Source organism: Cucurbita pepo, chromosome 4, assembly GCF_057944985.1.
Source record: "Cucurbita pepo subsp. pepo isolate OVF chromosome 4, ASM5794498v1, whole genome shotgun sequence".
NCBI lineage: Eukaryota > Viridiplantae > Streptophyta > Magnoliopsida > Cucurbitales > Cucurbitaceae > Cucurbita > Cucurbita pepo.
This window is the reverse complement of record NC_141801.1, coordinates 4,811,865-4,872,812: the sequence shown is the minus strand read 5'-3', so window position 1 is coordinate 4,872,812 and position 60,948 is coordinate 4,811,865. Positions and strand designations below refer to the sequence as shown.

The following is a 60,948-nucleotide window of genomic DNA, read 5'->3' as shown; positions in this document are numbered from 1 at the left end:
AAGAAACCAAAGAAGTAGAGGAGATCCTAGCCGACAGGGTTAGGAAGATAGGAAGACCTGTACGGACAATTCGTGAATTCGTGAATTCCTTGTCAAATAGAAGAATCTCCCTACAGAGGAAACCAGCTGGGAACGCGCCGAAGATTTGAACTCCGCCGCCACTCACATCGCAAGGTTTGAAAGTAGTCGGTTGACAAGGACGTCAACCAATTAGGTGGGGGAGGATGTCACGGTCATGCTCGTCCAGGGCGTGTTGCCCATGGCCGCATGCCCATGACAAGCCAAACCCTTGTCATGTCTTTTCATTCTAGTGTTTTTACTTTTGTAGTTCTAGGGCGTATGACACCTCAAAAATATCATGTCTAGGCCTGCCAGACATGAAATGCCTCATAATGTACTATAGGGGGATATGACTAGTTGTCAACTTCTCCCCACCCAAGGTTATATATGCTAAGCCATTGTTATCTCTCTATTGCTTGCTTATATAACGTCTCTTTCAAAATTCTCTCTTTCTAAAATCTCTCTCTACCCTCGTTTTCTAAAACCTTCTTTTAAAATCGAGGCTAGAGGCTCGATCATACGTCGCTTGGCCGTAGGCGACGCAATAACAAATTGGCTTAGCTCACTTGTCGTTGGAAAGTGAGTGCCGCACAATCGCTAGTCCGCTGCCTTCAAAAGTGCGATTGTGTCACTGAGGACAGAGATGGCGTTTGGCTGGAGATTTGGGTGAGTTTTGGGGGTCGAGGACGTGATTCCATGACCCCCATGAAATTTCTGGCGTCGCCGAAAAACTCGCGGGTTTTCTGGTGACTAGATCTTTTTTCTTTTTTCTTTTTTCTTTTTTTTTTTATTTCTGATTCATTACATCTGAGATACATAAAGGGTTTTGCATCCTCCTGCCTTTATTTCTTTGAAGTCTAAAAAAACAAACCAATGTCCAAATCATTTGAGTTTTGCATATTATTCTTGTAAGTCTAAAAAGCAAACCAACGACTAAAGCTGTGTAAAGACAATAATTTGATTTTCTAAAACACAATTTGAATGTGATTGACGTACACTCGTCAACTTGAGAGGAATATTATGAAATTTGATTTGAAATATGAAGTTACGTAGAATTAATTAAGATTTTTTTTTTCTTGTTTTTTAGGAATTGGTTGATAGTACATCTTATCTCATTTTCAAAATTTACTTAGTAGTATATTTGGTATATTTTATCTTATTTTTCAAATTTAGTTAGTAGTATATTTTCTCTGCTTTATAGAAGTTAGTTGGTATGTTGTATCCTATTTTAAACGTAGTGAACATTAATCAAGATTAGATTTTGAATCCCACTTTTGCTTTTCTTTCTTAACGGAATCTTGACCGTGAAGAGTGGCTGGAGTTTGGTCCCGGAATGGCTGGAGTTGGGATGAATGATCGTAGCTTAATTTTGAGGAGCTTCGACAATTTTGTCTCTCTCCCTGTGTATCAGGGGAGTTGGAGGGAGTTGGTGGAGTGGTTTGGAGGTGAGACATTTAGGGCAATGGGGAGTAGGTAAGAGATTTTTGGTCTACGATCTTCCCATAAAATATTAATATTTAATTAACAAATTTATAAAGAGTGATTAAATATTTTATAGTTAAGTTTTATACATGGATGGATAAATAATTTGTAACAATTTGTTATATAAATTTTTAAAAAGTATCTAAACATAACTTTTCAATTTAATTTTAAAATTTTAGAAGGGTTTAATAAATAAATAAATAAATGTTTTGTTTCTTTGAATTTGGTGTTTTATGATATTTTAAAAAATTTATGAATTTATTATTACACACCCAATTAAAAAATTAAAAAATTAAAAAACTTAATAAAGACAAAATTTAGAAATCTAAAAATCTATTTTTTTTTTTTTAAAAAAAAATAATTAAAAAACTTAATAAAGACAATATTTGGAACGCAAGGTAGAAGCATGGAATTGGATATTTGATGTGTTTGGGGGTGGGAAAAAAATGAACCCAAAAAGGGGACACGTGCCGGGCGAAGAGGGAAGGTGTACAGAAGCCGCGGGTAAGATTAGAAAAAGAAAATAATAAAAAAAAAAGGAACGTCCACTTGGTATGAGCGGACAAATTGAGGCTTCCAGCTGGATGAAGGCGTAGGGCGACCCCTTTTAATTGAGTGGTTTATTCACCCAGCTGGGTCCCACCTTCACACGTGGCCACGTCACCTTTTCTTTCTTTTTTTTTTTTTTTCCTTTGTTAAATAAATATATTAAAGAGACAGCAAACCAACAACAATTTGTTTTGCCCCTTCAGAAAATGGAAAGAGAAAAAACAAAATTGAGATTCCTTTATTTTCTTATTTATTATTATTATTTATTTAATTATTTATTTATGTTTATATTGTATTTGGTATATATAATTATGTATATTAGGCAAATGAAAGATATTTTAACATCTGAAATACTGTTTAGAATATCAATGATTGGGGATTTGATTTCTTCTTTCACAATCTCCATAACATTGTCTCCAATATAATATTTCTTTTATTTATTTATAATATATATATATATATATATATATATATACAAATTTTCTATAAATAATAATAGTATTTGGGGATAAATATTCTGAAAGGAATTGACTTTTTATGCAATATCTTTATTTTATTTTATTTTCATATTTTGCAAATCACTCTTTTTTTTTTTTTGTATTTTTCTATTTTTAAAATAATACATAATTATAATTGGAGGAAATGAAAGTTATTATCTATACTTATAAGATGCACCTTCTTTTCAGTTGTTCAATCATATGAATTTCATAGTTAAACATGTTTTGTTTTGAGTAATTTTATGTTGGATGGCTTCTGAGAATTTTCTTAAGATGTATGTAAATGAGAATAAAGCTTAGATATCAAATTTATAATATAATTTAATATATTGTTTTGTTTTAAATCTAAGTCCATTTATTTAATTATATGGTTTGAAGTCTACATAAAAATATATCTTATCGATCTAAGATATTATACTTGTATATTTAAAATATTCTTATTACAAATATTTTTTAATAGTGCGTTTTAATGAAATTAGTAGATTTAACAACAATCCGCACAAATATTAATAAAACTAACAATATAATTTAATTTATATATTTCTAAAATTATAGTAATCTTTAAAAAATAAAAAATAAAAAGTGTGATAGATTAAAATCTAAAAAAACTAATAATTTAAAGTCGCTACATATTTCATTACTTAACTTTTTATGTGTGAATATTAATCTAAAACGACTCCTTGAAACAATGTCATAGACTTACATGTTTAAGAAAATGTCTTAAAATAATACAAAGAAAATATTAAAATAAACTCAAGTAAATAGTGTCCTATACTAATCTAAAATCTACAAAATTAAATGCAATTACCTTATGCAAGTTTGACGGTATTTACTTGTGATGTCACCATCAACTGTACACGGGTGTCTTGCCTTTATCTGAAATATAAAAGTAGCTAATGACTTGAGTATTTTAAGAAATAGTTAATGGTTCCATTATTGGAGTCATGAAATGCAAATACATGCAATTAATAATTAGGGACATATCATTTAAAATCATTGTAGAGGTGATCTCCTGTCCGAAAAAAATTAGATGTGTAGTACTTTCCTACACACAACCCACATGTGCGAGCGTGGGCCCACCAGGTTGGCTTGAACACCTCCTGGGTCTGCATGATCGAGCTAGTTGGTTGTAGTCGAACATCTGGAAGTACAACAAACCCTCGTATATCATGCAAAACATGATGATGATCATCATCATAGTGTACATGTCTATACTCGTCATAAGATGGGAAGTATTTCAATGTAAATGAACATACAATGTACATGAGGTCCCTATACTTTTCATCTTAAATTATTCATGCGACACAACCCCCACATCCTTCACATATTACCCTAGGTAACATGCATACATAAACTTTCATACATTCATCATTCATAACATTACTTAGGGGTTGGGTATAACAAAACTCTTCATTGTCATAGTGTAATATAACATTTCATACATGTACATCATCATAACATGAGATATCATCATACTATGACATGTCTCATCATACATCTCATGTCATCATATCATAATACATCATCATCATAATATATCATAGCATCATAATACATCACATCACCATAATACTTTAAATCTTCGGAGAGTATTTAAAAAAAATATTCTTAAATTTTAAAAAAAATTGATCAATACTATAGAATTAAAAAAAAAATACATTTATTGTAAATATATGAAGTATCACGTTTCAAAAATACGTAGAAACGTTCCAAAATATCATTAATATCTCATAGATTATCTGTGAATATCAATCAAAATTTTAAAAGGTAATAAGAGTTTAAGTTGAAAACTATTTTCAATTTTTGTTAAAAAGTTGGGTGTTATTGAAAATTACCTTTGCCTTTGGGGAGGAAAATAGAAATATGTAGAGAGGAAGGACTATATTGCAATACAATCAAAGCAAAGGGACTGAAATGTAAAATTATAAAAAAAAGAAAAAAAAAAAAGAAGATGGTTGAAGGGTATTATAGGCATTTAGAGAAAAATGTCATTATCAGAGAGCTTGGCCGAAAATCCCATCTCCAACCCCACCGTTCCGCGTCTCTCTTTCATTCTCTCTCTACCAGTAAAAAAACAACTGTGGGTTTCTTTCTCTCACTTCATCTTCCTCTCTCTCTCTCTCTCTCTCTCTCTCTCTCTCTCTCTCTCTCTCGAGAAATTCTAGCTGGGAATTTTTCCCCGCCATTCGATCGACCTTGCTACGACTAGATAATTTGAAGGAAATTTTGAAGATTTTGTGAAAATGGTGTTGCACAACTATCCACTGTCCGATCCCCTCTGCTCGATCTGTTTCTGACACTGAATGTACCACCGCCTGTGAGACTCTGTGGTCCTTAATTTTCCGAATTTTCATCCTCATTATGATTTTCTTTTCTTTTCTTTTCTTTTCTTTTCTTTACCTTTCAGGAACCTGTTTGAAATTGCCCTCAATTTGGGAGCGGTTTCCGGATTTTGTTTCATTCTCTGATTTTGCGTTTCCTTGGGGTTTCGTTGGAGTCTGAGAGGGACTCTGTGTTGTGCGTTTCTTCATTTTCGGTTAGTATTTTGTTTAGTGTTGTTTATCTGTAAGTTATGCTGCTGAATCTGTGTTAAGATTTAGATCGGAAAGTGGTAGTTGTTTCAGAATAATTTTTGTGGATTTGTCATCTAATGTTGCGAGGCTCATTTGTTTGATTTGAATGAGTAGGAATGAGCAGGAATTTGGGGTGTGGTCTTGGAAATGCCGAAACATAGGATGAAATGAGTCAGACAGAAGTATCAAGGATTAAACCCCCTCTCGTTCCGCTTGCTACCTTGATTGGTCGCGAGCTGAGGAACGAGAGGGTTGAGAAACCTTTTGTGAAGTATGGACAGGCTGCTTTGGCAAAGAAAGGAGAGGACTACTTTCTGATTAAGCTTGATTACCACCGTATTCCTGGAAACCCTTCTACTGTATTTTCTGTTTTTGCGGTATTATTTCCTTTCATAACTTTTTGTGCTCTTAGTTATCTAATACTTTAGTTATTGTGCTACTTGAGTTCTATGATTACTGGGGAACTGGCTTCTATTTGCAGATTTTTGATGGGCATAATGGCATATCAGCCGCTATCTTTGCAAAGGAACATTTACTGGGTAATGTTTTAAGTGCAATTCCTCAAGGGGCCAGTCGAGAAAAATGGCTACAAGCCCTTCCTCGAGCGTTAGTTGCTGGTTTTGTCAAAACTGACATAGAGTTTCAGCAAAAAGGTATGTGGCATGTCGTCTATCGGTGTTCTTCTTCTTGAATACACAATGCCATTATGTCACATGTAATCTTATCTTACTTGCAGGGGAAACTTCTGGAACTACTGTTACATTTGTTGTGATTGATGGGTGGACTGTTACAGTGGCATCCGTGGGAGATTCACGGTGCATATTAGACACCCAAGGAGGTGTGGTTTCTCTATTGACGGTTGATCATAGGCTGGAGGAAAATGAGGAAGAGAGGAAACGTGTAACTGCGAGTGGTGGTGAGGTTGGGAGGCTCAATGTTTTCGGCGGCAATGAGGTTTAATGTTATGCATCTCTGCTGACTCTAGTCATACATGATAATGTTTTTGGGCCCTTATGTGACTTCCATTTACAGGTCGGTCCTCTCCGCTGCTGGCCTGGTGGCTTATGTCTTTCTAGGTCCATTGGTGATACAGATGTAGGAGAATATATTGTCCCGATACCGCATGTTAAGCAAGTGAAGGTGACCTCTCAATCTATCAGTAGTTGTTCGACTACTTATTCAGAACGTGCCTTGACTTACTACTCTGCTATGTTTTCCTAATTGGTTATGCAGCTTTCTAATGCTGGCGGACGACTAATAATTGCTTCTGATGGTATATGGGATGCTTTATCGTCTGATATGGCTGCAAAGTCTTGTCGTGGTTTACCTGCAGAGCTTGCTGCTAAGCTAGTCGTGAAGGTGAGTTTTAATTGTAGACTTTAATGGTATGGTATGGTATGGTATGGGATCAATGTTCTAAAAGGCTTTGAAGGTTTTTTATTCCTTGAGGCAAGACTCAACATTTCGGTCTCGAACCATAGGTCTTTTTATGATGATAAAAACTAAAAGAACAAGTTGATTCTGTTTGTGTGTTTAGATTGAGGATTACTTACACCACAGTTCTTTGAAAAAACTGCCTTTAGCCTTTTGGAACATTGATAGGAGTTTCATTTCTTTTCAATCCTGTCAATATTTTCATCGACTCGTATTGTAGGAGGCTCTGCGGTCGAGGGGGTTGAAGGATGATACAACTTGCTTAGTTGTTGATATCATACCATCCGAGCAACCTATATTATTACCACCAACTCCAAGGACGAAGCAAAATGTGCTCACCACACTCTTTGGGAAGAAATATCAAAACTCTTTGGGCAAATCTGCAAATAAACTTTCTGCTGTTGGAGTGGTGGAGGAATTGTTTGAAGAAGGTTCCGCTATGCTTGCTGAAAGGTATAATTGATGCATTTCTTCTTTCTTTTGTTTATTCCCTTTTGCTCTTGAAGCATGGTATGTTGTCTGAGCTCGGACGACGGTTTCCTAGGATTATTCTATTCGCTTGGTATATATCATACTTCAATAAACCAAATAATATCATAGTGTGGAGTTTAACTTGGACTCTTGGTTCTTCCTAACTTGTTATATTGATAGAAATAGTGGTATTAAGATAGTTTCCTAGGATTGTTCTCTTCATTGTAGATTTATTATACTGTAATTAACGAAAGACCTTCGATTTTCTTTCGTTGTTGAAAAATCTATCTCTGTTCCTAACTGTTATATTAATAGAAAACTGCTGAATTCTGGTGTAATTATTGTAATTTCTATCCAAAAGTGACTTGAAACATGTTCACTTATAATGGAAATGCAGGTTAGGCAAAGATTTAGCGTCAGATCCAAACTCAGGGATCTTCAAATGTGCAGTTTGTCAAGTGGATCAACCCCCAAATGAAAACTTGTCGATGAATTCGGGGACTTTCTTTTCGCCATCGTCAAAGCCATGGGAAGGTCCGTTCCTCTGTGCAACATGTCGAAGAAAGAAAGACGCCATGGAAGGAAAAAGGGCGACAAAACCTACAATAACCGTCTAGTAATTTATCCATCCCATAACATAGTATATGTTGATAACTCCATATAATTTTTTTTTCTTTTCTTTTTTCCTCATCTGGCAGTGTGAGCATGCTTGTTTTTTGGCTTTCCCTGTGGTGATTGTTATAGATGCGTGTAAGAAAATGAGAGGGTTGAGATAAAAAGAAAGAGTTGGTAGAAGAAGAAAAGATGTTTTGGAGACACTTCTAAAAAGCTTGCCTTTCATTTGGTTTCTTGCTCAGCTGTTGGACTGACTCACTCACTCACTCACTGACTGACTGACTGAGAAGATAGAAAAAACATGAATTTCAGAGAAAATTGTAGATTGCATAGTGTGTGATTGTTCCATTGTCTTAGCATTCTATATCAACATCTGCTCTTCAGGTTTGCTTCATAATTTGCAACCATGTCATAGCCATTGCTTCAATTATAATTTTTCGAGTGCAATTGTGACGACCCTTGTAACTCAAGACTTTGCTAGTTTCTCTTTAAACCTGCCTTAATCAACAAAATGAGAGACATAATACTGAAGATTGTGTTAGCATGACTCGAACGTGATTCGAATGAGGACACCCGAGTTATAGGTTGGTAATCAGATTATTAAGTCTTACGAGTGGTTGCAGTTCAATCGTATCAAACTATTAACTGTAGAGTGTAGTTTGTAGGCAACTTTGTACAAGTAGATCTTAGACTAAATATTTAAGTATGCTTTATTTTTTAATTTTTTTAATTTTTTTAATTACAAAGTATATGAAAAAATAATTCCATTCAAGACAATAAATAATTATGAAAAATTTAGAATACAATAAATTACAAATCACAATAATAGTTTTGATAAAAAGTTAATTTTGAAATCAAATACGAAAAAGTTAGAAAATATAATAATAGTGGTTGGTTGAACTCAATTTACTCCATTTTCCAAAGGTCTCTTTTTGAATCAAAATTTTCTAGCTCTCTTGACTCTTTCACGGTTCAAAGTCCAACCGCTATACACCGTTCTTTTACGAATTTATGAACAAACTAAATCTTTTTCATAACTCAATATCAAACCATACTCAATCTTTTTCATAACTTTATCAAACCATTACAAATATTGAAATTCTGTAAACAATACAACCACAACTTTCTAAAATAATAGATGATGATGTTGTGAATAAAGGAAAACTTTCAAAGTTCCAATTTTTTTTTTAAAAAAATAATAGTTATATAATATAATAATTGTAATGACCATAGATTTTCTACTTAATCTAGAATCTAGAATCAGTGTTGTATACATATATTGAACATTTAATGCGGAAATACTTCGGTAAAAACTTTATAATAAAAACATGATTGTGATCTTGCACGTCTCTTCTAAGGACTTTAATTAAACTAATACAAATTGAAATAATAAAAATAACTTATACTAACTTAATTTTGGATGTGTACTTAATTTTCCTACACATGGTCTACACATGCGAGTATCGTCCCACTAGTCAGTTCACACACCTCCTGGACCCCTTTCTGGTGGAGTAAGCATTCTCTGGTAACTGTTGATGTTGGACACCTGTTAGGAATAGCGACCGTCTTGGCAGCATTATGGTAAACATAATGATCGTTTCCCTGCTTCGTAGCGTACACGTCCCTACTTTCGTGAAAGGAGAAGGGGTATCCCTCGAGGCATGAACAGAAAATAATGCATGGGGTTCGAACAATTTTCCATTTTCATTATCATATACTACAACCCTACTAGCGTTTTCCTTAATATCATATCATTTTTATCATGTCTTCCATGCGTGTTTCGGGGTTGTATTTCATGTCAATTCATCATTTTACATGTCAATCAAATCATTTATCATTCATGTTGCACATGTCATATTGTAACATCTAAGTCCCAACGAGGTATTAGATACCTGATATTTAACATTGAGCCCAAAGTTCTCGATTTTATTGACAATGTTAAGAATGGAATTTCAAGATAATGTAGAAGAAAAAAATAGTTGAAAAGTCCCACAAACACAAGAAAAATGTTGGAAACATTGGAAAAATGGTCAAAGTTAATACGGGAGGGGTATTTTGGTCATTTTGTCCTCCTTAATTAGGTACCTAAAAATTGAGATTAGAGAAATGTAAAGAAAAGAAAAGGAAAGAAAAAATAGAATAGAGAGAAAAATAACGAACACAACCCTGATCTCGCGACGAGGAGTCCAATTCCGGTCGAGCCTCTTTCACGAAACCTTCACAGAACCTAGAGGAGAAGCGTTGACCTTCGAATCATACAAAATCGTACCATCGCTACCCATACAGCTCAGCCCACAATCATTATGTGCAACCCGCAACACTGACAACCCGACTTGAAGTCCACACCTCAAACTTAATCACGACACGCGTGCCTCACCTCCACACTTCATGACACGTGCCTTATCCCCAGTCGCGGCTCATTTCGGCTCATCTAGCAGCGCACTCTTCAACTCGACTCCAGTGCTTCTCGATGGCTCCAGTGGCTCGAAAGCGACGTAAACGACTCGAATGGTGTATTTGGTTCCAATTCCAACATTTTTTTACCCTCGTTGAGCCTATTTTGACCTTATGATAAGGGTTTAAGGTCAGTATAAGCCCTATTTTCTCATATTAAATTAAATTAAGTTAGGAATTCGATTTTTATCAAGGCAAGTAAATGAATATTCAAAATAGGTGAAACCTCGGCATAAGTGAGAACGAATTTGAGGGACGAAAGCAAGCTAATTTGGAATTAGAAAGAATTTCAGCTAAGGTTATCCAAGTAAGTGACTTTACTATCTGTATGGTTGGAAAAGTTGTGTTATATAAATGATACGTGCTCAATGGTCCTGCACGTGTTATATGTTTGATACGTTCATTGTGTTTATGGTATGTTGAATGATATGATATGTTGTAATGATATGATATGGTTTGCCGATTTTTTATGATATAAATGGATGTCATATTATGTCTGGATGATTTATGATACAAATGGATGTCATATTATGAAATGTTTTGAGATAAAGGAGATTTATGACGTATAACCCAAGAGATGTTTTAAAGGTTATGATATAAATGAAATGAAATTAAATGAAATTGAGAAAAGAGGGGATGTCTTGCATGATTTTTTTACTATGAAAAATGTTGGGACCTTAGTATAAATGTATGTTCACGTGCATCGGGATATTTCGTCAAATGATGAGTACAGGCGCGTATATTATGAAAAGGAAGACGATCATTATGTTTAGCATAATGCTACGACAGTTGCTATTCCTTCTAGGTGTTCAAAAACAGCACCAAGGACGCTAGCCTGACTAGCATGAGGCCTAGGAGGTGTGCAAACCGTCTAGTGGGTCTATAGTCGCACGTATTGGTTGTGTGTAGAGTAGTAAATACATATTTGATGACCTAGATTGGAAAACCACCAAAAGAATATAGTTTTAAATGATAGATTCATATCCATGATTCATATTTGTTCCAACGGATGGTTCTCTCCCAAGACTTTGTTGCGATAAAAGCCTACAAGAATGTTGGTTGACTTTGATGCGATAAAAGCCTACAAAAATGTTGGTTGACTTTGTTGCGATAAAAGCCTACAAGAATGTTGGTTGACTTTGATGCGATAAAAGCCTACAAAAATGTTAGTTGACTTTGTTGCGATAAAAGCCTACAAGAATGTTGGTTACTAGGTATATATACTCACTCATATCTCCCAAGACTTTGATGCAATAAAGTTATAGATCGTGACTCCCAAGACTTTGATGCAATAAAGTTATAGATCGTGACGTTGGGGTGCTCAAAAGCTTGAAAGTCACCGAGGGAATGCCGGCCCAGGACATATGTCTGGAATATCGTACCATGTATATCCCAATCCCCTTTTTTCCCATTGTATGAACTTGTCTCACGTATAAACTTTCTGAACAAAAGTTGCTTCCCTTCATCTAACTCGTTAAGTCTTAAACTCAGAAATAAGTCCACCGAGTTTGCACCAAGAAAATTGGAATCGTTTCAACTCAAAAAGGGGGCAATTGATTTAAATAGACTCCATAAAAATGCTATTCAACACAACTTCCAACGCCTCAAGTACTTCATATCTGGCCTATAAATTGGAACCCCCCCATGCAGTGCACTTTCATTAAATTAACAAAACAAAAACAACTCTTCCAACAATAAATTTTCTGCCACGTAAAACATTAGAACACACAACTACAAATATTATTACACCCTTTTCCCTCCTGCTTCTTCCCTCTTCCTCTTCCTTGCTTTCTCAATAGGACCAAAAACTCATCTTTTTTTACTTTTTCCGAGAAACGATTTAGCATTCGATCAAACCCAAAATTGTTTTTCCTTCGGTTTGCCAGACTGCCACCACAACTAGCGCTCTGGGCCACCACGAGCAGGAACTCGAGACGACGACCACGACGACTTTGAACTTCCAAATGCAGCAGGTCTACGATCATCATTGCGCCAGCTACCTGGCTGAGATGGTCGATTGTCAGGCCTGCTGCTTCCCCATCGATCAGATTCAGGAGGTGGTGCATTAGGGCTGGAGCTCTCAGTCCGTTCACGTAGGAACCTTGGCACATATTTTCCTGCGGCCGGGGCTGCAGCCGCAGCAGCTGCAGCAGCAGGAGAAGCAGTCCTAGACTCCTGAGGTCGAGAAGCAGGAGAAACATCAGGCCTAGCAGAAGCATCGCCTGACTTGCCTCCACTAAAGAGCATTTCTTTCCGCAGTCTTTCTTTTTCTTCCAATTCGCGCTCTCTCTGCCTCTGCTTCTCAGCAATCTCATCCAATTTTGCCTTGCGTTCAGCTTCCTCCCTTTTCCTCCTTTCGGCTTCTACAAAGTTCAAAAAAGTGCAATGAGCAAAAGCAGATAAATGACGACTCCACGCTAATGCACATTATATTAAAACCTACGGATATCTTTGCAGAAGTTGTTTCAACTCATGCTCTAAGTACCCCCCCTCCCCCTCCCCCATAGAAAACCATAAAACTTTTAACAAATACCTTCACGCTTGCGTGCTTCCTCCTCTTCACGCAATATTCTGATCCTCTCCTCTTCACGCCTAACATAAAAGATTTTCTTTCTCTTAGCCTCTCTTTCTGCTTTACGAGACTGAATTATTTGCCTGATATGTTCTTCTCTCTCAGCTCTACGTTTGTTGAACTCCTCTTGGCGAAGACTGATAACTCTTTCTTGGAAAATTTTCTATACAACAAAAGTTAAAAGGTTAAGTTTGATCTCTGTGTCAAAAGTCAACAATTTTTGCAAACATTCATACGCTCAAGTTTCATTTCACAACATCAACGAAGTTTAGAATTATATTAAATAAAGAAAAAAAAGAAAAGAAATGGGCACTGTACCATCGGATAAAAAAGTAATCATGCGCTCTCGTATACTTCCAACATACCAAACATCCTAAATTTAGAGCAGAGTTCTAGGAACTTACAAATTAAACCTGAAATGATCTACACATTTTTCAATCGAAGTACACTTGAATAGTGAATTCTAAGAGTTAGAGCAGACAGATTATGAGTAATTGAAATAAAGCCATATGAAACTATTAACCTTATCAACCTAAGCATAGCTTAACTAATTAAGGCATATAGTCTCTACTCTACCAAGAAGTTTGGGTCCCTCTATGTATGAGTTACTAACATCCACACGTTAAACTAAAAAATATGAAAATAATTATAATAAATAAACTAACCTTGCTCTCCAACATTCTTGCCAATCTGTTCTTCTCCTTCAGGTCACCTTCATGGCGCTGCTTGCTTAACTCGACCTCCAGCTGAAAAGCAGAAAAGGAACTCCATTTTATAATAAATAAACTTTAAAACACCCCATTAAGTATTAACATATCATCAATGGTAGCAGGAAAAAACTGATAACAAAAACAAAATAAAAGCACAAAGAAAAAAATGAATAGGTGTAATCAATACAATAAGTTAAATATTTGTCGTAAAGCACGGCATTGTAAGAATGGTATGTTGTGGAAGCCACATGCAGGAAAATCATGGCAAAATTACCCATCAGAAACATTAAGAGTAATACTTGAAAATGTTGAATTCACTAGATCAATAAGTCACGTGCAAAAGCATCAGTTCATCTTTTCAAAGTTCACATAGGATCATGGTAAATCCCAGCTAGAAATTCTCAAGAAACAGCACCCATAGTATATTTGCAACTACCCTCTCTCTACATTAACTCCTACTCACATTATAAGAAGAATCTCCCTCTTTGATAAACTTGCAGCACTGACAGGCTTTAAAGTTACAATACATGCAATAGTACTGTTGTCCAGCCCACTTTTCTATCAAACCGAGAGTGGTCAAAGAAGCAATTTCTTTTTGTCCAACTGGACAGAAGATTCCATGAAGACAGTAGTGGGTTCTCTGCTACTTTCTCTTCCACCCTCACAATACCAACATTTATGAGGTCAAATTCAAGCTATGTCACATAAGTTCTTTGCTGCTGACAAACAAGTGATATGAGATACAAGTGCAATGTGCTGAAGATTTCCTTCACTGATTGGAAAATCATCAAGCATAAAGGACCAGAGATGACATGTATCAACCTACAATCCAGCAAAATCGTTAACACCCACCCATAACTACATGTTGAAAAGACTAGGCAAGCCTCGTAGCCACTCTCTACTCTATGTCTCCACCAACGTGCTCAAAAGAACAAATTGAGCAAAGATCAAGAGAGAAGCATTATCATAAGACTAACTTTATCCCCTTCTACTAATCACTATGGTTGGAAATGCCAAGACACATACAGAAGTTGAATAAAGTAATATAAAAACATGAGAAGCATAAAAGCTAATTGGGGACTTCAACACTTCTCGATTTAGGCTGAAGTGAAAAAAGAAGTTAAGGCCACAAAAATATAACGACCTTTTTAGATGCATAAAACTACCGTAATTTGCCTATGTATTATTTAGTCATACCATATGCATGTGTAGTTAACTATATTACCAAAATGCACTAACAAATACAATTTCACGCATTGAGAATTAATAAAGAAAAAAGGAACATGAAAACTGCAGCCAAATACAGATAATCATAGTCAAAGTTTCTTTAATATAATGGAACAATGGTTCAGAAAGAAAGACCTGCTGATCACGTTCATGAATCATCCTCTCTTCAAGCAAACGTTGCTGAAATGCAGCTTCGATTAAAGTTGCTGCCTCTTCTCTTTTTGCTCTTTCTAGATAATCCATAGTTTTGGAAAGCTTCTGCAATTTCTTTTCCATTTCCTGCCTCTCCCTTAATTGTTCAGTAAGGGCCAATTGCATTAAGGTTTGTTTAGTCAACTTTTCCTGGAGACATACTCACATGTTATTTATCGAATATACATCTATCAACAATAAGAAAACAAGTAACAAACAAAACTCACGGAATCAAGAACCGGCTTCCTGCTTCCCTTCTTTTTACCAACACGCTTTTCAGCTTCCTGAAGTAATGCCTGTGCTTCTTCAAGTTCTCGCTCTTCCATTTCCCTACGAAGCCGTTGACTTTTCCTTTGTTCATATTCTAAAGCAAGACGCTTCTGCTCAGCCTCTTCAGTTATCTTTAGTAATTTTAACCTTCTTGATTCTTCCTCACGTTCCTAAACACAGTTGATCACAATTTTTACAATTTATGAACCTCCAAAAGAACAATGAATAAGGCAATTCAAAGTATAATGAGGGTACCATTTCCAAAAGTTGTCGTTCCTGCTCTTCCTTCCTTTTCTCAATTATTGATTTCCGAGCAAGAAGCCTCTTGTGCTCTTTATCAACAATATCTGCTAAATCAGGCAATATTTCACCTGTTTTTGATGTTTTCTTTACAGGAGGGTAGATCATGGCTCTTACTTTGTTTAGGGACTCAGCAAGCACAGTCAGGTGGTCCCGAAGCCCTTCTGATTCAATACCCTACATTGATTCATAAAAATTTAAGCTATAAACATCAGTTAATTATATACTGAGAAGAATACCATTGCCTAAATCCTTAATAATTATACAGAAAAAGTTAGTCATTCCTCTAAATTCAACATAAATTAACTTTACAAAAATAAAAAAGCCGAGACAAAATCAGAAGGGCTTAATGCATAAAATTCAACAGCAGTAAAAAATCAATTGGGTCACATTATGATGCTCAAATCTCAGCGTCTTTTTTTTGTATATATCAGAGAAGGAGAAAAAAGAAAAGAATTTCGAATACCAAATTGCCAAATAAGACAATGTTCCTTGAATGATCGACTTTCATGGCGATGAAATTTTGTTTAACTGCATCAACTAATATTTTCTCCACGGCAGAAAAATCAAAAAATGGGATCATCTGCGACAGACTCTCAATTTTCATAGTCTGGTATACATGGGAGACCTGGAAAAACATAGATAAATAAAGACTTCAGTACATTCTAATTTAAATGTTATTAAACAATGTTTCTCTTTATATATAAGCAATGGCTTGGCGAAGTTTATAATATATAAAATATATAAGTACCTGCTGAAGTAGCCTCAGGGTAGCAAGTTTTTCAAGAGCTGGAACATATTGAGACAATTGCAATTCGGGTACAGATGAGGCTGATGAAAGCTTACCTCCAAGCTTAGATATTTTTGTGAACAACGGTTGCAATTTTAATGCAAGATCGAGAGGGAAGAACTCATGCTCCAAAAGATGATAAAGATCTTTAATTTCCTGAGTTGCACAGCTCAGGACTCCTTTAGACACCTAAACAAAAGCACAAATCTACTAAGAAAAGAGAACAAAAGTTATTGGCTACATACTTAAAGTTGTCAGAAATATGGAAAAGTGAGAAAGAGAAATTAAAGATCTTCTGCTTAACAATTCAAAAGAATGTGAAGCAATCGAAGTATAATAAATTTGGAGAGCAGAAGGGAAAAGACAACAAAAATGTCCAAGTCAACCGAGTCCAACATACCAGTTCAGAGAGAAGATTTTCCCTCGAAAGCTGGAAAAAAAAAACACAAACAGAAAAGAGTAAGGCAATATGCAGGTTGTGAAAAATAATAAGTTAAAACCAATTAAGCAAATGCATTACCACATCTCTACTCTCAAGTTTGGAGTCTAAACTGAACCCTATGAGATTAGCCATCCTCAAACTTCGCTCTTTCTCATGTTCCAGTTCTAAATGTGATGCACCATGCTTGGAGTCATAGGGGGGCACTGCAAGAGCTGCTAACACAACAGATGATGCTATCAGCTGTAGGTCCTTCTGGCTTAGATTTTTGTTGAAACTCTTCTGAAGGGAGAAAAGTTTAAGCCATGCATAGGCATGATAAAGATTACTATCCGATATCCAGAAGATCTCTGTTAATTTGACGTAGTAAACCACCATCAACGATGGCTTGGGTGTTTTCTTCACCATACACATCAAACCATGAATATCTTCCACAGAACGAAAAGCTTCCTGCAAATAATGGTAAGAAGGAATCATTTGAATTGCATTATTCGTAGAAGATAATCAAGATATGAATTGTAGGAATCTAGACATTACTTCCTCTATATGAGGGAGAAAAATTAAAGAACGGAAAAATTCAGACCTGCCAGAGTTCAAGCTCCGTGGCAACCTTCAGCTGTTCAAATCTTGTGTCAAGGTACAACTGCAAGCTCTCTGGAGCAGATAGGTCAGGCCGATCTCTTTGGTCTCTATACTTGTTGAGATTAGCAAGATGATTTCTGATAATTTCACATAATCTGCGAAATTCTGTTGTTCTTTTGTACAGCTTACAAAACTGGAAGGCACGATGGGCTGTCATCTACAAATGAAAAACGCCAGAAGAAATATTACAACTTGGTACAAAATCCAACCTGATTCATCCAGTCTATAAAGAGCACAGAACACATCAAGGACAATAAAAAAAATCAGATCCTTATAAAATTAATGTCCAAACTGAGTAAGGCACAAAATCTTGTTTCCTCCTCTTTGAAAAATTATAAGTAAAAAATGAAATTGTGAAAGTAATCCTATGAAAAGCCAACATGCCCATCAAGGTTCAACACTCCATTCCTCAATCTTCATAACATTAACTAATTAATTCATAGCCTTCATGTTACCGCTAAAAATTCAAATACTTATGGCAAAATAGTTCCAAAAAAACCTAAACATATCTCCCAGGTACAGATGCAAAGAAGCTTTCTTAAATCCTCCAACCATCAGAACAATTAGCAAGCGAAGTTAAAATTTGACGAGATTTTAACAATCATCCCCACACCCTTATCATTTATCAGTAGATATAAACTGAAAAAATAACTCATACACCAAATAGCTGTCAATTAAGGTATGGCCTACCGCATAAAGTGCTTCTAACTTTGAGTTATTCCTTAGTATCTCAAGAACTGTTCGATATGTCTCCCATAGAAATTTAAACCAAGGGGTAACAAGTTCGCGATCAGATCTGTCCTTTCCTTTCTCCCCACTGACATAACTAAGCATCAGATCTTCTGGTCTTTTATCAGCTTCCAAGTCATCAACATCAAGAGCTTCTTCTAATGCTTGAGCTTGACTACGAGCCTGCTCTGCCTTCTCAGTGGAAAGATGCATAAAGTGCTTGATTACTTCCTCTAAAGAAGTAACATTGACTTGCTGGCAAACAATACGGTACTGAATCAAACCATCCTTTGCAAACCTTCCTTTCCTCATGTCCACACAAAGCTCAACATACTTAAACATAATCCTCTCAAGAGGTTTCTGCCATGCTCTATATTTCTTTGAAGTTATAAGATCATGAAGAGCTTGCAAGGCATCCTGCTTCTGGCCAACATTTATCAGCTCTGGATAAATGTAAGGAGAAAAATATTAATGCTAGCGACCTTTCATTTCCCAAAAAACCAGTAAACACAGCATTCATTTCGAAATAGGGTGAATACAACGTCAGTTGTAGACTAGAAACATATACAGGAAACTCGGGGGCAAGAAGCACAATTCACAACAAAGGCAAAATGACATTTTGTATATCTAGAATTTTGTTATACACACTATAATATCAGAAAAGGAACTGAATAGATAAGACACACAAAAACAATTGAAGAACCAAATTACATGGTTATAAAATGGAAGAACCAATTACATGTTACATAATGCAAACCATAAACATGTTGTCTAAATTATAGTGTTCATACATCATAGGCCTATAACGAAACAACTTCCACAAGTTATCAAACTCAAAAGTAATAACGGTATGGCATGAAGATTACCACATTATAATTTTCAAGAGGGAACTTCCAAAATTTAATTTACTTAATCGACAGGCGTTCATACATGAATAATACATATATTGTATATGTCACTCAGAACATGTACACCGAACCAACTTTCCAACAAACAACGGATGAAAAAAATTCATTGAGCATTCAGAATTCATCAAAAGGGTCAAACATACTGCAAAAACGAAGTACACCCTAAAAGTCGTGGTATACTTTAAAAAACAATGCAATCTACAGAAAACCCAAAAGAGAATTTTATGTCCGTTCACCTTCAGCTCGTTTTAAAGCATTCTCTGGCTTGACAAAAGAAGCCATGGGTCGATCAAATATTTAGCTCACTCAAGGACAGCATGCAACGTCAAATGACCTGAGCCACACATGAAGAACCAGTGTGAATACAGAAAACAAACGACGGAAGTGAATGGGCATTACTAATACAACATCAAAGTGGATAATGAATAACAGAATGATAGAAATTCTGTTAATGTATAAGAATTTTATCTTGTGGGGGGGAGTTCTCGATGAATTCACCTCATCTATGACATTAAAATGAATTTTTCAATCCAACCTCAGGCCAAAACTATAGATTCAGAAACGCATAGTATTGACAAAAGAATTTAAAGAATACAAAAATCACTCATCAATGTAGTAAACTTAGACTGGTACGTATAATACAGGCAAGAAAGTGGTTATTATTCCGCTCACATAAGCATAATACTTCAATTAGTAACAAATTCACCCGTAAGTAGGTATATACATCAAAATCGATAACCCTCCCTCGACCCAAAAAAGAGAAGATTCCAAAACGCCTTCGAAAATTTCGAGCGAGGGCACAAATGCGTAGTAGCAAATATCCACAACAATCGGATTGAAGGTCGATCTCTGGGAAAAATCGGAAGGAAGGTAGTCGTTTCAAGGGGCGAAATCCAAGTTCTCGCTAACCTAATAACTCCCAAAACCATTCTAGAAAAAATATACCAAAAACATACACCTTGCAGATCCACAAAAACATAACCCGTTACATGAAATTATACGCCGAAGAATATCGAACATACCCGAGGAACCCTATGATTGTAATCTTCGGATTCAAAAAAATTCAAAAAAAATCAAATAAAAATCAAAAAAAAAAAATGAAGGCGTTCCAAATGGGCCTAATAACTTAACTCGATTGACGAAAAGTACAGAGGAAGATGGAGAAGGATAAATTGAAGGCGTACCGGAAGAAGAGGAGAGAATCGACGACGGAGGTGGTGAGGAAAAGAAAATTACCTGAGAGAGAGAGAGAAGTGATGCAGTGGACGTGGCTAAGGGGAAAGACTCAAATTAGGGTTTAGGAGTCAATTTGATTTTGGGCTTCAACCAAATGGGCCTAATAACGGAAAGCCCATTTAAAAACCCATACATTTTGTTAAAAAAAATAATAATAAAATAAAAAAAATTGTCTTAGTTGTTTTTTCTCGATGTTCAATGCTTCAATGACTTCTTTATTCTGTATATAATAGAATCGGTAATTAAATTAATTGATTTCTTTTAATCTGATTTCTAATTAATCAGATGATTTTAAAAATTATGAAATTTATGAGACAAGAAAATAAATTTAAAGTTTATTAGATAATTTAAGTTTTTAGAAAGTTTATTTTGAGAATTGATTGTGGTTATTATAGAAATTATGTGTTGATATTTATGGTTGTGAGAGTGTAAAAAAGAAGGGTAGATTTCGTTAGTACCCATTTTGTAGGAATTTATATATTAATTTTCACCATACAAATTACAAATAGTTTTAACAAAACCCTATTTAAAACAAAATTTGCGACAGTTTAAAAAAATTAACACCAATTACATAGTTTTAGAAAACACTTACAAATAGCTTTAATGTAACAAAGTTTACTAAGAAATACATGAATCCGAAGAACAATTTGTAAAGCAACAGAAATGTAGACACCCAGCTCAGCTCAGCTCATCCACATGAGTATTTGAGCAATTAAGATCAGAATAAAATTCCACACTGGGGTACCAGAGATGAACTGTGATAGAAATTAAACAAAATGAACACGAGATTTATCTTAAGAATTGAAATTACTCCAGATATAGATTGAACATAGATGCCAGCCTAAAGACTACATGATTTTCTATTCCATAAGTTCTTAAATTGAGAGGCAAAAAAATTCAAACATCTATCCTTTGTCTTCTCCAAAACTAACATCATAACACTTAAATAGGTTCAAAACAGGATGAAGAGCAAATCACAAGAGGAACACCTCAAAATCCAAGCTTGGTGCGACGCCAGTGCCTTCGTTTCGCATTATACCTGAAGAATACATCAAAATGGAGCGTTACATTTAAAACTGATAAGAATAGAAATGATGAAATTACGAATAAAAACTGTAGTAGAAGAGCTTAAGACCTGATGGTATTGTCGGTCCTCAAGCGGATCCAGTGAGGAATGGGCCTGTTCTGTCTCATCTTCTTGGCCAACTTCTTCTTGATTCTAAAGGTCTTGTGAGACGGCTGTGCACATTAAACGAAACTCACATCACAAAACACAACCTCCCAAATCGATTTCAATCTGGGTAACTAAACAAATTACCAGAAGAAATTAAAAATAAAAAATCACTTCCCAGTAAGAAACACTAACCATCTTCGATATTCAAGAATCAGCCAACGACTGCACCCCTACAACTAATTACCTGACCCATGAAGAACCATTATCAACACATAATCCAAACGAGCAAAATTAAAGAGCATTTAATTCAACATTTAATTCAACACATAATCTATGAACACAAAAGATTTTTCCCATTCCTTATTTTTTTTCTCGTGTATTTGCGCGTGCGTGGGACTCTCAAGTATTCACCACATCTATGATATTCAAACGAACGTTGAATAGCTAAATTTCTCATCCGCGTGCCAAAATTTAAGATAAAAACATAAATATTTGAGGAAAAAATCGATAGATATCGGAAATTATCAATCATTGCAATAAATTTAGACCGGTACTTCCACTACAAAAGATTAAGGATTCATCTACTCAAACTTTTTTCGCTTTATTCTATTCACAGAACCATTACATTTATTCCACACATAAGAATAATACACAAAAATAACAACAAATTGGTCCCTCGACTTGAAAAGTACATTCTGATTCTAAAACGCCTTAAAAAATATTCTAGCAAGCGCAGCGCACAAATGCTATATAGCATATTGGTTCCACAATAATCAGATTGGAGGTCGATTCAATCGAAATATAAACAATCAAAACCTACTATCTATAAGGAACGAAATTCCATGTTCTCACTAAACTAATAGTTACCAGGCATGGAACTCGCAGATCTACAAAAATGTATCGAAATCGCAAGCCAAACGATCTCAAACCTAACGACTAATTATCTGAGGAACCTTAAGAAAATAATTCCCGGACTTCAGCGTTGTTTCGCTGACAAAAAAAAAAAAAAAAAAAAAAAAAAAACCAAAGATTTGAAAATTTGAAAATCAACTAATGTAAATTACAAGAGATTAAAGATATACCGAGGAAGAAGAACAGATATTCGATGACGGAGGAGAAATGAAGAAAGATTACCTGCGAGAGCAAAGTGAAGAAGCGGCCGTTCTAGTCGGGAAAGACCATGGATTAGGGTTTTAGGAGAATTTGTCGAGTTTGGGCTTAGAATAAATGGGCCCAATATTAGGGTTCATTCAAAATCAAATAAAGCCCACAAGTATTTCAGCCTTTTGATATATGTATATTATATAATTATTTATTTATTTATTTATTTTCTTTTTAATGTTCGATTTAATTATCTGTGTTTTAACCTTTTTCTGAGCCATGCTAAAATAGTTATTATTTGAACACGATTATTTTTAATTACATTAAAATCTTAGATTTTTCATATAATAAATAATGTTAACTAGTAAATTAAATAAAAAAAAAATTATTATTAAAAATTAAATCATAAATTACGAGACTTTATGACATAAATGTCAATAAAAGCTTCCCTATCGAATAATTCGAAGAAAAAACAGATTAATTTCTCACCTATAGCAAATTTTAGATCCCACTAAAAAAAATTGCATAAACCTGTTGGTGTTTGTAAATGTTGATCTAGTCGTTGAATTACTTACTAAGTATTTATAATACTCATTTAAAAACAAATAGATAAAGGCAAGAACGTCATAGCATGCATGTTAGAACCATATTTGCTGACTCATGTTCGTCTTTAAAGCTAACATCCCACATTTATAACGGTGTGGAAATCTCTCTCTAGTATACGTGTTTTAAAAACATTGAGAGAAGTTAAAAAAGAAAACTCCAAAGAAGACAATATCTGCTAGCATTGTTTGAGCTGTTACAAATGGTATCAGAGTTAGACGTCATGCGATGTGCCAGCGAAGAGGTTGAGCCCTGAAGAGGGTGGACACGAAGCGGTGTGTCAGCAAGGACGCTGAGCTCCGAAGAGGAGTTGATTGGAAGGTCCCACATCGATTAGAGAAGGGAAAGAGTGCAAGTAAGGACGCTGGGTCCCGAAGGGGGGTAGATTGTGAGATCCCACATCGGTTGGGGAGGAGAACAAAGCATCTTGTGGAAACCTCTCCCTAACAGACGTGTTTTAAAGAAAAATCCCAAAGACGACAATAACTTCTAGCGGTAGACTTGGAGGACAGTTATACCAAAAGTGAGAAATAGACATCAAAATTCCATTTTTGCCCCTAAGAGTTGGATGTCCTCATCCATGCTATTGATGTTGTCATGTTCCTTAAAGAAACAGACATCAAAATGTGGTCATCTTAACGACATCACGACCGTTTTTTCTTTCACCACCCAACACACAATAATACAAATATTAGAACCATTGGCTCTTACCATTCAAACTTCAAAAAAAAAAAAAAAAAAAAAAAAAAAAAAAAAACCAGAAATCTCCACCCCTTTCCTCTTTGCTTTCTTCAACAATGAATTTAGATCTCATGCCTCAAGATTGTTTTGCACACATCCTCTCGTTCGCCTCCGCTCGGGAAGCATGTCAGCTATCAATCATCTCAGAGACAATACGTTCGATGGCTGATTCAGATGTGGTATGGGATAATTTTCTCCCATTTGATTGTGCAGAAGTTTTATCGAGATTAGATACTCCAGTGATTTATCGTACGAAAAAGGAGTTATATTTCAAGTTATGTCGTCTCCATCATATGGATGGAGGTACGAAGGTACACACAAAACAAAAACACACATGTTCGATTTATTTGTTAATATGATCGATGATAAACGTTTTATTTTGTAAATGCAGATGTTTTATTTAGATAAAGAGACAGCTAAGAAATGTTACATTTTAGGAGCAAGGGAACTTCAAATCCAATGGTCAAACAATCCTCTATATTGGTCTTGGAATAGTCAACCCTTCCTAAAGTCAAGGTCTTTTCTGTCTCTTTGACTTCTCACATTTTTCTTAATATTTAAAAAAAAAAAAAAAAAACATAAAATTAAAAATAAATTGTGAACGCAGGTTTGAAGAAGTTGCAGAATTGAGAACCATATGGTGGTTAGAAATAAAAGGCTTATTCAACGCCAAATTGCTTTCCCCCAAGACCCTTTACTCGGTCTATCTTTTGGTGAAGTTTGCAGACAGAGCTTATGGTTTAGACACTCATCCATCTCAAGCCTCGGTTCAACTCGACACGGTCCTGTCTAAAAGAAAAGTATATTTGAACAACAATGGTAGAGGGTCGAGCAAAAATTGGGTTATCGTTAATGGAGGCGATGACCGAGAGGAAGGCATCGACGATTGGGTCGAGATTGAGTTAGGAGAGTTTTATGTTAATGATTTGGAAGATGGAGTTGTGGAGATGTGTTTGAAAGAAGTTGAGAGCCAACATTTGAGGGGGTGGTCTTATTGTTGAGGGGATTCAACTTACACCTAAGATCAAACTCTTGAAAGTATAGCATGTAATCGATTACGGTAACGACCTTAGATTTTTTAGTAATCTAGAGTCGCTACCGTCTTTATAATGTAATCATTTTGTATGGAAATAAGCATTTAAAATTCATCGTAAAACATAAACTTCATCATAAAACACTGTCATGGATTTACGTTCGAGAACATCTTTAAAATAATACAACGAAATACTAAATAAAATAAATAAGCATTAAAATTAAAAAACACCATATTGTAACTTAAGTCTAAGAAAATAAGTACAATTACCCTATGTGTGTCTCATGGTCTCGAATTACGATGTCGTCGTCAGCTATGCAGAGATGTCTTGCTTTTACCTGAAATAGAAGGAGCACCTGGCTTGAGTATTTTAATAAATACTGAGTAAGTGACCTTACTATTGAGATTAAATGCAAATACATACAATCATGAGTGAGATCTGTCATGTCAGTCTATATTTCTTAGGCGGCTATCCTAAATGGGCTAATTGGATGTGTAATTATTGTTCAGTTCACACGTACGAGTATGAACCCATCAGTCAGTTCGCACACCTCCTAGGCTCCTTTTTTGTCCGGCGAGCGTTCTCTGGTAGCTGTTGATGTCGGACACCCGTTAGGAATAGCGACCATCGCAACAGCATTATGATAGACAATTGTTTGAGAATTGTTTTTATATGTCAACGGTCTTATGAATTCTCCCTATTCAACGAAGAGACAATTGTTTGACTGTGCACGACATTTTGGGCTTGGCTCCGCATGATGGTTTTGCACCCTCACTTGCGATGAGTGAGAAAAGTCGTAAGTCGCCTAAGCTCGTTTTAGCGTAGGGCGCATGAGTTGTGATTTGGTTGTTTGGGTCTAAGTTGTTGCAGATAAAAAGCTCGTAGTTTGACCTTGGGTTCGGTTGGTCGGTCCATCTATGGTGAGCATCGGTTGGCTCGTCTCTTCTGCCGGCGACGCGCTCCTGGCCTTAACTGACTGGGTCGAGCCTCCGGCGCTGTTGCTTTGAAGAAATTAGAGTGCTTAAAACAAGTCTACGCTCTGTATACAATAGTTTGGGATACATCATAGGATTTCGATCTTATTCTGTTGGCCTTTAGGATTGAAGTAATGAGAGACAGTCAAGGACATTCGTATTTCTGTTGGCCTTTAGATGAAATTCTTTTATTTATGAAAGACGAAAAACTGCGAAAGCATTTGCCAAGCATGTTTTCATTAATAAAAAACGAAAGCTTGAGGCTTGAAGACGATCAGATACCGTCCTAGTCTCAATCATAAACGATGTCGACCAAGGATCGGAGGATTTTGCTATAAGGACTCCGCCAACACCTTATGAGAAATCAAGTTTTTGGGTTTTGGGGGGAGTATGGTTGCAAGGCTAAAACTTAAAGGAATTGACAGAATGCCACCCCTAGGATTGAAGCCTGCCGCTTAATTTGACTCAACATGGGGAAACTTACCAAGTCCCGACATAGTAAGGATTGACAAACTGAGAACTCTTTCTTGATTCTATGGTGGTGGTGCATGGTCGTTCTTAATTGGTGAAGTGATTTGTCTAGTTAATTCCGTTAACAAATGAGACCTCAGCCTGCTAACTAACTATGCGGAGGAATCCCTCCGCGACCAGCTTCTGGACTATGGTCGTCAACAAGAAAATCCTAGTAAGCGTGAGTCATAAGCTCACGTTGACTATGTCCCTGCCCTTTGTACATACTGCTTGTCGCTCCTTCTAATTGAATAGTCTAGTGAAGTATTTTGATCGTTGTCACGTGGGAGGTTCGCTGCCCGCGACATCGTGAGAAGTCCACTGAACCTTGTCATTTAAAGGAAGGAGAAGTCGTAACAAGGTTTCTGTAGGTGAACCTGCAGAAGGATCATTGTCGATGCCTAAACATCAAACGACCCGTGAACGCATTTACAAACTTTTGTATTGGGTGGAGCATTCATTTCCCCTCCAATGCCTAAACCATACCTAGCGCAAGTCGCTTGTCCCTTGCCTCGGTCTCGGTGTGCGAGGGGCAAAGCATTCTTGTTGTATTATTCATAATGCTTCTTGGTAATAGATATCTCAGATCTCGCATCGACGAAGAATGTAGCGAAATGCGATACTTGGTGTGCATTGGATGATCTCGTGAACCACTGAGTCTTTGAACACAAGCATATCAATAACCGAGTCTCAGCTCTCGCATTGACGAAGAACGTCACGCATCGCTGCCCTCACATGCAACATTCACTTGGGTTCGTTGCACTCGTAATTGCACATGTTTGCCTTCCATGCGCACTGTTGTGTGGATGACTTAAAAATTGAGTCCTCGACATCTGTTGTCGTGACACTACAATGTTTGATCCAACCTCGGCACTGTGTCTCGACCGCAGCTCGCATGCCTCACTCCTTGTGACGATGGAGGATTCTTATGTTGACCTTTTGAACATTATCCCCAAAGACGATGCTCTCGATGCAATTCCTAGTCAGGCAAGACTACCTGTTGAGTTTAAGCATATCAATAAGCGGAGGAAAAGAAACTTACAAGGATTCCCATAGTAACGACGAGCGAATCGGGAAGTGTCCAGCTTGAGAATCGAACGCCCTCGGCATCTGAATTATTGTCTAAGAAGCGTCCTCAACGACGAACCAGACATAAGTCCCTTGGAAGGGGGTGTTAGAGAGGGTGAGAGCCCTATTGCACACGGCCTGTCGCACTACGAGGCGCTGTCAACGAGTCGGGTTTTTTGGGAATGCAACCTCAATTGGGCGGTAAATTCTATCCAAAGCTAAATATGGGTGAGAGACTGATAGCAAACAAGTACCGCGAGGAAAAGATAAAAAATAATATTATAAGAGAGTCAAATAGCGCACTAAATTGTCGGGAGGGAAGTAGATTGGGGGCAACGATGTGCCTCAATCATATGTGGAAAGGTGATAAGTCAGTCTGTCAATTGACATGGGGCATGGATCAATGCGGATTATGATGGCGGTCAAAGCCTAGGCCTTTGTTATGCCTGTGGAGATGTCGTTGTCCCGATTGTTGTTGGCAGCACGCGCCTTTTGGCATTCTTCGGCATCTACGTGCTCATGGCATCTATTTGTGGACTCCCCATTCGATCAGTATTGAAACACGAACCAAAGAGTCTGACATGTGCGCTAGTTAATGGGTGAGTAAACCCAAAAGGCACAAGGAAACTGACTGGTGGGATCCCTTTGTGGGTTGCACCACCAACTGACCTTGATCTTTTAGGAAGGGGTTTGAGTGTGAGCACGCCTGTCGGGCCCCAAAAGTTGGTGAACTATGCATGAGTGAAGCGAAGCTAGAGGAAACTCTGGTGGAGGCCCGCAGAGATACTGGCGTGCAAATTGTTCATCTGACTTAGGTATAGGGGTGAAAGACTAATCGAACTGTCTAGTAGCTGGTTCCCTCCGAAGTTTCACTCAGGAGAGCTGAAGCCCACGAACGAGTTCTATCAGGTAGATCCAATGATTAGAAGCATTTGGGGCACACTACCCTCGACCTACTCACAAACTTTAAACACGCGAGGGAAAGCAACATAATTATGGTGGTGGAAATTGAATGGTGCCAACAACGATCAATCACGAGAAGAGATCGCCAAGACGATGAAGCGTTAGTGTGTTGGATTCGTTTCTCTAACCCGGATGTGTGCACTTAAGCCAAAACGCCCTCATACATCAATAAAAAAATTTGAGACAGACCATTGCACAATTCAGCTATCCTCATTCGGTTGTATGCACTTGTAATTTTTGTGACATTTTCTTAAAAAATGATAAACAACGCCCAACAATAATATGATTGGTGATATGGGTGTACATAGTCCGGGTTGGGTTGGGTTGGGTTGGGTTGAGCAATTTTTTTTTTACTCAACCCAATGCAAAATTTTTCACAACCCAACCTAACCCAACCCTCTATTTTTGGGTTGAGTTGTCTGTAAATTTTTTTTTTAAAGTTTTATTTATCCACAGTCTATAACTATTTAGATACAATCTTAGATAAAATTTATTAAAAGCTCACAAAAAAAACACAAATCAATCTATAATTATTCAAAAAAAAAAAAAAAAAAAAATTCAATAAAAAACAATATACGAAAATGGTAACATATTAACATAATTCGACATATAAAACTAAAGACCGCTATAGACGACATTTCTTGAGAATTGGTTAAAGTAAGAAATATAAGGATAGATCATGAAATTAAATAAACAATAACAATGATTAGTTTAAAGATACTGTATATACCAAAAATAAAAAATCCAAAAAAATATTTTAATTGAAATATGTTTACTTGCTCAAACGAGATCTGGATAGAAATAGAGAACTCAAAACTATTAGAAAAAATAAAAATATATAATTTGTGATATAAAAATGTTGCAACAAATAGATAATAAATACATTAGAATAGTAATACCGTAGAAACATTTGAATTTTTAAAATAAATACAATATGTTTTAAAATTATAAAAGATATGAATAGTTATTTAAAATAATATAAAATCTATTAAAAAATAGTATAAAATGTATTAATAGTTATATGTTATTAAAACAAAATAAGAAATTAAAAATAATAAAATAATAATATAATATAAAAGAAATTAAACAAAATAATAAAAACGAATATATATTTTTGTGGGTTGTCGGTTGAACATGCACTCTCGGAGGAAGTGCGTTTTGCTTGGGCTCCTTTAATTGGATCCGAATTTTTCCGACCCGTATGCTCATTTTCTACTCTCGGCCCATACCAGCAACATCTGAAATTAGGGTTACAAATTCGTCGCCGCAAAGCCCTTGCCCTCCTTCGCCTCCATAAATATCCACCGACGTTCTTCATCTTCCTCAATTTTTTGTAGCTGAATTCGTCTATGGTTCAAAATTCTCCGATATCCGTCCCAGCAGTTTCTTTTCGTATGGTTTCAGTTTGTATGTTTAGGGATTAATTTTGGTTATTGAAGTTCATCTGTGAATATTCCGATGTAGAAGCTCTCCCGAAATTGATAGGAAGTGCCGTATGACACTCCAAACCGCAGCGAGAAGCCATTGATACGACTGTTGGCTCCCATCAGGCAGTGAACTCCGATGCCGATTCGTTTCTACCCTGGGGCGGTCTGGTTGTTGGATCGTTTTGCTGTCCGGGAATTCTCAGTCGTTTTCCGTGATTCTCCTGTGTGGTTGATTTGAAACGGGTCTCTGAGGATTTTGAGGTATTCTTTCTTCTTTTTGTTTATTCGGTTCGATGCCACGTCGTCGAGAGCTCAATGGCGGTGACCAACGATGCTATGATTGAACCAAAAGTAAAATTTTCACATCTTGATAGGAATCTGTTCATCTTTTTCCATAGATTTACAGAGCCGTTTTGTGTGATTACAATTTTTTTTTTAAAGAAAATTTCAATCTCATTATCTTGATAGGAATCAGTACTTTTCCCCAGATCTTGGACTTTTTTTTTATTTGATTTCGAAAGCCAATTATGATTTGTTCTTTTAGTTGGAATTACCGGCTGAATTTTCTTGATGTCAAATAGACTGCTATCTGAGGCTTCGAAAATTTTGAGTTCTTATTTCATTTCATAAGAATCCTAAAATATCGCCATCAAATTTCTCCTCTGGAGTTTCTTTATGCAAACCAATTAGCTCCAGTTGCAACAAATCTGTAAATTTATAGGAAGCCATAGCAATATATAGAAATTCAAAGATTAAATTCTACAAAATAATGCCTAAAATTATGGTTGCTTGTTCCTCCACCACAAATACGATGGCATTGTAATAATTTTACATCTTGAAATAGTCATTTCAAGAATTGTTTCACACTGATCTCCCAAATCTGGTAGAAACTTTGTTAGTATCTAAGGAGCATATGAACAGGGGTAATGATCAAGTCAACAGTAGTCGGCATTGGTGCTTCTTCAGAAGAATCTTCCCCAATAATGTTTGAAGAACGAAAGTTGGGTCTTGAAGATGATTGATATTCTCCTAATCTCGACCATAAATGATGTTGACCAGATATTGATGGATGTTGTTTTAAGGACTTCATCAGTATTGGAGAATGCGGCCTACTTCATTTGACTCGACACAAAAACGTAGAGGTCTTGATTCTATGGATTAGATCGATTAGATATAGTAAGGATTATTAAGGATTGGATATAGTAAGGATTGATAGATTGATGTTTGGGACTTGGCACTTATCCTCAAACAACATTCTCTATATAAAAATAATAGATTTAAGAAAAAAAAAACAAAGTTCCTGTAAACATGTTGCTCAGAACATGGTAATAAGGAGCAAAGCCACAAGACGAGAAGAGGTGATAAATTAGTTTCAGTAGTGAAGGAGCGAGGTATGTACGACTCAATCAAGATGAATGAGACTCAACCTATCCATTCTTTCTTTACTTTTATGTTACCTTATTGATTAACCTGACCCGGAACCGGGGTTTCATAGTAGGAGTAGGAGTAGAGTCTTTCAACAGTTCATAGTAGGAGTAGGAGTAGAGTCTTTCAACAGTTCATAGTAGGAGTAGGAGTAGAGTCTTTCAACAGTTCATAGTAGGAGTAGGAGTAGAGTCTTTCAACAGTTCGACCGGAAGGGAGAGGAGTGATTGATGCAGATAAAGATTACCACTTCTGAAACCAAGACTTTTGATGCCAGACAGTGTTAATTCATGTTTGGTTAGAATAAGATTAGAATATTAATAAGATATATTCTAAAATTAATTATTATAATATATTATCTAAATATATCTAAATATTGTATCTTAGTATTAATTTAGGTAAAAAAAGAAAAAAAAGAAAAAAAAAAAAGGAGTTAGTTCCTTATGGTCACTTGTATTATGAAAATTCTATTGATTTGAGCTTTCTCTCGATCTTTGGGAATAGTGTAAAAAATAAAAAGGTTCTGAATGGTATGATCCCTCCGTCACTCTGAAATAAAAGGGCGATCTCGTAGTTCTTGGTTTGTCAAGATACGTTGTAAGGTGCTTTGTTTTATTTTCCCATTGAGGTTGAACCTAAACCTGTGCTCGAGAGATAGTTGTTCATATATTGATAAGGGATGTATGGATTTTCGAGAGAAGAGGAATTGATGTGGTCCCCACCCGGATCTCACAGTGAATAGAAAGTATCTACATTGGTTCTCACCTGAATCGTTAGTCTATGTATTTTTGGTCTTTTTGCATGTTTAAAAATTTATATTGTGATCATGTTGTTTGCATGTTTAAAAAATTATACTATGGTCTTTTTGCATGTTTAAAAAAAATTATATTGCATGTTCATGGATTGAGTTCACTACAACAAATTGCTTCATTTATAGCATTCCGGCAGCATTTAAAAAAAAAAACTATTAAAAATGTAACAAAAAAAAAAAAAAAAAAAAACAGGCATTAGGACTTTTTGGTTCGCACACCACTAGGGACTCACGCTCTCACTCCCCTTCCACAATAGATTTGTGGGTATTGGGCAGAGAAAGAGCAAAAGTACCAAAAGCCAACCATTATTAAAAGTTATGAGAAACTTAGTAGGTTCCTTTCCTTTTCATGGATACTAGTCTTTTGTTGCTATGTTAAAGTTCTGTTAGAAACTCATTTGGCCGTATCTTGCTCCAGGTTTCCTTCACTCATTACTTCGTTTCTTTTAGAAATTTTCTTTTTTACGGTCTCTCTTAGAGTTTGCTCAATTAGGTTTATCATATAAAAATAAACAATGATCAGTCAAACGCTAAATCTCTTAGAATTTTGTTATTTGTTTTCGATGTAGAATTTGTTTCACTTATTTGACACCAACCTTTGGAACTTAGGCTCTGTTTCAACCTTCTGTGAGTTATACTTTAGTAAATCTTCTAATTTTGTGGGCATCGTTTTCCCTATGTTTGTTTCAATTTATCAACATATCATCTTTACTGATTGAAGTTCCAAAGTCATGCTTGTAGCAAATTTAAACACTTTCTTTCTCTTAATTGGTCAAATGTGTCATCTTTCTCGCTTTCATTTTCTACTACTCAAAGTGAAGCTGTCATATTATAGAAGAATAAGAGGATGAACTCCGATTATTGAATGGACTACTTCCTCCAATTAGAGGACCAAATTAAAGCTTTATTACTCCTCTCTAAACCATTTCATTTAAATACACTTCATTCTTTAGTGATATCAATTATTTATTCACACCATACAGACTTATCAATATATAAGTTATTTGATTCCACTATTATTTAGCTATTAGCAATGCTAAAGAAAAGATCATTAAACAAGTTTTTTTTTTTTTTTGGCTAGAGGCTTTATGAGAATCAGATCAATATCAATGTATAAATGATGTTTGCATCATATCAATGCGTGTTAGTTTACAATTTATTTGTTGTAAAGCTTTATCTAATGGTTGTTGAGTTGCACTGATTGTAAGTACGTTTTGGTAGGTTGTTTAGTATGAAGGACTGCAGGGAATGTAGTTTTCTAGATGTTAAGCATGTCTGATCAATACTTCAAAAAAATTAAAAAAAATTGTTCTTTTTTTCTTAGCTACTTCTATAACAAATTATTAAGGACAACATGAGGGGTATTGTTTTTCTATAAGCATAAATTACGGCACAATTTATATAAATACTCTATGGAATGTTATTTATTTTTATTTATATTATGAATGACGTTGGTTGCCAAAGATTTGGTTTAGCTATAAGCAACTTTTACTTAGAGCAACCTATTTAGTGTAAAGGGTAAGTGCAAGTGCACTATTTCTCAATGAAGTTGTTGTGATACTGTGTTGAGTTGCATGGTCGAACTTGTTTTCATTAGTTGTCTAGTTGTGTTATTATTCCTCAGTATTGGAAGATAACAGTAGCACGAGGAATGTGAAGACTCCACATCAGGTATCATGTTGACATACATCCTTTTGTTTTTTGTTTGTATTAATTTTTCTTCATAACATATTAGTTTGATAAGAACACAAATATGTGAAGGATTTTTTTTCTGGTTTCTGGTTTATTGTCGAGCTTCTCATATTAGCAGATCCACTGTTAGCAGATATTGTCTTCTTTAGGCTTTCTCTTTTGGCCTTCCCCTCAAGGTTTTAAAACGCGTCTGTTAGGGAAGGTTTCCACACCGAGTGATTTGTTCTCCTCCCCCACTAATGTGGGACATCACAGCCCATAGAACATCAATGAACATCAATGCAAATAATGGTAATGGAGAATACTTTATTTTGTATTGTTTGAATAATTTTTTTATTCTATGAAATTGTTGAATACTAATTTTGTAACGTATGAAATTTCAATTGTGAATGAAAATTATAGTATTTAATATAAAACTGGTGTGGATTTAGCTAAAAATAAATAATATTTAAATAATAAAATTATAAAATAATATTTTATAGCATAAGATTAAAGTTAGGAATACTCCATCATTGGATTTATGTTACAATAAGTAAAAGATAGCATAATATTTTAGCTATATTAAACATATTATAGCTTTAATAAAATGCTATCAAATGTTTTTATAACAATGTATATAAGCTATAGTTTTATATTCTATTATAGCATCTATTATAACTATAATAAAATGCTAAGACTTTTAATAACATGGGCTGTCACGACAACATAAGTGGGATTGAAAGTTCGATTTTCATTAATCTTTATCTAAAGATACAAGCCTACCAATGAAAGAATATTTTATCAACCAATTCTTAAAAAAAATCTTAATGGACAGCTATACAAAATATATTCTACTCATAATAGAGCATATGCAATTGACTCGAATGATCGTGAATGATTTGCCAAGATTGGTAATTTGTCCCATTTAATTTTGTTGGCAGAATATCAAAGTGTGAATATCTGCATCACTTCGTTCGTGCCAAAGTGTGAATAAATATCTGCCTGATCACTTTGTTCATGCCTCTAATTTTGGCAGAGAATATCTGCCTGATCACTTTGTTCATGCCTCTAATTTTGGCGGATCATTCATGCATAATGTCACTTAACCACTTGAGAGGTTTATACGCGAGTCATAGCTTGTTGGCTGATTCCCTTAACCACTTGAGAGGTTTATGTCACTTTGTTCATGCAAATGTCATTTAACTTTATGTGTATGGGCTACTTTAATCAAGTTCTTGTGATTTCGTTAACTTGAGAGCTTTATGAGCATGGGCTACGCTAATCAAGTTCAAGAAGTTTTAAAGGAACCACCTAATCAAGTTCTTGATTCTTTAAAACAAGTTTTAGAGTAACACCAAGAGATTTATTCGAGGGTGGATTTGGGTGATTCCCTTAACCATTTGAGAGGTTTATGTGCATGGGCTACGGTAAGCATCAAGTTATTGATTCCTTTAAAGAAGTTTTATAGGATAATCTAAATAAGGATATTTTATCACTTTGCCTAGCAGTTTTATGTCGCCTTCGTGAGGATCTTGTTACGGTCGAGTAGAAGTAGTTGGAAGGAAAAATAGGTACTAGATTCTTATAATGAGGGGCATGTGTCAAAGATCGTTGTTACTAACAATGGAGAGAGATCTTTTAACTTTAGAGCTCATCATCTAATCATTCCATCACTAAATCTCGGCGATGCACTCCTGACCTTAACTGGCCTGCCTCCGACGCTCTTACTTTGAAGAAATTAAAGTGCTCAAAGCAAGCCTAGCTCTGTATACATTAGCATGAGATAACATCATAGGATTTCGATCCTATTTTGTTGGCCTTTGAGATCGGAGTAATGATTAACAGGGACAGTTGGGGTCATTTGTATTTCATAGTCAGATGTTGTGAAAAAAAAAAAAAAAAATACAAGCATCTTGAACACGTCACCTTTGAGATTTGATAAGAAATTTGAAGATGATGTAGTCTTGATATTGGACGATCGAGAACAATTTGTCAACTACAGTTCTTGGTCGGGGAGAATGATTGAGGATATTTGTAGTCAATTCAAAATCCAATTGAGATTAGGAGTGTAATTTTGTGGTGACCAAATATGGATATCTCGCCACAAACATCTTGTTAATGAATATGATCTTGATTTTATTGGTGGGAGAAAAATATTGATGACATTTGCTATAAAGACCAAAATTAAAACTTTTGAGATGTGGGCTTAAAATGAAATATCTTGTGAAAGGTGATCCCAATTCATTTGTCGTCCTCGATCACTTTTCTTGTTTTTTCTCTCTCCTGCTCTGATACCATGTTAAGAATGGAAAACATAGGTGGGATAGAAAGTCCGACATAGGTGGGATCAAAAGTCCGATTTTCATTATATTCACATTTAAATAGGATACAAGTTATTACCAACTAAATCTTATAAATAAGAGAAAATATTCTACTAACAAACCTCTGGAAATAACATATTTTCGATTGTAAATTTTTTAACATAGATGGACGTAAGAAGACTAATGCATGCATATTACTTAGATTAATATTTGAACAAAATTTAGGGTCGTCACAATCATGTTTTAAAGATGAAAAACTATAGAGACCTCATGCATTATGTGTATACATATACATCGGGCTACTTCCCCTTTTACGATGATGAGTACGGACGCATATATTATGATGATGATCATCATCATGTCTCACATGACACTTAAGGGTCTGATGACCTCTAGATGTCGCTACGAACAGCTAGCTTGACTATGATGGGTTAGGGGGTGCGAACTGCCTAGGGATCACGCTCGCACTCTAGGTCGTGTGTAGGAAAGTACTACACATCCAATTTTGTCCAAACTAGAGGCCACCCCTATGACGGTTTTTAATCATAGGTCCCTAGATCATGATTGGTATGTATTTGCATTCCACGCCAATAGTGGGGTTACTTCTTGAATATTTCTTAAAATAATCAAGTTGTGCTACTTCTATTTTAGATAAAGGAAAGACACCCATGTACGGCTGACAACAACATCACAAGTAACATAAGATAGTTGCATTTTATTTTCTTAGACTTAGGTTATGTAATGACCCGAAATTTTCTACTTAATTTAAGATCGCTACTGTATACGTACCATAAACATTGAATGCGGAAAACTTCATTTAAATTCTATAAAACATAACCTTTATCTTAAAACACAGTCATGGACTTACGTGTTTCAAAAACATCTGTAAAACGACACAACAAAAGACTAAATAAAATAAATAAGCGTTTAAGTTAAAAACATCATATTCTAGCCTAAGTCTAAGAAAATAAATACCACTATCCTATGTATGTGCCATGGTCTCGAGTTGTGATGTCGTTGTCAGCCATACAGGAATGTCTTGCCTTAACCTGGAAAATGTAGTAGCACATGACTTGAGTATTTAAAGAAATACTCAGTAAGTGGCCCACTATTCGGGTTAAATGCAAGAACATGCGAATGCAATGACGAGACCTATCCTTTCAATCTATTTTCCTACGGTACTGTCCTAACGGATAATTTGGACGTGTACCATATACTCTACACACAGCTCATACGTGCAGGTATGGGCTCACCAATCAATTCGCACACTGCTGTGCCACCTTACTTGTCGGGCGAGCATACACTGGGACGCTCCCTAGGCCGGCCACCCGTTAGAACTAGTAACCGTCACAGCAGCGCTATGCAAAACATAACGATCGTTGTCCTGCCATTGGATGTACGTGTCCGTACCCTCGTGATGGAATAGGGGAATCCCCCTAAATGCATGAGCACATATAATGCATGAGGTCCCCAACATTTCTACTTTTATCATTAATGAATATAACCCCGCTATCATCTTTCATGCTTAACATATCATTTCTCATTTTTCAGTCTACGTATCATATATAACCTAACGGGTTACATTTCATTTCATTTATCGTGATATCATGTCATTCATAACATGCTGTATACATACAATTTAGAAAAATAACATAATGCTCCATGCTTTTAACATGCCGTTTCATAATGTGCAATTCATACAACAATTACCTCAATGATCACACAAAACAATCTAAAAATAACATATCACATTACAATATATCGTATCATAAACATGTCATATCGTAAACATTTCGTGGTCATATCGTTCCCTAACTTATCATAGCCTTAACGTTCTTATACCTATCACAGTCATATCGTTACGTGAACGTACATTACTCATACCATCACAGGAACATATCCTAAAGCTATCGTTCTATCAATCTATCACAAACCTATCCCTTTTTACCCATATCCTAACCATGTTCTTTCACCAATCTCCTCTATCCATAGCACTCCGGTATGTAACCTAACCTTAACGTTTCATGAACGTATCTTACTCTTATCGTTAGATTTCATTTTGTGCATAATTCTCGTATCCTATCTCAAACATATCCTTGAACACATCGTACCACAATTATTATCATACAATCCACATATTATAACATAATATAAATATAATATAAGCATATCGATTCACAGATAATTCACTCAGTATATATTGTTAAAATATCATAACTAGCCCAATAGGGTTAAGCCCAACTATTGTATGAGTAATTATATTTATGATTTACTATTTTAGGAATAAAGGTAAGAAATGATTTAGGGATTTTAGGAATAAAGTTAGAATCGGAAAGGGAAGAAGACGAAGGAAGACAGATCTTACTCTTCTGAAAGTTATTGAGTTCAAGATAATTAATGAGGAGAGGAGTCTTTGTTTGTTTGTTTTTCTTTTATACTTTTATTTTAAAATGTTTTCAAAATTTATATACTTTTTTTTTTTTTAAATGTTTTCAAAATTCATGTCAAATTAAAAAAAAACAAAGTTTTGTTTTTAAAATTTAGCTTCAAATTCATATATGCTTTTAAGAAATATAAAAATTTTAATAAAAATTGGTGAAGAAACCATCCTAATTTTTAAATATAGAAAATAAAAAAATAAAATAATTATTAAATTAAATTTAAATGGATATTATAGATTAATATGTCTATCTATTTTATTAAATTAAAACCTCATTATTTTATTAGTAAACTTTTAAGTTACTTCGAATATCCAAAGTTAAAGTTCGAACTTCGTTCAGACGTTTAAACTTTATAAATTGATGAAAAAGAAACCATTTTGCCTAAATAAATATTAATATATAAAATATTAAAAAAAAAAATACATTGACTAAATTATATAACTAAGAAAATTTTTGAATATATATATTTTTTTTTTGTAATTTTGATTTTGATTTTTAAAATATAACTAAAAGGAAAATGTTTGGGTAAGAATTAATGATTAAATGGAATCTTAAAAAATATGAAATGATTATTGGAGAACCTAAATTATTTGTATTTAATAAATATGTAATAGGTTTTAATTGGTGTTACACGTGGATGAATTATAAACTTACACGTTTAAGATTAATAAAATCAGTTCATGTAATTCCCATGGTTTTAAGAGTACTTTCTGCCACGTGGACTCTTTTTTCTTTTTATATATAAATATATATATAGACCTTAAGTTATGTGGGTTGTAATTGTTTAATGATTATTTGTTATATAGTTTATATTATTAAAAAGAAGACAAAAAGGGTAAATAAAGAAAGATATTATTTTATATAAAAGAAAAAAAAAAGGAAGTTTATGCGGTTGGGAAGGGTTTTGGTACGGTAGAACCGGGCCTACATTAGCATACTTGTGGAAGTGATAAAGAACGTACGATGCTGGTGGGGCCCTTACATGATCATAAAAATTAAATATTTTAAATTAGTTTTTGAGTCGTGTAATGTCTCCGGGTACAGAGGAGACGTGCTATACAAAAACTCTTGTCTCTGTCTGTTTCCCCGCCACACGACTCTCTCCCACTTTCTCTCTCTATCTTACAGTTGTTTTCTTTCTCCTCTTCTTCTCATTTTCTCTATTTTTTTCTGAATTTCCATACACTTCGCCTTTTATTTCTCTCTCTCACCGCTTCATTTTGGCCACACATTTCACTCCTCTCTCCTTTTTCTTACTACTTTCGATTACTTTCTTTCATCGTTTGTAATTGTTCTCAATCATTTTCAAGCTCTCAGGCTCTTGATTCTCTTCGAGACCCTGCGTCTTGATTGAATACAGGAGCCGGAAGCTTTTTTGATTGCTCGGAATACGCATTTCAGATTCGTGTCGTCATTCTCTCTCTTTAATTTCGCTCGAATCGACGAAGATTGGGGAGATTTGGTTTCTGAATGTTGCGTTCCTACATATCGATTTGAGCTGCGTAGGTGAGTATTCGATGCTGTGTTTTTTTTTTTTTTTTTTCTCTATTCATGTCATGCGTGAGAGTTATGGTGCGTTTTTTATTCGATTTCATATTGCTGAGACAACAGAGCAGGGGAAAATTGACTTCAATAATATGCAGTCGCAAGGAAATTTGATTTATAGTTTTTTTTTTTTTTTTTTTTCTAAATTCTTATGGTATCGAGTGCGGATTCGTTTCCAATTTTCTAGGCTTAGTATTCAATAAATGTCTCCTTAGGATTAAATTTCTTTTTGATCCAATCTAAACTGTTCTTTTAAATGCTGTTATCATGTAGGGAGTTCTTTGTTAATGAGAATGAATAGTTGTTGAGATAGAAAGTTCGGAGGCCTAGATTCTGCTATAAAGGAAGTGGAGATATTTTGAATTTGGAACCGATTTTTTTTTTTCTTCAAAAGAATTGTTCTCTGGACAAACCGATTCTTCCATCGAAGAGGCTGATAAAATGACACCCGTTTGGAGCTATGTTATGTCCAAGTGGCAAACGTTGTCCACTTCTGATCACGCCTCTGTGGTTTCCATTAACTTATTTGTAGCTCTTCTCTGTGCTTGTATTGTGATTGGTCATCTTCTTGAGGAGACCCGGTGGATGAATGAGTCGATCACTGCCCTCTTCATTGTGAGTTTGTTATTCTCATCCTATGTTTTTTTAAAACATAAAAAATTTAGACAAGAAAAAGAAAAAAAATAGAAGACTAGCTTCGATATCATACTAGGGGTTCATATGACCCAATTTTTTTGTTTACAACCCAACCCGTATATACATGTTGAATTTGTAAAGGTAAATTACTGTTTTTACCCTCTTGTTTCAGGGTATGTTTACCGGAGTCATCATTTTACTGGTCAGTGGTGGGAAAAGTTCGCATTTATTGCTCTTCAGCGAAGACATATTCTTCATTTATCTTCTGCCACCTATCATATTCAATGCTGGGTAAAGTTTCTGGAACAATTTTATATTAGTGCTTATTTCGTATGTAATGGGTGACTTGTTTTTCTGTATGCATAATTGTTGATGACTACATTGGTTCTGCATACGTAGCTGTGAGCGGGTTTACTTAGAAAGGATTCAGTTTGTAATTAAACTAGTTGCCATTTGTGCTGTGCATGGTAACCAAAAATTTTGATCTGATGTGTTTAGGCAAACATATTCCATTGAGGTTGGTTTATATTTTTGCCAATTTATTATTTTTCTGTATGTGTTTAGCCTGATAAAGTTGTAGTTGAACGTAATGAAATAACACTATCATTTGTATCTCCTTAGGCTTTTGTCTTCTAACTTCAAACATCATATGAGCATTAGCAAACTGTTTATGGGTGTTGATAGTTACTGGAACTGAAATTCTGCATTTTGTTCAAAATAATTCCTTCTGAATGCTTTTGTAGGGCCTGATTGAGTTATTATCTCGTATTCTAACTGCTTGAGAAATAACCGGATTGAGTACTTCTATGATGTGCTTGTACTATTCTAGTATCTGGTTTAATAGGTTTCTCTTTTTTTTGGACAGCTAAATTTTGTTGACCAAATGTATATACATACATACATGTGTGTGTGTAGATATTTTGTATATCAGTTGGTTATTTCATTTCAAGAAGGGGAGTTTATACTATTTATTGGCTTTAGTACTGGCGACTTTAGATCAGAGAAAATATACTGTCCTAAACAAGCTTTAGTTTGGTGTCATAAGAATTATATATATTGGCATGAACTGTAACATTTTTATTTTGTGAAGTCAATATGGAACTGCCTTTCTGCAGTAGGCAACTATAATATCGATTACTGTATATTTATAATGTATCCATGAGTGCTGTTTACACACGAGGAAAATTTTTGGAGTTTCTTCCTTTTCATCTTTGAAGAAGTCTTTTCCCCTGTAAACAACAATTTTACGTGCTTTAGATTTGTGGTAAATCACAATAAACCTCGGTGAAATTTGGCTACTTTTTCTTAACAAAATGATTACCCTTATCCTTTCCATTTTGTATTCTCTTGCTTGAATTTTTTTTTAACACAAGTGTTCTACTATTCTTCATCCGGGCAGAGGAACTAAAGAAATAGGAAAAAACAACTAGATGTATCGAGTGCAAAAATTCTACTATTCTTCCACCTGTCTTTGTTGTGATTTTAATGGTTCTTTCTAATAGTCCCCTTTGCAATAATTCTCATTTGGTGGCAATGTTATAACGGGGCAACTTTTAGTGCATAATTTCATACTACCCAGTCCTAGTGTTCTGTCTTGGCTGATCTCTTTCATCTACATCAGGTTTCAGGTGAAAAAGAAGCAGTTCTTTGTTAACTTCATTACAATTATGCTGTTTGGTGCAATTGGTACATTAGTCTCTTGTTCAATCATCTCATTAGGTATATCTTCAAACAATTTTTTTGTTATTGACAATATATTCTTCCATATGATGAATGCCTTGTTTTGGTAATGACAATTGTAAAACAATCTTTCAAATCATTCTTCTCATATTATTTATTCATTGTCGATAATTTTCTGTAGCTAGTGTTCAGTTATTTTTCGCTTGAGCTGATGCTCACTGCTACACTGAAACCCTATGATGCTCAATGGGCCCCTGAAACGCTACAAATTTCCCCTAATATTAAAGTTGAACAAAATAATCTGGAAACCTTTTTAGCATTTGTTTTTTATAAAATTTCTTATGGATATATCTTGACACTCCGTTTTAGCATTCAACCGATTTAGTGTTTTTTCTTTTTGGTCCTAATTACTTTCTGCAATCTTTTAAATCTTATGGTCAACTAAGTTCTACCTTTACTTTACTCTTTTTATTATTATTATTTTTTATTTACCACTTTGTGTAGTTATCTTGTAGCTTTTGAGTTATCATTATCTGATCTTTCATTGTTGCTTGACAATTGTGGTGCCCGCTTCAGGAGCTTTTCAGATATTTCAGAGAATGGATGTTGGAACACTGGATATTGCCGATATTTTAGGTACATCCTTATTTTTTACCTGTCTCCTTTCTTGCATCCTTGTAATTTTTCTCGTTTAAGACTTTGATGTCTTAATATTCTATTCCAGCAATTGGAGCTATATTTGCAGCTACAGATTCTGTATGCACATTGCAGGTGCGAGATATAGCAATGATAAAGTTCATTTACTTTTATAGATAGTGGGCATCTAAAGAAACAAATCTTAATACATTTGATGGTGCAGATATTAAACCAGGATGAAACACCTCTACTTTACAGTCTAGTATTTGGGGAGGGTGTAGTGAATGATGCTACATCTGTGGTGCTTTTCAATGCAATTCAGAGCTTAGACCTCAGTAAAGTTGATGCAAGAGTTGCTTTGCATTTTATCGGGAGCTTCTTTTATTTGTTTTCAACGAGCACTCTACTCGGAGTGTTTGTGAGTCCTCTCCATATTCATCAATCTCTCTCTACTGCCCTGTGTGGATGCAAGTGTTTATTGTAATATTACATTGAATCATATATATATTCCATTACAGGTTGGGCTGCTGAGTGCTTATACAATCAGAAAGTTATATTTTGGCAGGTATATCTTTGCAAACTAGAGTTTTTAAATTTTTTTATTCGTTTTGATCCTTCTCTTCATGCATTAGTATGTGATATAGACAAGTAACTTGTGGTAGTGCAATACTTATTCATCGTACTATAATATTTCCCGGTAAAGTATCGTTTTGTTATCAATAGTTACAATAATACTGACGATTAATGATATTCGGAACTTATAACAGCAATATTGACACAATTAATAATATTTGTAACTTATGACAGAAATACTGACGATTAATGATGTTCCTACGAGTTTAAATCTTTTACAACGGTTGATTTTGTATGACATCTCTTCTTACGAGGAATTTGTTGGAGTGAAGTAACCTTTTATTATTTAATTTACTGATAAAATTCAGGCACTCGACAGATCGTGAGGTTGCTCTAATGATGCTCATGGCATACCTTTCATATATGCTGGCTGAAGTAAGTATTTTGTATTGCTATATTGAACTCTAATTGCTTATAGATTCATTGCCAATGACGATTTTCGCTTTTACTTGGTGGATATTTTATGCAGTTATTAGATTTGAGTGGCATTCTCACAGTGTTCTTTTGTGGAATTGTAATGTCACACTATACATGGCATAATGTGACTGAGAGTTCAAGAGTTACCACTAAGTAGGCAATGCTGAACCTTTTGTAATTCTCTCAAATAATACATGTGGATGGAACTCTTCAGTCTCATTAACTCATGGGTTTTTTTATCTGCTATAACAGGCATGCTTTTGCTACCTTATCCTTCATTTCAGAGACGTTTATCTTCGTTTATGTTGGCATGGATGCCTTGGACATTGAGAAGTGGAGCTATGTTAGTGATAGGTATGGCATGTTAACTGAATATGTGGCATATTAAGGACTTGTTTAGAATGACTTTCAAAATCCTTAAAACTCTTTTCTTCGGTTATTGCAGTCCAGGGACATCTGTTGCTGTGAGTGCAATATTACTAGGCCTGGTTATGGTTGGAAGAGCTGCTTTTGTTTTTCCATTATCATTTTTATCCAACTTGGTTAAAAAATCGGCTTCCGAGAAAATTACCTTCAGGCAACAAGTAAGCACTTGTTTTCACTACTTTAAACACTTCTCTCAAGTATTTATTACCCTATCTTTAAATTACTTCCAACTTTGCCTTTCTAGGTTATAATTTGGTGGGCTGGTCTCATGAGAGGGGCTGTCTCTATTGCTCTTGCTTATCATCAGGTAGTGTGTGGGAAATATTGATTTTTTTTTTCTTTTTGTGTATTTTGTTCGAAATTTACATTCTTGTACCATGATGCAGAAAAGCATTACGTTTAAGGGTGAGTTTTGAAAAAATACTTTTAGCCAATGAAAAACTCTCTTTAAAATTTGGTTCTGAAGCACTTAATTAGTGTTTATATAAACGAAGAGCTCCCCTAAGCGTTTTATTGTCCATTATTAATAACTCTCTTACAATGCAGTTCACTAGAGCTGGCCACACTCAACTGCGGGGGAATGCAATTATGATAACTAGTACCGTAACTGTTGTCCTTTTTAGCACGATGGTATTATGCGACGCCTCTTCCTTTTCAATTTCTTTGATTAAATCTTGTAATTAATTTATTTTGCAAGGGCGTCTTCTTAATTTTGGTGTTTTTGATTCTTATTCTATGGCTGTGTTGATGTTTTTTTTTTTCATATATATGTATTCGATCGTTGTCAACAGGTGTTTGGGATATTGACCAAGCCTCTTATAAATTGTTTGGTACCTCACCCCAAAGACACCACCAGCTCCAGCATGCTATCGGAACCAGCGGCTCCAAAATCATTCTCGGTACCGCTACTCGGAAGTGCACAGGATTCGGAGGTGGATCTTGATAGTCCCAATATTCCTCGTCCAAGCAGTATCCGTGCACTCCTTGCGACTCCTACGCATACTGTTCATCGCTACTGGCGAAAATTTGATGATGCCTTCATGCGTCCAATGTTCGGTGGCCGGGGTTTTGTCCCCTTTGTTCCAGGATCGCCAACAGAAAGGGGTAGGCACTGAGAACAACCCCCTGTAGCACTATGCAAATGTAAGATATGTGAATCAAGATGGATAAATTACTTCACCATGTCAAGTTTTGGAGCAGCAGACAAGGGTTGGTGGCGTATTCACGTGTTTGCCAGGAATGGCATGGCGCCGAGCAGGTTGGAATGTGTCGATCCTCTCTTGCCTACTGTTTTTTGCCCTCTTGTTTTTGGTAGAAATCGTTATGGTTTGGGTTTTACTTTTGGTGGTGAGTTTTTGTTTTTTTTTTTTTGTAATGACAATAAAGTGCGAAGGGCAACATGGAAGTGGGTTAATTTTTTTTTTTTGTAATTTCATTACTTCTTAGAAGAAAAAAAAATGTGTTGTTCTCAATTATTTTTAGTGTTTATACGGTTACGTTGCAACTACTGGATTTCAATCTCGGTTATCACAAATTTCATATGATGCCTACAAAATTGGAGATATGATTAAAAGAAAACTTTAAGTAAACTATTCAATGGTAGAACTCTTTTTAAAACGGTTCAAATCATTATTTGGGATATTAAGGAAAAAAAAAAAAAAAAAAAACTTTGATAAGCGTAACATGGTCAAAATTAAAAATAAACAACTTCCAAATAAATCTTAATGGTATAATAATACAAATACTCTTAATACAAATACTCGGTTAAAATGGAAAATGCTATACTAAATGCTGCATTACTTTCACACAACTTGTGCACATGCACACTAACTCATTAGGTGTGTGTGCATCACGTTCATACTTCTTAGGTCTAACTATAGAGATGCATACATTCACATAGTCGAACACAAAAAGAAAAAAAAAATGTAAAATATAAATCATAACTGTATGCGTACAAATAAATCGTGACTAGAAAAGTAACTTAGGACTGAAATGGGGTACTACAACATATATGAAGTCAGTTTTAGTGAGAGTAGAACACGTTATATTTTAATGCATAACACTATTTGTAACTCATTGGCAACCATATAATATTTTTATGCATATTGTCACTTTGTATTCGTAGTAAACCTTGATTTCTTAAAAAGGGGCCTTTAAGGGTAAGTTCATCTTTTCCCTTAAGATTCATACCCGAAACATGTTCTAATCCCTTTGTGAAATCTTGCATAATTACGCTTAAGGTCATGAATGAATCTCAATAAAGTTCCTTACTCTTGGAGTCCTTTAGAATCTTGAAAATCTCATAATTTATACAGGAATAAGTCAAAATCATTTTAAAATTAGCTGAAAAAGTAAGCATTTTCTAAACGAAAACTTAATTTGAATTACAATAAATGTTATGGAGAAAAGAATAAGAAAGTTAGATCAAACGATAATAATGAATTTTTTTGTACTGTGAGGTCACTATTTCTGTAGAATGTCACGGTAACTTCAATAAGGAAAATTTGGGACACAACAAATCAACATATACATAACTTTGTTAAATTTCTCATCACTTAAAAGCAAATTTATCTATAAAATTTCCGTACCCTTCCTCAAGGGGGAAAAAATTAGATCAAAGCAACTATGAATACCGAAAAATCGATGCTACTCGAACTCTCGGACCTTAAAATTCATGATCTTTTCAGCTTAGAGAAGGCCCGGCTGATTGATTGTCAATGTTTTTGGATGAACAGTGGGAAGAATTTGATGTCACTCCTATCAGCAAACAGGCAGAGTACGATCACAATCTTATCAAAACTTTAGACCATGATTTTCTTGCCTTTACCTCCCACATGCTTCTTCTGCCTAGGTGGAGCATCAGTGCCAGCACCAGGGACCAGTGGACCAGACCAGACTTGGACTGGCTCCTTAGAGTAAGTGAACAGTGTCGAGCTGAATGGTATGTCGGGAGGAACACCGGATGGATCCATATGCCGTGAATATCCTAGCGTAAAGCCAAGCGCTCCGTCCTGGTGCGGTGGGGGGAACTTTTCGCTTTTGCTCTTTGCATTTGCATGTGTAATTAAGCGCCTTCTCTGTTTCAAGGTACAACAATTTCAAACGGTTTAACACTGAAAATCTAAGGACATGATATACTGTACTATTAGACAATGTCTAGCTGGTTGACAGTTTTGAACTTAGCAGAGGAGTATTTACATCGATATTTGTTTGTATTTCTGCATTGGCTTCAGGAGCTGGAATCGCCCTAACACGTGTGCGTGTTTTCTTCACTCCATCTCCCTGGGCTTTGTTAGCTGCTCTTAGTCTGCAAAAAAAAACCGATTTAGAATGATGCTCAACAAAGACACAGCAAGTTCACAGGACTAAAGAATAATAGCAACAATTATCCCAAGCTTTGTCAAAAAAAAAAAAAAAGTTGAATTCTATTTTGGTTTGTATGGTCAGTTTAGTTGAATTCCATCATTTTTGTTCAGATGCTCGGTTCGGCTGCAAGAATTTTTAGCTTTTAAGTCCTATTTTTAAACTTTTTTTTTAGTAATTTGAGCACACAACTTACACCCAGTGCTGATGGTTTCAAACACTTGATCTTCCCAGTGCACACTTGTGTGTTGGAGGGAGAAAGTTAACACTCTAACTTGAAGAAAGATTTAAAGTTAATTTACAAACATCGTCTATCAATTTAGAATCTAAGCTTTCATTTTAAATTCTAATAAGCTCTTGTTGTTAACACCTTAATTAAACGTTAATGTTGTATTACTAACAAGTAACAATATCACACAGGTCAATAGGTGGCACAAAGAGAAGAGAGTAAGCCATTTTACTCAATGAAATCTCTTCTAAGAGAGTAAGCAAATTGGATAAATAAGCATAGATGAGCCAAAAATAATTAGTTTCAACTGTATTATGCCAACCCATTCTACCAAATGTTTTATGCCAAACCCATTCTACCAAATGTTTTACCCTACTTGCTCTTATTATTGGCTGGTCTATTCTTTTGGGACACCTGTTACTATGTCGTACCAAATCAACATTCGTTAGTCGAATGAGGCACTACATCAACATTTAAGTAATGCATAATTGAGAAAGCTTTATAGACAGAAATTAAAAATTGATGAACATAACTTATCCATAGTAACAAATCAAAATTAAAGTTCAAGAACATCACTAAAACCTTTAAAACTTCAAGAACTAAATAAAGCCCAGGCAGTATATTTGTAAATTTAACCGAAACTAAAAACAGAAAAGACAGGTATCTTCAGCTTCTTTACCATTAGAACCAGCCATTTTATATTATAATGGCCAAATCTTTGAAGAGATCAGAACATCTTTTAGGGAAAAGACCTCAACTTCATGAAAATAGCTTGCCCAAATTTCTCAATAGCTCACAAAACAAACCAGGCATATATTGAGCAGAAACTGAAATCAAGGCATTCATACCTCCGGGCTTCATCATCCCGTCTTCTAGCATCCATCTCCTTACTGGGAGGATATTTCGGGAGGCTGGAGGGTTTGCAAGCTAAAGGCTCTGTCATGAAGAACTGTATTGCAATGGACAAAGTTTGAAAGGCATACAAGAAATATGGCATAATTCCCATTATAGCAGACACAGAAGTGAGAATGTAAAATCTAATACATCCAAATGGCTGCGAAAATTTCCCTGATTAAAGCTACCTCATAAGTTGAAACAAAAAATAAGCATAGGAGGTTGCATTGCAAAGAAAAAAGATTACCAAGATTTGTAAAAGTTAAAAAAATAACAAGTTAAAAGATATAGGTTATTGACTAAAGTAGACATGCATGTTATACAACATATTTAGTTCTGTATATAAGTGCAGGTTTAACCTTTTTCTTATAAAGTCAAGGAAATTTTGCATCTTTTGGTGAAGCTTTCTATCAATCAATGATCCAAATCATCCACAAAATAGCTCAAAGTATTTCTTAATAGAACTTTTGCATTTCCTTTATTTAGTAGGGTCGAGCAATTGTCCCGTGAGAATAGTAAAGGTGCACGCAAGCTGGTCCAGGCACTCACAGATATTAAAAAAAGCGGGGAAGAATAGATCCTCACTCATTTATAATATGCAACTGATGGCCATTATTTTTTTTATTGTTTATTATATATATATCTATATATTGTGATAGGGAGGGATTCTTTCATTATTTTTAACAAAATTGTCATACGTTTTAGGAGGACTCTAACCTAAAAATTAATAGGAGATGTATATGGCAGAAGTGAATTGTAAATTTCCCTGAGCTTACTAGGTTTGCACAACTTATGCGATGTGGGGTTTCCAGCTTCCTTTCCAGTAATTGGGCATTCCTTTGGATTAATAATCCAACAAGGCTTTCTTTCTAGAATCCTGGATCAGAAACGCTTCTCATTTAGAGTAAAATGTACTTTCCAAAAGAAATAGGCTTTTCTTGATTCAGTCTCTCATGAATGAATGATGACAACCCCCCCAGGAGGGATCAGAACTCCTTTTTTCTTTTTCTTTTTCTTTTTAATGCCAAACTAAAGAAAATCATGAAGGCTTAGTGGAATCTTATGTGAGGAGGATGGTTTGGATTATATGAGGTGTTTTCCCTTAGAACCAGATGTCATGGCACAAGATGACTGTAAGCATGGGCGTCATTTGAATAGTTCGGCCTCTAATGTAGTTTTACTTGAAAAGTTTAAGGATCCTTCAAAAGCTATTTCTCAATGATAACCCCAATTTCTCAGCTTCGAAAATTTCTCGTTTAGGGATGAGAGTTGCTCTCATTTTTTGGGAGGACTATTACTTTAGCCATATTCTCATCACTTTCTCTTCCCTCATCTTTCAAATCTTCCCCTGAAAGAAATCTCTACATACCTCATGTAAGTTCCTTCTTCCAAGGGCCCCCTTGCGCATGATTTTCAACTCTTAGAGGGCCATTTAGAATAAGCAGGCAATTGTTATGTCCTTTGTTCCATCCGAACAAAAGGGTTGATTTTCTTCTTTATAAGTCCCCGTTGCTAAAAATATTTGGTTTATTAGGTTCTTGGAAGCTTTTAGAGAGATGTCCTTTGTTCCAAGCAGAGATGTTTTGTTCAATGATAAAGGAAATTATTTTACAACCTCCTTTTTTAATAGAAGTAGAAATCTTTGGCAGACTAGCTTTTCTGCTATTTTGAAGACTGTTTTGAAAAGCCCAAAGGCAGGAGTCTAATGCGCCTAGGCCCAAGGCACAGCCCATGTGCCTCATTTCAAAAAAGCAGAGGCTCCATTAATGAAGTCTGCTTTACTTCCTACTGTTCCTGCCAATTTTTAAGCTTTTCTGAGTTGTAAGGGAGAAAATCAAGGATCTTCTAAGAAAATAATCATTTTTCCTTACAATACAGAATAAAGCTCTACTAAAACTTTTTATCATCTCATTATTTGCATTAAGCATTGGAAATCCGTTGTGCGTGCACCTTTAGCTTTAAAAAACACTGGTATAAGGCTTAAAAGGGGGTAGGAGGAGTCGTGAAAGAAGTTTGGGAGTGTGGAACACCTCAACGGTTCTCTTTAGGTCCATTCTAGTCTACTTGACAATGTTTTCTGGGATTTTTCCCTGAATACCAACAACTGGAGTCTTTCTGTAAACTTCTTTCTTCTCTTTAGGGATCCTTTTGTTTTGTTCCTGTCTCTGTTTTTGTCTGGTTTTCCTTTTTGAACTTTCACTCTGAACGAAACTTGGTTCTTGATAGACCCCTGATTATGAAGAGGTGCATAGTTGTCACAAGAGGGAAGAGTGAGACAGCAACATAAGATGTAATAAAATCAGCTTCTTTCTTTTTTGTTTTTTTGGTGGCACATGGCATATTAGCTCGCTAAGTTGGATATGAAGAGGTTGATTTTCTGGGTTGCAAAATAGAGGTCCTTCCTTTTAATTACTTGAGCTTTGTCCTGGGGTAACCATAGATACCTCGAGGTTTGGGATCCTATTGTGGATTAATTCAGGTCAAAATTGAAAAAATGGCACGGGCTTCTTTTATCTAAAGGAGGGAGAAACGTTAGCTCAAGTATCCCTTTATTATTTATCGCTCCTTAAAGCCCCAGAGGGTGTGACTAAAGAAGTGGACCGTTTGGTAAGGAACTTCTTTTGGGATGGAGGAGAGTTTAAAATATGTCGACACCTTGTTAATTGGGAATGGACTTCTTTTCATATTTATTATGGATGTCTTGGGACCGGCTCCTTTTAACAGAGAAACAATGCTCCCATTGAAATAGTTATAGGGATTTGCAAATGAAAAAGGCACTTGACGGCAGAAGGTTATAGGAAGTGTGTATGGAGTCGACAATCATGGGTGGTTTTCCCTCCCTCCAAAAGGAAGTGCCCATGGAAGACCCTGGTTTGATATTGCAAAAAATACTGCCCTGTTTCTTAATTTCATTAAGTTTAAAAGCTGGAAATGGTAGAAGGATGAGGCCTTGGATAGATAAGTGGATTGGAATAGCCCTCTTGATAGTGTCTATCCTGATCTTTATAACATCCCGCAGAGAAAGTCTTAGCAGATTGTAGAGACCTATTTGAAAGAGAAATTCAAAGCTGGACAGGGTTGATAAATACCATTGATGTCTTTAAGCTTGGAAGTTTGGAGGATAAAAGGATTTGGCTTCATCATCCGCTCTACTTCTAAATAAGTTTTTTTGAAGAGCTTAGAGGTTAGAGCTCCCCTTCAGGCCCACTGATTCTGCTGATTTGAAGTCTAGAAGCCAAAAAAAGGTGGAAGAGTTTTTATGGTCCCAGTTTCTCCACACTTAAAAATCTCCAGTTCCTTTCCAACCAAATAATGGCCAAAAAGGCAAGCCTACCACTGAATGGTGATTGTAGAAAGGCCTCTCCTCCAACATAGACCAACAATTTCTACTAAGAGCCAAAATAACGAAAGAAAATCGTCCCTGATGTCCATAAACAATGTGGTACACATCTTCCATTGCCCGCTTGCAGCATACAATTATGGATTTAAAATCCCCTTGTAAACCGCCAGAACCTGGTCTTCTTAGGGATAATAACTTTCCGTAGCTGATGATCAACCAAAAACAAACACAAGTTCGATCCCCTAGACAACAATGAATGAAATTGAGAAAACTAGGATTGCAAAATCATTTTCCAGTTTCCACATGCTCCTTTAAGAGCCTTCATTCACCAATTACACACTCATGTTTTCCTTTTCCACAACACATTAACCAAAAAGGATGAATCAATAAAATCATACATCTTTTTTTTCAAGATCAGTCTTCAAGATTAACAATCATAAAAGACTTCAGAAAAAGTATCCAAGTGTTGCCCTATGTCCCTCTACTTGCTCTCTATGTTTGGTGAATGAAGAGTTCATGGACCACATCTTTTTGCATTGCCTCCTAATGTTAAGCTGAAAGGAAAGTCTAGAACCCTATGGAAGTTTGCCTCAAAGTCTACTCGAGTATTTTTTTGGGATTATGAACAGCTGAATGCTTCATGCTGGCATCATGGGTAGCAAATTCTTTTGTAACTACTCTTTCTCTCATATTTTCAATGACTGGAAAGCCTTTGTAAGTAGCTCTTTAGGTGGGGTTCTCATCCCCCAGCCCTTAGGTTGTCTTTCCTTTTCTGTCTTTTTTAATATATTAGTTTCTTATAAAAAAGAAAAAAAGTCAAAGATCATGTTATTCCATGTTACTTACCAACACCTCTCAACCCCTCCAAAAATTCTACCATTTCTCTCAAGCCAAATACTCTACACGGCCATGAAGAAAAGAGCCTGCTAGAGAACTCTGTCCTTATCATGAAAGAGAGTGAATAACACAACCTCCTCCAGTCACATCTGGCAATCTATATTACGAGCCAAAGAAACCCCAAAGGACTCAAAAAAGCACACCCAAATTGGCTGCGCATACTAGGAACACCCGTTGCTTATAGAGATGATATTAAATAACTTCTTCCTATTAATAAGGGCTTGGGAATTATCATATACAAATTGGTAACGGAACTAATAGGCCTAAAGTCCTATTTTGCTTTCTGGCCAACAAATAAATGTAATCTTATTCATAGCCCAACCAATGAATCCCTTTACACACACCTTGGGAAGATATTCCTCAATAACATTCCACACTCCTGATATGAAACTAATTTCAATTGTTAAAATCAAACAAATAATAATAACTTTAGATACTATTGAAGATAGTAAATTTACCTATGTTTCATATTCAATAAGAATGCAGCAATGAATGACAAACAGAAAAACAAAAAGAACACAAGAACATGTGAATGTAATGATGACTTTTATCCCCACGTGCGCTTCAAACTTCATTTAACAAACAAATTTACATCTAATAAACTATGGTTATTTCTCATCAAATTTTAATTTCAATTAAAAATTAAGATATTTTATAATCTATAGTCTTCTATCATTCATTCCCCTATAACTGTGTCAGTTTCAACATTATACGTTTGAGAGATCAAATTTTGTCCCAATACTTAAATTTGTTAATCCCAATGGTCCATGTAGTTGATGAGTTGGTGTTAGAATGGAAAGTTGAAATAGCAGTAATATGGACTAACATGCAGTACGTGGCCACCAATTTGCTTACACTCATTAACGGCAGAAACTATCAAGACAATGATATTAAAACTAGCAAAATTTTCAAGGACAAGATTGATGCAAATGACATAGTACGCTGTCTTAATGAAACCAAACCAGAAAAAGGCATAGGAAGCAACAAAACTTTGTTTGATTGATGAATGTAGTGGGAAGATTGATGTGTATAGTAAATGAAACCACATATATTCGATCAGATTAATGACAGAAGTGAAAATCATAAATGAGATCTATTCTGATAGTTTTTTAGCTTACCTCGCTATTTAATGCATCTGTTGCTGTCTTTCGTTCAACTGGATCAATTGCAAGAAGCGTTTCTATAAGGGGCAGGGAAGATAGCGGGAAATCTTTAAATGTCTCCTTTATACATCTTTTGTAAGGTTCTCTGGGCTTAAATAATGTTGCATTTGGAAGCTTTGCTCTTTTCCAATATTCATCTGAAGGGGAGCCACAAAGCTTGTATATCTTGTGTAGTTGCTCCACCTGGGTGAGCAAAAACATAATCAGCAAACACAGCAGGCAGAGAATGCTAGAAAGATTTAAGTTCAGAAAAGACGAGAACAACCTATGTAAAAGTTTAAACCATGCAATGTTCCTGACTACATTCATATGTTTGGTTACAATAAAAAAAGGTGGTAACTGTTTTAGATTCGAAACATTCATTCAATGGTAAAATGATTGTACAGAAGAATCTAGCAAACCAAAGGTATCAATGGAACATATCTATGTCAACCACATTCAACAATGTGACCAAAAAAGCACCTATAGCACACTGAAAGGCTCATGTACATATCTAAGGGACCCTATCACTAAAGCAAAGCCAAGATGGTAATGGTATCATGCACCATTAGGCAAGGTACACAATCAAAGAGGAGTTCTATCACTGAAACGAAAACTGGAGATAAAATGACCTATCAAAGGCGTAATGTTCCTATTTTGCCTGATATTAAGTCATGCTTTCTCATGATGATCTACATGGGATATGGCAATGCACGCACTCAAGACCTTATACATTAATGCAATTTTGCTCTCCTTGATCAAATGGAGGAAACTGTCTCAAACTCAGATATAATCTTCTCATCAACAAACTCAACTGATTCAAACTCAGAAGGCAAGAAGCAGTATTCAAGAAATGAAACAAGGAGATTTTCGGTTGTATTTCTACAGAAAGAAACAATCTCCTTACAGAAATTGCTCTCTAATCAGGTGGAGGAAATTGGATCTGCCACAATTAGTTCAACCCACACATAAAAAGCTCATGAAAGCAAAACTTATCTCATTGGTAGCAAAGGAGAGCAATTTTGGAGACTGTAAGAAAACAATGGCAGGAAGAGGGCGACATAAACTCTAAATTTTAGGAAATTATATTGACACAAGGCAAAAGCTTTAATGAAATTGTCTCAGAATTTATGTCCTTCTACACGCTTTTATAAGCAAATGATGATATCCTCATTGACCCCAATCTTGATTGGAGCCCAATTGATCAACAACAAGCGGCCTCCCTCAAGGCTGTTTTCACCAAAGAAGAGGTAGGGAAGGCGATAAAGTTACTGAGCTCCAACAAAAATCCCAGATCGGATGGTTTTACCTCATAATTCTTTAAAAGATGTTGAAACATTCTTAGAGCCGATATCAAGAGAGTGTCCCAAGATTTTTTTTTCAAAGTGGAATTAACATAGTAACAGAAATGAATCATACATATGTTTGATGTCAAAGAAAATGAATGTCCACACTGTTACTAACTTTCACCCCATAAGTCTTACGACGGGACTATACAAAGTTATAGTAAGGGTACCATTAGAACATCTTAAAAGGGTTCTCCCTTTCACGATCATTGAGCAGCAAACAACTTTTATAAAGGGACATCAGATCCTCGATGCATCCCTAACAGCAAATGAACTTATAGACAAAAGGAAAAGGAAGAAGTAAAAAGGTTTAGTCATCAAACTTGACTTGGAAATACCTTTTGACAAGGTCGATTGAACTTTCCCCAAAAAAAATTCTTGTAGCAAATGACTGGTGGGTGTGGGTAAAATGTTGCATTTCATCCACAAACTTCTTCATAATCATCCATGGAAGCCAAGAGGGAAGATCTATGCTTCACGAGGTCTTCGACAAGAGGATTCAGTATCTCCTTTTCTTTTCATAATGGTAATGGATTGTCTTAGTCGCTAACTCACCAAGAAAAAAAACCAAGGGCAGATAAAAGGCTTTTAGAGTAATGAAAGCTTAAGTATCAACCACCTTCAATTTACAGATGATACAATCCTCTTCACTGAATTGTCCTCCATAAAAAAAAACATGTTTGAGAGGGTGAAAACCTTTAAAAAGATTCTTAGGACAAAACATCACCCTTCAAAAAAAAAAAAAAAAAAAAAGATTATGGGCACTAATATTAGTATAGAGGTTATCGAAGACTTCCCAACAAATTCGGTTGTAAAGGGGGTGAATGGCCAAATATGTACTAAGGACTGCCCTTAAATGGAAACCACACATCCTTCTCCTCCCGGGAGACCATTATTGATAAAAATCGAAGGAAGGTTATCAACATGGTCATCATGTTACACTTCCAAATGCGGAAAGCTCACCCAAGACCATTATTGATAAAAATAGAAAGACGGTTATCAACATGGTCATCATGTTACACTTCCAAATGCGGAAAGCTCACCCTAATACAAGTCACATGTTCCAACCGTCCCACTTGCTAAATGTTCTATTCAAAATGCTACAAAAATAGAAAGATTATTCCGAAACTATTTGTGGAAAGATGACCCACACATTATCCGATGGAATACCATAAATCTCTTGGTAAACAAGGGCGGACTCGGTTTGCATTCAATAAAGGAGAAAAATAGAACTCTCATAGCCAAATGGATATCAAGATATTATCACAAAGGCAACACCTTGTGGAGAAATCTTATTAAGACGAAATATACTCCCACATCATGTACAAATCGATCCACTCCACCTTCTGCAAAGAGGCCATGGAAGTATATAAAAAAGCATCAAAAGCTCATTACCAACCAAATTCACCATAGGATGGATGATGGAGGAAGCATATCTTTCTGAACTAACCCTTGTATTGACAACCACACACTAGTCTTGCAGGATCCACTTTTGTATAGACTCTCTCATTGCAAAATGGTCACGACCAAAGAAACATGGAAAGATGTCAACAAATTATAGGACTTGAAGCTTGGTAGGAACTTAAAGGATAACAAAGCTACGGAATGGGCAAAATTAAGCCTTGACCTTGCTCCAATTATATTGTCTAAAAAAGGCAGACTCATTGAAATGGCATCATAGCATTGATGGGGTCTTCTTAACAAAATATTTGATGAAGGGGAGGGGGGAAACGGTAGAAGCAATAACCCCATACTAGCAAAGACAGTATGGAAAGGACACCCTAAAAAGGTGAATTTTTTCCTATAGAAAAGAGTGCATAAAGCCATTAGCACAAGTGAAAATCTACCCAAAAAAAAAAATGCCCTACATGACTCTATTTCCAAGTTGGTGGCCATTATGCAAGAAAAACAACGAATCACAAAACCACTTATCTATGCGGGGCACATATGCTCATAATTTCTAGATAAAGATTCTCAATAGTTTCAGATGGCATCTCACTTTTCCTAGGGAAGTAAAAGAGTTATTAGACATGGTCTTAACATCCCTCCAAGAATGCAAAAACCCCTACTATGGACAAATCTTATTATGGCTTCCTTTTGGAATCGATGGAAAGAAAGAAAATCAAAGAGTATCCATGAAGAAGACATAGACTTATACTAGACTCTTAGAAAATGTTGTTTACCATGCCATATCTTGGTGTAAATTGCTTCCTACCGTGATACCTCCTTCGTTGTAAATTGAGAAGATCTTTTATAAGCATAATGTATAACACATCCCACTTGTAAATTTCAAACATCAATGAAGTTATCTCTTATTAAAAAAAATAATAAAATACAGTTCATGAGCATGATTTTCTTGCAAAAGTTACTTCAAGTGCACGTTCTCTAACCAAAGTATCCCTGGAAACTTATCACCAAATCAAACAAGAACATAATGAAACACTTCATACGTCCAAGAAAAATAGTACTTAGACAAGAAATGTTTGAAGATCAGAACTCGAACAACATTGGCACTAAAAAATTATCCATATGAATGCCAGATGTCCTGAAGTCATTGAGAGCAATTAAATGCAATAGAGATAGTGAGACAAACTTATTCCTCATTTCACATGATGAAAATGGAATCTAAGCTATGAAGCTAAACAGGAAAGAAAGCAATTACCTCTGTACGGCCAGGCATAATAGGCCTCCCAGCTAATAACTCAGCCAGTATACACCCAGCACTCCAGAGGTCTACACCTACTCCATAATCAGTTGCTCCAAGAAGAAGTTCAGGAGGTCGATACCATAAGGTAACAACTCGACTAGTCATTGGGTGCTTGTGATTAGGATCAAAGAAAGAAGCCAATCCAAAATCAGCAATCTTAAGCACTCCCCCACTATCAATGAGAAGATTAGATCCTTTAATATCACGGTGAAGCACGTGACGATTGTGACAGTGTTCCAGTCCAGATAGCAGTTGTTGCATGAAACATTTAACCTATAAATAAGCATGTTTTCAACAAAAGAATTATTGTTCAGCTTTTGATTTCCTGGAACAACTGCACCAATGTTCAGTTTGGATATGAAAACTTAAAGAAACAAAAAAACAATAAGCTAACCTGAGATTCCGTAAACTTGATTGATGGATTTGCAGCAAGACCAGCTAAATCATGCTCCATGTACTCAAACACCAAGTATAAACTACAAGACATCCGCGATGTGACCAACCCCTCCAATTTCACAACGTTATTATGATTTAATCTCCGAAGGATTAGAATCTCTCTAGCCATAAATTTCACACTTTCCGGTTCCAGATTGTCAAATCGAACCTTCTTCAGTGCAACAATTTTACCTGTAAGTATATCTTTAGCCTTATACACATTGCTATACGTTCCTTGTCCAATCTAACAACCAAAAGAATCATGTTAGAAGCCTGTAAATGGAGTGTATAAAAAAAATAATAATAAAGAACGAAAGCAAGAATGCATTACAGGAGGATCTTATTACTTAGTCGATTACCCACCTTATCAATCTTTTCAAACGTATCAGCCTTCCTTGGAATCCAACCATTGAGAGCCTCCCCACAAACTGCCGTGAGCCAAGATGGCCATCCAGCAGCAACTTGCTCTCCCTGGGAATGGTTTGGCAAGTTAACAGGCCTTGGAACCTTCCTCGACCTTCGCCGCTCTGCTCGTGGCCGATCCTGACCACCGTCAGCCTTCTGCTCCTCCTCCTTGCTCACATTTGCATGCTCCTCTACATTAGCACTAACATGCTCTAGTTCTTTTTCCTGAACATGCTCGACTTGGACACCAGGCTCAGTAATTTGATTCCTCTTCCCGTTATCTACAGGGGGTTCTACACTTCTAGAAGACGCCTGTCGGCTAACCAAACACCCCATTTCTCAATTCTAAGAATCATCTCCCACCATAGCAACCAGCAGAAGCACTTCAGACATGGATTTCCTCACTACAAATCCAGCAAAAACAGTAGACATAAATTGCCAAGTAAACTAGAATTTGTAAAAAAAGTGAAAAACAAAAAACCCCAAATCCCCCCACAAATCAATCAATCAATCAATCAATCCTAGGATTCTCATATCATTAACAATACCCAATACCGAAAAGAAAAAACAGTAGAATAAGAAAGCGAATACCAAGAAGTAAGAAGCAAGAAAATCCCATGAAAGAAAACGATGGATTGGAGGGAGAAATTGGGAAAGGGGAGTGATGTGGAGGGAAAAAGCAGGCATGAGAGTGAATCAGAGTGGAAAAGGAGAGGAGAAAGAGGGAAAAGTTGGGAGTGAATTGGAGTGATACATAATTGCGGATTGTTTGCGGTGGAGTGTGGTGGTTGTTGTGGGCTCTGTTGGGGTGTCTGTCTGCGAGAAAGTGGAAGGAGCCAATAGGAATAGCGAAGATCTGTTCCGGCGTTTCAGAAAGTCAGCCTCAAATCCAAATCTGGAATCTCTCTGTCTCTGTCTCTCTCTCTCTCTACTGTAAAATTGAGCAGAGAGAAGTTTAGATCCTTAATCCCTAAAATGATGGGTTTTCTTTCCTTCTTTCTTTTCTCCTTTTTGGAGTTCTATGTTCACCATTACTCTTCACTAATCAATTCCTTACTCTTTTTTTTTTTCAGAAAATAATTTCTATATCTCAATTTGTGAAAATCTCCTTTTATTTTATTTTTTTTTAAATTATTTTTTATCCCGTTCTATTAATTTATCATTCAAATCTCATACGCGTCTAAATTCTGCATTAGATTGCAGATTTAATTTGAAAAATATTAGTTTCATACACATTCATACATAAATCAATTTACACCCTCTATTTTAAATGCACTAATAATTTTTAAATGGATAATCGAGATTTTGTAAGAACATTATATGAATAAATTTTAAATTAAAGATGAAAGTTTATGAATTTGATTTATATAATATTTACAAGTTTGTACTACTTAGGTGTGTCATTTCAATCGCGTTAGGAGAGTGTGCTCTCTTCGATAAAGTTTCTCATCAGATTTTTGCATAGGCCACAAAGTTCGTGTGGACTGGTCATGTGAGTAGGGGTAAACATCAATAACACCAAATTTAGAGACTTGCGTGATATCATATTTGGAGAATGTCGACATATCAATATTAATATTGAAGCAAAAGTAGTAGTTGGTTACTCCACTTATGATTTTAGTTTGCTTGTTTGGTTTGTTTTACTTTTGACCAATTGGTTTGTTCCGTTTGATTTGTAGTTGGATCTAATAATTTTTTTTTTTTTTTTGTCTTGACTTCAAATTGGTCAAATTGTGAGGTCTCTTCCTTTTAAGTATCTTTTACTTTTGACTTTTTGACTAATTGGTTTGTGTTGACTAAGTC

General features: G+C 35.5%; 5 protein-coding genes, 1 long non-coding RNA gene, 3 other non-coding genes and 3 pseudogenes across 15 annotated transcripts; 9 read left to right on the top strand and 3 right to left on the bottom strand.

Annotated features, from left to right (window-relative positions):
- The first annotated feature begins 4,667 nt into the window (after positions 1-4,667).
- On the top strand, positions 4,668-7,922 carry LOC111792756 (putative protein phosphatase 2C 5). Of its 2 annotated transcripts, none has more exons than XM_023674332.2 (9): positions 4,668-4,893; positions 4,996-5,124; positions 5,276-5,538; positions 5,643-5,814; positions 5,898-6,115; positions 6,194-6,301; positions 6,395-6,520; positions 6,816-7,048; positions 7,464-7,922. In XM_023674332.2, the coding sequence occupies exons 3-9, from the start codon at positions 5,329-5,331 to the stop codon at positions 7,681-7,683; spliced, it is 1,287 nt and encodes a 428-aa protein (XP_023530100.2). In that variant the 5' UTR covers positions 4,668-4,893; positions 4,996-5,124; positions 5,276-5,328; the 3' UTR covers positions 7,684-7,922. The 2 variants fall into 2 exon arrangements, with proteins under 2 accessions (XP_023530100.2, XP_023530101.2); XM_023674333.2 differs by having other exon boundaries at positions 4,668-4,905.
- Positions 7,923-11,666: 3,744 nt separating this feature from the next.
- On the bottom strand, positions 11,667-20,195 carry LOC111792734 (eukaryotic translation initiation factor 3 subunit A). Its single transcript, XM_023674301.2, has 15 exons — positions 20,099-20,195; positions 19,151-19,248; positions 17,968-18,449; positions 17,219-17,434; positions 16,717-17,085; positions 16,597-16,626; positions 16,158-16,385; positions 15,873-16,034; positions 15,362-15,583; positions 15,064-15,276; positions 14,780-14,986; positions 13,373-13,453; positions 12,669-12,870; positions 11,817-12,498; positions 11,667-11,754 (listed from the first exon to the last, which is right to left on the bottom strand). The coding sequence occupies exons 2-14, from the start codon at positions 19,194-19,196 to the stop codon at positions 12,035-12,037; spliced, it is 2,922 nt and encodes a 973-aa protein (XP_023530069.2). The 5' UTR covers positions 19,197-19,248; positions 20,099-20,195; the 3' UTR covers positions 11,667-11,754; positions 11,817-12,034.
- A 416-nt stretch (positions 20,196-20,611) lies between these two features.
- LOC111792792 (large ribosomal subunit protein eL39) lies at positions 20,612-22,562 on the bottom strand. Of its 3 annotated transcripts, XM_087123044.1 has the most exons (5): positions 22,407-22,499; positions 21,517-21,568; positions 21,286-21,389; positions 21,140-21,189; positions 20,612-20,905 (listed from the first exon to the last, which is right to left on the bottom strand). In XM_087123044.1, the coding sequence occupies exons 2-4, from the start codon at positions 21,517-21,519 to the stop codon at positions 21,141-21,143; spliced, it is 156 nt and encodes a 51-aa protein (XP_086979170.1). In that variant the 5' UTR covers positions 21,520-21,568; positions 22,407-22,499; the 3' UTR covers positions 20,612-20,905; position 21,140. The 3 variants fall into 3 exon arrangements, with proteins under 3 accessions (XP_086979170.1, XP_023530147.1, XP_023530148.1); XM_023674379.2 differs by lacking the exon at positions 20,612-20,905 and having other exon boundaries at positions 20,939-21,189; positions 22,459-22,562; XM_023674380.2 differs by lacking the exon at positions 20,612-20,905 and having other exon boundaries at positions 20,939-21,189; positions 22,407-22,497.
- A 1,263-nt stretch (positions 22,563-23,825) lies between these two features.
- LOC111792724 (F-box protein At2g02240-like) lies at positions 23,826-24,884 on the top strand (annotated as a pseudogene). The gene is made up of 3 exons (XR_015420825.1): positions 23,826-24,080; positions 24,161-24,285; positions 24,377-24,884. The product of XR_015420825.1 is annotated as an F-box protein At2g02240-like (transcript).
- A 768-nt stretch (positions 24,885-25,652) lies between these two features.
- On the top strand, positions 25,653-26,681 carry LOC147792822 (18S ribosomal RNA; annotated as a pseudogene).
- A 168-nt stretch (positions 26,682-26,849) lies between these two features.
- On the top strand, positions 26,850-26,978 carry LOC147792821 (5.8S ribosomal RNA; annotated as a pseudogene; the record flags this gene model as incomplete).
- Positions 26,979-29,455: 2,477 nt separating this feature from the next.
- LOC111792794 (uncharacterized) lies at positions 29,456-31,201 on the top strand. Of its 2 annotated transcripts, none has more exons than XR_002814847.2 (2): positions 29,456-30,006; positions 30,667-31,201. It is a non-coding gene; the product is annotated as an uncharacterized LOC111792794 (long non-coding RNA). The 2 variants fall into 2 exon arrangements; XR_015420559.1 differs by having other exon boundaries at positions 29,456-30,096.
- On the top strand, positions 29,771-30,001 carry LOC111794135 (small nucleolar RNA Z112). Its single transcript, XR_002815028.2, has one exon. It is a non-coding gene; the product is annotated as a small nucleolar RNA Z112 (small nucleolar RNA).
- Positions 30,033-30,174, top strand: LOC111794133 (small nucleolar RNA snoR2/U65). Its single transcript, XR_002815026.1, has one exon. It is a non-coding gene; the product is annotated as a small nucleolar RNA snoR2/U65 (small nucleolar RNA).
- Positions 30,264-30,346, top strand: LOC111794124 (small nucleolar RNA snoR77Y). Its single transcript, XR_002815019.2, has one exon. It is a non-coding gene; the product is annotated as a small nucleolar RNA snoR77Y (small nucleolar RNA).
- Positions 31,202-39,521: 8,320 nt separating the features above from the next.
- Positions 39,522-45,862, top strand: LOC111792747 (sodium/hydrogen exchanger 2). The gene is made up of 15 exons (XM_023674323.2): positions 39,522-39,920; positions 40,233-40,574; positions 40,768-40,886; positions 42,217-42,314; positions 42,852-42,911; positions 43,000-43,046; positions 43,135-43,329; positions 43,430-43,476; positions 43,853-43,919; positions 44,014-44,114; positions 44,214-44,315; positions 44,407-44,545; positions 44,632-44,694; positions 44,934-45,017; positions 45,179-45,862. The coding sequence occupies exons 2-15, from the start codon at positions 40,401-40,403 to the stop codon at positions 45,500-45,502; spliced, it is 1,620 nt and encodes a 539-aa protein (XP_023530091.1). The 5' UTR covers positions 39,522-39,920; positions 40,233-40,400; the 3' UTR covers positions 45,503-45,862.
- A 944-nt stretch (positions 45,863-46,806) lies between these two features.
- LOC111792742 (putative serine/threonine-protein kinase At1g54610) lies at positions 46,807-60,122 on the bottom strand. 2 transcript variants are annotated; one of them, XM_023674318.2, is made up of 8 exons: positions 59,737-60,122; positions 59,104-59,549; positions 58,700-58,984; positions 58,261-58,578; positions 54,229-54,456; positions 48,828-48,928; positions 47,586-47,694; positions 46,807-47,464 (listed from the first exon to the last, which is right to left on the bottom strand). In XM_023674318.2, exons 2-8 carry the CDS (start codon positions 59,479-59,481, stop codon positions 47,189-47,191), a joined length of 1,695 nt encoding a protein of 564 aa, XP_023530086.2. In that variant the 5' UTR covers positions 59,482-59,549; positions 59,737-60,122; the 3' UTR covers positions 46,807-47,188. The 2 variants fall into 2 exon arrangements, with proteins under 2 accessions (XP_023530086.2, XP_023530087.2); XM_023674319.2 differs by having other exon boundaries at positions 59,900-60,122.
- Positions 60,123-60,948: the final 826 nt, after the last annotated feature.

What these genes read in the sequence shown, in the direction of transcription:
- LOC111792792 (XM_023674379.2), bottom strand. An exon ending in AGGACCGACAATACCATCAG is followed by an intron (nt 21,190 to 21,285) that starts GTCTTAAGCTCT and finishes TGTATTCTTCAG; the next exon opens with GTATAATGCGAAACGAAGGC.
- LOC111792734 (XM_023674301.2), bottom strand. Translation starts at nt 19,196, where the DNA reads ATGGCTTCTTTTGTCAAGCCAGAGAATGCTTTAAAACGAGCTGAAG. An exon ending in AACGACAACTTTTGGAAATG is followed by an intron (nt 15,277 to 15,361) that starts GTACCCTCATTA and finishes AACTGTGTTTAG; the next exon opens with GAACGTGAGGAAGAATCAAG. An exon ending in GGAAGCACGCAAGCGTGAAG is followed by an intron (nt 12,499 to 12,668) that starts GTATTTGTTAAA and finishes TGAACTTTGTAG; the next exon opens with AAGCCGAAAGGAGGAAAAGG.
- LOC111792747 (XM_023674323.2), top strand. Translation starts at nt 40,401, where the DNA reads ATGACACCCGTTTGGAGCTATGTTATGTCCAAGTGGCAAACGTTGTCC. An exon ending in GGATATTGCCGATATTTTAG is followed by an intron (nt 42,912 to 42,999) that starts GTACATCCTTAT and finishes ATTCTATTCCAG; the next exon opens with CAATTGGAGCTATATTTGCA. An exon ending in TTTCATATATGCTGGCTGAA is followed by an intron (nt 43,920 to 44,013) that starts GTAAGTATTTTG and finishes TATTTTATGCAG; the next exon opens with TTATTAGATTTGAGTGGCAT.
- LOC111792742 (XM_023674318.2), bottom strand. Translation starts at nt 59,481, where the DNA reads ATGGGGTGTTTGGTTAGCCGACAGGCGTCTTCTAGAAGTGTAGAACCC. An exon ending in CGGGATGATGAAGCCCGGAG is followed by an intron (nt 47,695 to 48,827) that starts GTATGAATGCCT and finishes TTTTTTTTGCAG; the next exon opens with ACTAAGAGCAGCTAACAAAG. An exon ending in AAATACAAACAAATATCGAT is followed by an intron (nt 47,465 to 47,585) that starts GTAAATACTCCT and finishes ACCTTGAAACAG; the next exon opens with AGAAGGCGCTTAATTACACA.
- LOC111792756 (XM_023674332.2), top strand. Translation starts at nt 5,329, where the DNA reads ATGAGTCAGACAGAAGTATCAAGGATTAAACCCCCTCTCGTTCCGCTT. An exon ending in CTGTATTTTCTGTTTTTGCG is followed by an intron (nt 5,539 to 5,642) that starts GTATTATTTCCT and finishes TTCTATTTGCAG; the next exon opens with ATTTTTGATGGGCATAATGG. An exon ending in TCCGCTATGCTTGCTGAAAG is followed by an intron (nt 7,049 to 7,463) that starts GTATAATTGATG and finishes ATGGAAATGCAG; the next exon opens with GTTAGGCAAAGATTTAGCGT.